This window comes from Carettochelys insculpta, chromosome 1, assembly GCF_033958435.1.
Source record: "Carettochelys insculpta isolate YL-2023 chromosome 1, ASM3395843v1, whole genome shotgun sequence".
Classification (NCBI taxonomy): domain Eukaryota; kingdom Metazoa; phylum Chordata; order Testudines; family Carettochelyidae; genus Carettochelys; species Carettochelys insculpta.
The window spans coordinates 30,273,894-30,345,982 of record NC_134137.1 but is presented as its reverse complement, the minus strand read 5'-3'; the positions used below and the strand labels follow the sequence as shown (position 1 = coordinate 30,345,982).

Genomic DNA, 72,089 nt, shown 5'->3' with positions numbered 1-72,089 from the left:
AGATGTGGGCGTACCATAGATTTATACAGGGGCAGTAAGATACTCCTTGTCTTATTTTCTAACTCTTTTTTAATAATACCTAACATCCTATTTGCCTTTTTGACTGCCTCTGCACACTGCATGGATGTTTTCAAGGAACTATCCACGATAACTCCAAGATCTCTTTCCCGATTAGTTATAGCTAAATTAGCCCCCATCATATTGTAAGTATAGTTGGGGTTATTTTTTCCAATGTGCATTACCTTACACTTATGCTCATTAAATTTCATTTGCCATTTTGTTGCCCAATCACTCAGTTTGATGAGATCTTTTTGAAGTTCTTCACAGTCTGTTTCTATCTTGATTATCTTGAACAGTTTAGTGTCATCTGCAAACTTTGCCACCTCACTGCTCACTCCCTTCTCCAGATCATTTATGAATAAAGTGAAAAGGATTGGTCCTAGGACTGACCCTTGGGGGACACCACTAGTTACCCCTCTCCATTTGGAAAATTTAACATTTATGCCTACCCTTGTTTCCCGTCTTTTAACCAGTTCTCAGTCCATCAAATGACCTTCCCTCTTATCCCATGACAACTTAATTGACGTAAGAGCCTTTGATGAGAAATCTTGTCAAAGGCGTTCTGGAAATCTAAGTATACTATACAGAATCTAAGCCACTCTGCACTGGGTAGGGAAAGATCGAAGGAAATAGTGAGAGCGGCATCAGACACCAACGGGCGCTGAGCCCGTGGTTATTGATGATGATGATGATGATGATGATGATGATGAAGTATACTATATCCACTGGATCTCCCCTGTCTGCATGTTTGTTAAACCCTTCAAAGAACTGTAACAGATTAGTAAGGCATGATTTCCCTCTGCAGAAACCATGTTGACTTTTGCCCATCAAATTATATTCTTCTACATGCCTGACAATTTTATTCTTTATTATTGTTTCGACTAATTTGCCAAAGACTGACATTAGACTTACCGGTCTGTAATTGCCAGGGTCACCTCTAGAGCCCTTTTTAAATATTGGTGTCACATTAGCTATCTTCCAATCATTAGGTACGGCGGCTGATCCAAAGGACAGGTTACAAACTAGTGTTAATAGTTCTGCAATTTCCCATTTGACTTCTTTCAGAACCCTTGGATGAATGCTATCCAGTCCCAGTGACTTGTTGACATGAAGTTTAGCTATTTGTTCCAAAACCTCCTCTAATGATACTTCAATACAGGACACTTCCTCAGTTTCATTTCCCACAAAAAATGGTGCAAGGTTTGGGAATCTCCCCAACATCTTCAGCTGTGAAGACTGAGGGAAAGAAATCATTTAGTCTCTCCGCAATGGCTTTATCATCCTTGATTGCTACTTTTGTATTTGTATCATCTAGGGGACCCACTGGTTTTTTAGCAGGCTTCCTGCTTCTAGTGTATTTAAAAAACATTTTGTTATTACTTTTTGGGCTTTTGGCTAGCTGTTCCTCAGAATCTTTTTTGGCTTTCCTTATTACAGTTTTACACTTCATTGGTTAGTGTTTATGTTCCTTTCTATTTACTTCACTAGAATTTGCCTTCCACTTTTTGAAAGATGCCATTTTATCCCTCACTGCTTGTTTTATGTGGGTGTTAACCCATGGTGGCTCTTATTTTGGTCTTTTAGTATGTTTTTTAATTTGGGGTATACGTTTAAGTTGGGCTTCTATTATAGTGTCTTTGAGAAACTTCCATGCAGCTTGCATGGTTTTTGTTCTTGCAACTATCATGTAGTGCCATTTTGTGGACAAAAGTTATGTAACAGGAAATAGGCCAAAGACATGAACACACAAATTATAGCTCCTCCCACCTTAGACACTGAATACAGTTTTCGTCATCATGCTTTGCTGGAATACAGCATTTTTAAAACTTTTGGAAGCTGAGCCCCATCTTTCAAGAAAAAGAAACCAATTGTGACCACTGTCACACCTTCCATATGTTAATGGTGTAACCAAAAGGAGCAGATTTTCACATTAGGCTCTGTAGATCTTTTTTAACATGATGCTTCTTGTTTCTCTCATGCTTTGATGAGCAATGGAATAGTTAATAATGTACATAAACAGTTAATGTTGACAATGTTGATGACTAGATGCTTGAAAAAGGAAAGGAAAAAAAACCAGAATCTTGGGAATTGGTAGATCTTTCTGAGCCTCTGCTACCATGTCTACCCGTACATATCCATTGGATGGCGGGGGGGCATGGCTCTAAATCCATGGCAAAAAATTTAACATTTGAATAAATAACAGGTCTTGTGGGCTATTTAATTGTAATTTGGCTGTGGATTCCTCCAGAGGAAGGAAAAGATTGGTTTATATGGTCAGCAGAGATATCATTAGCGTAAATGGATGGTTAAGTATTCTTAAAAACAATTAGAAGAATTGAGACCTGTATTCTATTCTCCACTCAGTGTGCCTTGAAGTAACTTACTTAATCTCTCATTTGCCTCATTTGTAAAATGAGTAGTACACGTACCAAATACTGGCATTAAGTGCCTTGATTAATGTCTCTTAAGACCAATGAGATCCTTGAATGGAAGATGCTATATGAATGCAAAGGATTGATAGTACATAATTACATAGAAATATCTTCAGAATTGCAACTGAAGCTTAATTTATAACACTTTCAGAATGTTATCAGAGATATATCTGTAGTCGGGTCAGGCAGAGTGATTCCTTTCTCTAAATGGTCTGTTTGTAGGAACACAGGACTGGAAGAGACTTCTTTGGTCACTGAGACCGGTTCCCTGCTGTCACAGGCAACCTCATCATATAATCACATTTATCAGTTTGTCACGTCCCTTGATTCCAAAGCTTCAACAGCTTCCCAACCAAAGAATGTATTTTTCCTTTTCTACACATTTCTTTTACCTTCTGGGAACTACAGAGCAACAGTCTGTGAATGCTGATTTGCAGCTTTGAGACCTTCATATGGCGTTCCCTTTTTCTAGGAATGTCCCAAATAAATCACTTGATCTTGATATTATTTTCATTTGTAAATCACATATAGTTTTTATATGACGTGACCTGCATGATTTTGAAAGAAAAAAGAGGAACAATGGTGTAGGGATGTAATAGAGGAGGAGCAGCTTCTGGAAATACATAGCTGGGCCATTGTAGCTGTGTCTACAATGAATATACAGTGCCTCATTAGCACAAAAAGTGCCTCTTCCGAATCATGTGCCGCCTGTGGAGACGGGGGCCTTTCGAAAAGATCTCCCAGTCTTCGAAAGCCCCTGCTTCCTAACACCAGATATTCCTGGCAGCACCTCATTAGCATCTTTCGAACTCGCTCATTAACATGCCCCTTCCAAAAGGAAGGGGCTCATGTAGACACAGCTTGTGGTAATATTTATGTTATTTTCCTATTCACTTGGCCTCATTCATCCAGGCCCAGTAGAAACATACCAAGAGATAGCCCATGTATCAAACAGTTTGTAGTCTCATTGGACAAAGTGTGAGAGGGGAAACAGAGGCACAGAGAAGTGAAAGAAGTTGTCACATAGCTGATCAGTTGGAGCAGAACTCTGAATAGCCTGATTCTCAGGAAAAAAAAACACAGCTGTCATGTAGCACTTTAAAGACTAACAAAATAATTTATGAGGAGATGAGCTTTTGTGGGACAGACCCACTTCCAGATCTATAGCATTTCCAGTACAGACTGACAGTTATATAGCAAAGAGGTCAAAAAAAAAGAAATTAAAACTGCCAAATCAGATACATGGAATTGAAGGGCGGGATGATGGGGAGAGATACTAATAGTCTTGCCTAAATCATTATGAATCCCAAAGAAAGGGGAACAGTCCTTGTAACGCGTGAGATAACTGTTATCTCTATTGAGACCAAGTGTTAACGTATCAAATTTGAGCATGACCTCCAGTTCACACATCTCCCTTTGTCATCTGCTGTTAAATTCTCTTTGTTGCAGGACGCATATTCTTAGGTCTTTAACAGAATGACCCACTTCACTGAAATGCTCACTGACAGGTTTATGCGTATTAAGATTACTAATGTTTGCTTTCTGTCCATTCACTCTTTGGCAAAGCGTTTGCCGTTTGTCCAACCCACATAGTAGAGGGGTATTGCTGGCACATGATGACACATATAACATTGGTTGAGGTACAGGAAAATGAGCCTCAATCTTGTAATTAACATGGTTATGTCCAGTGATGGTCTCTCCAGAATAAATATGTGGACAAAGTTGGCAATGGGGTTTATTGCAAGGAAAAGTTCCAGGATTAGTATTACTGTGGTATAGTCTGCGGTTGCTAGTGATGATTTTCATTAGGTTAGGACGTTGTCGATAAGAGAGTACAAGCCTCTCACCTAGGGCCTTCCGGAGTGTAGCATTATATTCTAGTATAGATTGTAGGTTTTTGATGATGTGTTGCAGGGCTTTGAGCTGGGGGGCAATAGGTAATGACAAGTGGTGTTCTGTTACTGACATCCTTGGGCCTATCTTGAAGTAGCTGGTTTCTGGATATTCATCTCTCCCTGTCAATTTGGTTTTTTTGCTTCTCCTGGTATGTAATTAAGTTTTATGCATGCTTGGTAGAGATCTTGAAGTTTTTGGTCTCTGTCAGTAGGATCAGAGCAGATGCAATTGTATCTGAGGGCTTGACTATAAACAATGGATCATGTGGTATGTGCTGGATGGAAACTGTGGAGGCATGTAGGAAAGTGTAGCAGTCTGTGTGTTTCTGTTAGAGAATGGCATTAATCTGCCCTCAGTGATTTGTCCTGTGGTGTCCAGGAAATGTATCTCTTGTGGAACGGTTAAGGCTGAGATTGATGATGGGGTGCAGGTTGTCAAAATCACTGTGGAATTCTTCCAGAGTCTCTATACCATGCGTCCAAATGATAAAGATGTCATTGATGTAGCATAAGTAAAAGAGAGGTGATAGGAGACGAGATGAGAACTGAAGAAATGTTCATTCCCAGGTCACTCTGCCCAGCTTTATAGGTCTTAAACTTTTGTCTCTTGCACAGTTACTTTGGTGGCAGTACGTGCTCTGCAAATTATTTAGATAAAGACAGATAGAATCCGATTAAAAGAACAATTTTTCCTCTCCAAAATGAGCCACTGTTTGCATTAAATAATCACTGAAAACTAGGAATTCTAAATTTGATTAATATTGTCTATTATATATTGATGGGGGAACAAGTGCAAATTAGCCCTGAATTCTGATTACCTGAGAGGTTCCTCTTGTAGTTTAATTAAGACCAACTCCATAATGGTGTTAGGTGTCTAACTTAATAATACACGCCTCCCCTGCTGATGGAACTCAAGGCCAGGCATTCATTAAGCCCCTTTTTTTTTTTTTTTGGTTCCTGCACTTATTATGTTGAGAGCATACTGCACTTATAGTGCTTGTTTACATTATTAACAGAGATGTGCAGATCCGTGGCACTGGATCCAAACACCTTCATGCTTTAGAGGATTTTGAAATCAGCAAGTCAATTTTGTGGGTCGGGCCCAACTCCGCTTGTTATTAGTTTCTCAGAATTCAGGTTGTTACGCGGTTTAGATAGGGAAGTAGAACACTCCTGAAAAAGATATGCTTGGGAATAATGGTGGGATTAGGGGTGATGGTATTAATACTCTGACAGTTGGCTGTTTACTATATATACCCACTAGATGGCTGACATTGGTGTGGTCATTCATTACTTATTACATTGTTTTACACACTCTGGTTTTGAAGCTTTGTTTAGTACTCCATTTCTAGTTTTCCTGATCTTCATTACGGCTACGTCTAAACTGCAGGGTTCTGTCAACAGAAGTTTAGTCGACAGAGCATGAGACCAGACTGCAAATCTTTTGGCAGAGATCTGCCATTCTGGAGCATTCTGTTGACATCTCTATACACCTTGTTCCATGAAGAAGAAGGGATATCTCGATAGAGGGGCTTTTTTTCTGATATTTGGCCCCATGTGGATGGACCAGTGTTGGAAAAGCCTCTCCCGACAGAACTGTTGACAATCTAGACATAGCCAAATAGACTACTTGCATGCCTGTATCATTCTATCTGCAGGTTCATAAAGTTTAAGACCAGAAGGGACCATTAAATTATTTAGTCTGGCCTCCTATACAACAAAGATCATAGTATGTCAGACCAGACAGGTCAGATTGGATTCCAATATATTACTGCTGCATCTCCAGTTCAGAGATCAAGAGACAAAGCAGAGACATAAAGACGTCTCTGGCATCAGACAGCCAGAACTTAGCAGAGGCAGGACTGAAGCTCAAAATTGGGCTGACCAGTCTCAAAAGAGTTTACAGACACAGATAATCCGAACGCTGAACAACCTTTGAACAAAGACAAACAAGGCCCAGAGCTTGCAGACACATACATGCTTAACTTAAAACATACAAGCAGTTTCTATGAAGTCAAAGAATTTATGTATTAAATGTTAAGCCTGTAAGAAAGGGGTTGTAGGACTGGGGCCAGATACTGTACTAACTGAAGTAAAGAGAAGCTAAGGCCAAATCCTCAGAGAGATGTAGGCTCTTAAGTTGCATTGCATAATGCCATATACCAAATGACAGGCATGCAGTTCTAAGCCGTAGAATGCATTTTTTACTTTTACTTCATATAGGTATTTAACTTTGAAATGCTCCATTTGACTCACCATGATATTGTTTAGTCACTGGTGACTAACGTCTAGCATATGGTTAGTGAAAATGTAAGGCTATCATTAGCATTAAAGTATGCCTAATCACATTTTATGTATGTTACATTAAACGCTGACTTAATGAGAGCAGAGTTAGGCCATCACTCCACACTTTATATCGCAGATGGAATTACAAATTACCAGCCACATGGGCAACTTTCATCTGCATGCTCAAGCATGCTAGAGAGATGCATCATTATACGAGGACAAGAGTTGGCATCTGAAATGTTTTCAGCTTCAATCCTGCTTCTGCCAAGGTCTGCCTGAGTGATTCCAGAGACATCTTTATGTCTCTGCTTTGGCTTTCAATCTCTGAACTGTAGATGTGGCAGTCATGTATTAGAATCCAACCCTACCTGCCATATAGGGGTGTCATGAGAATTTACACAAATAAAGATTTGTACAATACAAAAAAGTGCTTCGTAAGGATTATTATAATACAGGTTGAACATCTCTCGTCCAACACTCTCTAGTCTGGCAACATCCGTGGTCCAGTGTTATTCTAGTTAGCTAAAGTTTGTTTACAACCACCAGTCCTTGTTGTCAGTGTTCTGTGCTGTTATTTAGCTGTAATTTACACCTAACTGTCTTCTAAGAGCCCAGATTGAAGTGGAAGTGTTAGTAATGCTGCTAGACAATATTGAACTCCCATGGTCCGCAAATTCTCTTGTTCAACACCAGTGAGGTCCTGAGGAAGCCAGATGAGAGAAGTCCAACCTGTAAGTTATAACACAAAACTGCTCTTCTCCGTATTTAGGACTTCAGTGGCAAAGATGAATTATTTACCCAATTCAGAATGAAAATGCATATGGACAAAGTGCACAATCCTGTTAAGTGCTGAAAACTCTTACATATTAGCAATCTTGCTCCTTTAAATCATGTTCATTCCCTACACTGCATGGAAAGTTTTCTTTTCTCTATTTGACCCCTTCCTTTAATGAGACACAAATCCTACTCCTCGAAGCCTCAGCTATAGCATTCCCATCAGGTAATGAAGTATTGTACATTCTGGAAAGTCATACAACCTATGACCCTACTGAACTGGAATGCCTGTCCAAGCACAGTGTATTTGTGTCTAAAACAATATTTTCTAATTCCCCAGGAATCAAGAGCAAGATGTTTTCTTAATTTACCTGATATCTGTTTATTCCATTATTCCATATTTCCTCAGCCATATATGAAAATGAAGTAAAACATGACTAGCCTGAATTTTTATAGCATAATTATGCTACATCAGTAGTTTTTGCTTTGAAACTGTATTAGTAGTGGCTTGAAGTATTTATTCTTTGTTCTCTGTGTGTATGTGTGATGTGCCTATCATGAATGCTGTGAGAGAAAATGCCAACCAACCCGCTTTCATCAAGCTGACTGGTTCATATGACCTTGTAGCATGCTCTGCGGCCTTTGCTGGATCAGTGGAGTTTGTGATCTGCATGCAAGATTGTGCACACTTTAAAAAGGACCAGTAATATGAAATAAAATAAAACACAACAGCAACAAGTTGTGTACAAGAGACAACATGCTATAGAGAAATACACATAGTTTGAGGAACCAAAAATAATTATTCTTTGTATCACAGTAGCGCCTAAACACTCCAGATAGGGTTGGGACCCCACTGTTCAAACATGTAAGAAAGTGTCCTTGCCCTGACAGAAAGATAATGGGAGGAAGAAAATTACTATCATCCCCATTTTACTCATGCTGAAGTGAAGCACAGAGATGAAGAGAAAAGAGAGTTTTCTCTGGTACTAACTTTTAGCCCACATCTATACTGGCAAGATCTTTCAGAAAAGCTGGGCTCTTTCAAAAGATCCCGGGGAGCATCCGCACACAAAAAGCATTCTTTCAAACATAAATCAAAAGAATGCAGTGCTTCTTTTGGAGGTGCTCTTCTGGTCCTGGATCAAGAAGATCACCTTCTTTTGAGAGAGTCTTTTGAAAAAAAATGTGTGTAGATGTTCCACAGACCATTTTTTTCAAAAGAGGAGTCCTCCATGGTGCCATCCAGCTCGTGTATGGAGATGTCCTGGCCAGTGATAGTGGAGCTCTGTGCTCCATCTCTCCAACTGCTTTTAAAGTCGTAGGGACCCAGAAACCCCATGGCAGGAACCTGAAAGCATGGCTGGAGCAGGGACACAAGCTGTTCACAGATATGCCCTCAGAGCCATCCCAGGAGCTGACATTGGACTCGAAGCCCCACTATGGCCAGCAGCCCTGTGATTCACAGGGGGCCCCAAGGGAGCCAGCCAAGGGGTCACAGGAGCCCAACCGAGCCACCAAAAAGAGGGCCCCCTCATGGACTGAGCTGGAGCTCCAGGAGCTTCTCAAACTCTGGCAGGATGAGGAGGTCCTCTGGGAGACAACGGGCAGGAGATGGAATGCCCCTGCCTTTGCCCAGCTGCCACCAGTTTGGTTGTCCAGGTATATTCCAACTGCAAACAGGAGCAGGTCCACTCCAAAGTAAAGGAGCTGAGGCAGGCATGCATCCGGGCCAGGGATGACGCTGGACAATCAGGGCAGGACCTGCCAGCTGCCCCTACTACCAGGAGCTCAAAGGCCTTGGGGGCAAGGACACTTCCCCCGCATCCATCATGGTGCTGGACATAACCCAGTATAAGCTGGACCCTGACATGGAGTAGCAGGCAGGACCCTCCACCCCGACCTCCCTCTGAGAGCTGGAGCCAGAGCTGAAGGAAGAGGTGATTGCTGGTGATCGCTGGTGATCGTTGTCCCATCAGGGTCATCCAGCCAGGTCTCCTCAAGCAGGGCCTCCCCAGATCTTCCTGAGGGACCCTCCGGTAGGTACCTGAACCTCACCCTGTCCCTGTGCGCCTGGAGGCTAGGGAGAGCAGCTGGCTCTTCATAGCTGGGGCCTGCTGCCCATCCCTGCATGAAGGCCTCACCCTTGCTGTCCACTACATTGTGAAGGGCACAGCATGCCCCCACCACCTAGGGAACCATTGTGCAGCCCAACCTATGGGCGCATGAGGAGGCAGCTGAAATGGCCCTTCAGGCACCATAATGCGCACTCTACTGGGTAGCATTGCTGGTTGAGGTGGCTGTTAAACAGCTCCTGTGTGGGGTCTAGGTGGCCGGTGTAAGGCCACATGAGCCAGGGTTGCAGAGGGTAGGCCACATCCACAATCATGCACAGATGCATAGTGATGACCCTGACCAAAGTTCAGGAAGACCTGGCATCATGGGCCTGGCCCAACCAGTCCATGCAGATAGCCATAAAACATCCATTATGATCCACCAGGGCCTGGAGCACCACTGAGTGGTAACCCTTGCAATTGATGAAGCTGTCGGCTGTGTGGTCTGGGGCATGGATGGTGATATGGGTCCCATCCAGCATGCCAAAGCTATTGGGGAAAGTGAGGCTGGTGAATCTGGCGATGGCTGTGTCCAAATCCCCAATAGAGATGATCCTCCAGAGCAGCACTGCATTGATGGCCTTGACAACCTGCATGGGATGGAGAGCGCACATACATGTAAGTGCGTGACAGGGTGCGCCTGGCCCCCTCCTCCCCTGCCCCTTCCAGGTGTCCTCTTCCCCTGTCACAAGTGCTTCGCTCCCCCTTGCGAGGCCTGTGGGGGGAAGGTGTGGGCCCCCAGGGGATGGGCCCCTTGTCCCCCCACCCTGCCCTCTCACACCTCTGCCCCTAGTTGCCAAGGGTCCCCCTTGCCTGGGAGCCCTCTCCCGCCTCCCCGTGGGGCGGGGGGGTGTAATACCCGAGCATGCCTTACCTCTATGAGAACAGTCCCAGTGGTCACCTTGCCTATCCTGAATGCATGTACCATGGACCGGTAGCTGTCTGGGGTGGCCAGCTTCCACATGGCAATGGCAACCTGCTTCTACAAGGAGGGAGCGGGTTGCATACTGGAGTCCTGGTATTGGAGGTTGGGGCAAGCCAGTTGCAGAGCTTCAGGAAAGTCTGCTTGGTTATCTTGAAGCATTGTTCCACTCATCCTTCATGAGTCGATGCCACCACCTGGAGCTGCTGGGATGGCTCCAGAGGCGCTGGAGCACTCGGGAGGTATGCCCGGTGCCCTGGGGAGAGGGACTGCATGACCCTGGTGGAGGAGCTCGCCCACTGGAAGAGGTGGAGGGTGGCCATGACCACTGTGGCCAGCAAGCTGGTAATGGCATCAGTGAGGTCCATGTCAGGGAGGTGCTGGGGATCCATGTGCCTGTCCAATGGGCTTCTGGTCTATACACCAGGTCTGTTCTGCTGTGATCAGTTCATCAGGCCTCAGCAGCATGTGCAGGGAGGGGGTGGTTTGGAGAGGCCTTTTAAGGCAACAGCTGCCTGCAGCTCCTGGAGGGGCTTGCCAGCCATGCAACCCCATCTGCTGCGTTTCCTGCTCGGTTCTTTCAAAAGAGTGTCTGGCGCTGGGTGGATGTGCTCTTTCGAAGGAGCAGATTGATCTTTCAAAAGAGCAGCTCGATCTTTTGATCTGCTTTTTGTGTGTGGACATGATCTTATGATCTTTCGAATGATGATTGTCCAGAACATCCCTTCCAGAAGATCTTCTTTTGGAAGAGTGCTGTAATGTAGATGTGGCCTTAGTGTTTCTGACCTCCATTCTGAATAAGCAAAAATCACCCCACTCTGGGATGGACACTGCAGACCCTAAGCATGCTTAGGAAGAACTTAGGATTTCTGAAAAGAAAAAAAAAAAAAGTGTCCTGACAATGATCCAAATATACGTGAGGGTGGCTCAGAAAAGTCATAGCTAAAGGACATCAGAGAGCATGTGCAAGCCTGGCAGCTATTGAGCATGTGCAAGAGCAGGTCCTGGTGAAGATCAGACATGCTCAGGTAAAGGCCTGCTAATCAGTAGCATAGTAGTATGTGCAGGAAAGGCAGAGGTAGCAGAAATGTCAGACAGTTAAGCCTCTAGCTGGCCAGAATCCACTCCTGTTGGCCAGAACTTATTTTAAAGTTCAGAGCAATCAATGAGAAAATTGAAGCAATGGTCAAGACTGAGCACATGTGAGTGATGTAACTGTAGGTAAGATTAGGAAGGTAAATAACAACAGCGCTACAGTGCAGCATAAAAGGCCAGCTGCCAGCAGCAGTTTCAGAGTCCAGTGGCTGCAGCTGAGAAGAGGAGAGCCATGCAGAAAAAGCCAGAATGCCTGCAAGAGAAGCCAGAGATAAATTGCTGCAGAAAGAGAAGAGAAACATGGAGCTGAACAACAGCCCCAGTAATTTGTTATTTTAAAGAAAGCAGCAATGGGTTTCTAAAATAAGGTTAATATTTTTAATTACAGTTTTAGTGTAAGTATAGTTTAGGATAGTTTACAGTATTCCATGTGTGACATTGAAATGTATGTGTGTTTTAGTTGTAATTTTAGCTATGTGAACTTCAAAGCAATTTAAGATCTGCTGTCAGCAATTTGTTGCAAACCAGCCGCTTGCAACAAATTGCTTCACTTCGAATTATATGCTGTTGTAGTTTAAGTGGGCTTTAACTTGCAATAAGGGATTGCTGTTTTAGGGATTTCTCTGCCTTAGCTAGGATTTTTTGGATATGCTGTTCTAGGAATTACTACTTATTTTAATAAAAATGTACTTTGTTTTGTAAAGAATGCTGCCTGTCAATTACTTTAGCACAAGGTTATACCAAGGACCTTAACAAGTTCACAGCTGTGAAAAATGTGTCATGGCCCATGAGATCTGGTCTTTTTTTTTTTTTTTGTCTTTAGGCCTCGTACTGTGCAGATTTCAGAGGGGAAGCCAGCATTTCTCAAATTGGAGGTTCTGACCCAAAAGGGCATTGTAGGGGGATCAAAAAGTTATTTTAGAAGGGTTGCTTCCAAGCTGCCTTCAGAGCTGTTAATCAGGCATCCAGCACTTAAGGCAGCAACCTTCCAGCAGCAGAGCGGAAGTAAGGGTCGCAATACCACATCATGCCACCCTTACTCCTGTGCTTCTGCTCTTAGACAGGAATGGCTGGAGAGAGGTGGTTGCTAAAGGGGTAGCTCGATGGGCAGCAGTGCAGAAGTAAGGGTGGCAATACTGTACCATAACATTGTTAATTCTGCTTTGCTGCTGGTGGTGTCCCTTCCTTCAGAGCTGGGCTCCCAGCCAGCCACGGCTGATCTCCAGCTGCCCAGCTCTGAAGGCAGTGCTGGCATCACCAGCTGTGCAGAAGTAAGGGTACCCGCTACAACAATGTCATGCCCACAAAACTCATTTTGGGACCCCCTACAATGACAACACTGGGAAATTTGAGATTTAAATAGCGGAAATGATAAAATTTACAATTTTAAAATTCCTATTACTGTGAAATCGATCAAAATTGAAGGTGAATTTGGTCAGGTCCTATTATACAGGTTGAACCTCTGTGGTCCAGCACCCTCACAACCTGACTGGTACTGCACAAGAAAATTTGCTGAACTACAGCAGGTCAATATTGTCTGGCAGCATTAGCAACACTTGCACTGCTTCCTGGGCTCTTAGAAGACACTTACGGGCAAATTACAGACAAATAATTGCTCAGAATATTGAGAGCCATCACTGTAGGTATAAACAAACTTTATGGGACCACAAGAAACTTATCCATGATAATTTTAATTTCTGGCTAACTAAAATCATGCCAGACTATGGATGTTGCTGGACCAGGGAGTTCCTTATTAGAGACGTTCAACCTGTATCTATGTCCTTTTAGTGTTTCCTGAGCAACCATGGGAACTTCCACCTAGAGAAGAACAGATTTGTGGGCAATAAGCAAGTTGGTTTAGTAGTTCTCCAAAGCTCATTTTTGCTTGAAGCTAAGTCTCTTGGCCATGGTCCTATAGGAACTGCAACAAAGCCAGGAACTGTGTATCTTTTAAGTGCTAGTTCAGTGGCTTACTCATACTTTCTCTTAGTGTCAGGTCTTCCCCTGATTTGTGAGGCATTTCCAGGCATGACACTTAACTTCTCTTCCTTATCCTCAGTTTTTCTGCTTCTGAAATGAGGCTCTGGCCTACTTTGAACATCAGTGATATAATCAAATGTGAACAAGTGGCTTCCTCAAAAATTCAGTGAAACGTGCTGCATTCCCTGGATTATGCTCCCCACAGAAAAGTTCATTAATTCCATATTTTCACTTCACACTTCAGAAAGAAAATGCATATCCCTTCTGTCCCCTCCCTCTGACCCAGCAAGCCTTGACCCACCACTCTTCTTCCTCCTCAGAACCTTTAACCTCACCACTGTTCCTCACATCAGTAGTAATGGTGGACAAGTATCCCATGGCTTCTCCTGCAGCTATTTGATAGTTGAATGGGTGTGCTGCAACCTTCTGATGATTGATTGGGAAGAGATAGATAAGTCCTGCATAACTGCTGGCTACTTCCCTTAGCTGCCCTGTGAAGTGTGTGTGAGGAAGTGAGTATGTAGGTGACTGAGGTAGTCCAAAGCTAATAAGGGAGTGTGAAATGGATCGAGTTTCAGGTACCCTAAAACTGCAGCAGGGACTTAATTCAGTACAACAGCAGCTTAGCTGATCCTCCTCTCCTCCTGTGTACAACCTGTGGGAGACAGGGACCCTAGAGCACATCCTGCAGTACTCCTAGAAATATTCAGGAGAAAACTTCTTCCTGTAGCAGCTGCTATGATCAAAGCAATAATTGGTCTGCATGTGGTAACCACCCACGTGAACAGTGGCAGATTCCATTCCAGCTCAAGGAGTGTTGCACATTTCAACAAGATGCCAGAATTTTTTGGTGAGCCCTGTAAAATTTCCCAGAGCATGGTGCATAGATATGGGACGAAGGACTTGAGGGAACGAGAAATGGTCCTCGCTCAAGGTATGATTGGGGAGTGTGGCCTAGTGGTCATAGCCAAAACCCCGACTGACAGGGAGGTTGTGGGAAAGGGAGCCTGGGCCATCACACTCCATCAGGCTCTGCCCCAGGGCCCTTTGGGTTACTGATAGTCTGGCAATCAAGGCTACTTATTGCTCTTTTCCCTGATCCTCTTCCTTTCATCCCCTCCCTGGTACCAGCTCAATCCACGGCTTTTTCCTGGTGGGGAAAACCAAACCAAAAGTAGTAAGAGGGAGTGACCATTGTCCAAGGTCCACAGGAAACATCTCTTTGTGGATGGGTCCTCCTTTCCCTCACGGAGAGCCCTTCTAGGCAGCTGTGTCATAGCCTTTCAGGTGCCTTCTGCTCTGTGTGGCTGGAGTTGTGGGCTACAGATCTGCTCGCCTCCTACTTGGCCACCTCAGTGAGGTAATTTCCTGCCTTTTAATTCCTCCAGCAGAGGGAGCATTTGCTTCAGGTGTGGTGGGCATGGCTTCTCCAGCCCAAAATAACTATTTAACTCATTGTCATCCAGTGTGAGATTTGAACAACTCTTCATGCAAGTCCTAGAAAGAACAACCCCAAATGCATCTAACTGATTTACACTGTGTGTATGTGTGTGTGTGCATGCGTGCGTGCGTGTGTGCGTGCTGGGTGCAGGGGTTATTCTGTCTCGCCTACTGCTGTAGGTGTGACACCCAATTGCTTGTTTCTTTCAATCTTCCTAATATATTTACATTTTCTACATCATCTTTGCAAAGAGAAGAGCTTGAAACATACTTTGTATATGAAATAACACCTGAGATGCTCCTTGAAGATTGTCAGAAGCTGCTTCTGGTAACCTGAGGCTAACACAGGCCTCTTCCAACCCATTGTATGTAATACTGGCATTACACGTGTTCAGAAATCATGAGTTGGACTGGCCTATTAAATTGGCTTTGAAATCATATAATTTTAAAGACACCGCAGGTAGTGGGGCTGATGATGAGGTATTTGCTTTCAGGTTTTCGAGTCTTTAGGAACTATGATTTCAAGCTTTTTTCAACAACCATGAAAGCTAGAAACTTACATAAAAAAACAGGCACACAACCTCCCTTTCTCCCAGATTCTCCTCAAACTTCATGACTCCAGGAACTGGGGCTTTAAGAAAACCAACAAATTTCACGATTGCCAGTAAAAGAGTGAGACTTAAATTTTAAAATGTCTGCTCCTTGGGATCCACCCTTTGGTACTGGTTACAGAAAGGATGACAGCATGATGGCAGCTTTCGGGTACCTAAAAGGGTATTGCAAGGAGGAGGGAGAAGAATTATTCTCCTTAGCTTCTGGTGATGGGACAAAAATTAATGAGCTTAAATTGCAGCAAGGGCGTTTTATGTTGGACATTAGGAAAAATTTCCTAACCGCCAGGGTGGTTAAGCTGTGGAATAAATTTCTAGGGTGGTTGTAGAATCTCTGTCACTAGAGATATTTAAGAACAAGTTAGGTAAACATCCAATAGGGATGATACAGATGGTGCTTGGTTCTGCTCTGCAAGCAGGGGACTGGACTTGATGACTTCTTGAGGTCCCTTCCAGTTCTGTGATTCTATGATTCATTGAATCACGGGCCTTTTCTTTATTGCTGGAAGTAGAGTGGCTGTGAATGGACTAATAGGCTACATCTACACATGCATGCTACATCGAAGTAGCTAATTTTGAAGTAGCGACATCGAAATAACCTATTTCGATGAATAGCGTCTACACGTCCTCCAGGGCCGGCAACGTCGATGTTCAACTTCGACGTTGCGCAGCCCAGCATCGAAATAGGCGCAGCGAGGGAACGTCTACATGCCAAAGTAGCACACATCGAAATAGGGATGCCAGGCACAGCTGCAGACAGGGTCACCAGGCGGACTAGCGCTTCCGGGGCAACAGCTAGCCACTCCCTTAAAGGGCCCCTCCCAGACACACGCAGCCTGCACAGCACGCGGTCTGAGGAGCCATAGGCACACAGACCCCGGGCGCCGCAGTCATGGACCCCCAGCAGCAGCAGCAGCAGCAGCAGCAGCCAGAGGTCCACCCAGCCCTCCCGGCAGGAGCAGGACTTGCCCTGCTCCGTGCCATGCGGGAGGCAGCTGAGCACCTCCTTGCCCCAGAGGAGGAGATGCCCCCAGGGCAGCAGGGGTCAACCCCTACCCCTGCAGCACCCCACCCCCCGCCGCCTCACACGCCGGCGGCTGTGGAGCTACCCCACCAGCACTGACTGATGGGAGTGGCTGGTGCTTGGGAAGTGGGACGACGACCGCTGGCTCAGGAACTTCAGGATGAGCCGGCAGACATTTCTGGAGCTGTGCCAGTGGCTCACCCCCGCACTCAGGCACCAGGACACCGCCATGCGGCGTGCCCTCACAGTGCAGACACGGGTCGGCATCGCTGTCTGGAAGCTGGCCACTCCAGACAGCTACCGATCCGTGGGCCAGCAGTTTGGTGTCGGCAAGGCCACCGTCGGGGCTGTCTTCATGGAGGTAAGAGAACCCATGGGGGGAGGTCAGGGCAGGGGAGGGGGGCCCAGGCAGAGGAGGGCAGGGCAGGGCAGGAGAGGCCAGGGTGGAGGAGGGCAGGGCAGGGCAGGGGGGCCAGGGCAGGGCAGGGCAGGGCAGGGGGGCCACGGCAGAGGAGGGCAGGGCAGGGCAGGGCCACGCACACCCTGCTCACCCCTCATTGGTGCTGTCCCATGTGCTTTCTCTGCAGGTTGTGCGTGCCATCAACGCCATGCTCCTGCACAGGCTCGTGAGGCTGGGGGACCCACATGCCACCATCGTGGCCTTTGCCACCCTGGGCTTCCCCAACTGCTTTGGGGCTCTGGATGGGACTCACATCCCCATCCGCGCCCCGCATCACAGTGGAGGACGATACCTGAATCGAAAGGGCTACCATTCTGTCGTCCTGCAGGCCTTGGTGGACAGCTGGGGACGTTTCCAGGACATTTATGTGGGCTGGCCTGGCAGCACCCACGACTCCCGGGTTTTCCGGAACTCGGGCCTGTGCCGCCGGCTGGAGGCGGGGACCTACATCCCCCAGCGGGAGATCCCTCTGGGGGACACCACCATGCCCTTCTGCATCATCGCAGATGCGGCGTACCCCCTCCGGCCGTGGCTCATACACCCCTACACGGGCCATCTCTCCGCTAGCCAGGAGCGCTTCAACCAGCGCCTGAACCATGCGCGCCAGGTGGTGGAGCGCTCATTTGGCCGCCTGAAGGGACGCTGGAGATGTCTCGTGACCCGCCTGGATGCAGGCCCCAACAACATCCCCCAGATTGTGGGTGCCTGCTGCGCCCTGCACAATTTGGTAGAGAGCAAGGGGGACACCTTTTTCCAGGGCTGGGCTGCGGAGGCCGGCAGGGCAGACGTCCAGCCACCTGCTGCCCCCAGTCGGCAGGTGGACCCCGAGGGGACCTGGGTCCAGGAGGCCCTGCGGGCCCACTTAGATGAACAGGCCGCGGGGTGAACTCTGCCCAGGCCCCCTACTGCCCGCCCCTTCCTCCACCACACTCCTGCCCCAACACCTGCACCATGGAGCACCCCACCGCACCCCCCTCCCACTTGTCCTGGACAAATGACAGCACGCACTTGTGGCTGAACTTAAACTTTTTTTTTTCTTTCCGAACCTTTTTTTTTTAACTGTAAATATGAGAACCAAAAACAAAGTACATACAAACATGTTGAAAAAAACTAATATGTACAAAAATAAAACAATACAAAGAAACAACTGTCCTCAATAATAAAAAGAAAACCAGGGAGGATAAAGGGGAGAACTATTTACATGGGGGGGACGGGGCAAACCGGGGGCAGAAAATAACAGGGTCCAATTATATACAAGGGGGGGGCCACGTCCCGGGCCCCTCGCCCCTACAGTCCGGCACTGGGCGTGGGCGGCCGGGAGCCCCGCCGCGGTCACAGCCCTGTCCGGGGCTGGGTGGGGGCGGGCCGCACCGGAAGGTACGATGGCCGGCGAGTGTCAGGTGGCTCCAGGGGTCCCTCGGCACTCCGGCCCTTGGCAGTGGGTGGCGGGGCGACGGTGGACGGGACCGCAATGGGCGGAGCAGCTGGTGGTGGGGCTGCAGGAGCAGGCAGGGCGGGCAATGCGGCGGCCGGCGCGGCATGGGGGGCCAGGTAGTCCACCAAGCAGTTAAATGTCTCCATGTAGGCCCCCCATGCCTCCTGGCGCCAGGCCAGCGCCCGCTTCTGCAGCTGCAGGTGCTGCTCCGCGACCTCCAGCTGCCGACGGTGGATGGCCAGCAGCTGGGGGTCCGTCGCCGTCGGCTGTTGGTGGCGCGGGGTCCGCTGTCTAGCCCGCTGTGGGGCCGGTCGGTCCTCGGCCGAGGGGCTGCCCTGGAGCGATGGTCCCGGAGGGCTCTCCGGGACGAATCATGCCTCGCCGGCGCTCTCTTCTGGTCCTTCTGATGGTGCAGGTGCAGGACACAGGAGAGGAGGGGAGGAAGAAGAATGGAGACAGGCATTAGTGTGGGCCCCGAGCCGTGGCCTTTGTCCCCCCAGCCCTGTGCTGCAGGTTCCCCATCCCCGTCCCTGGGAGATGCTGCTGTGATGGATGGGGTTCAGGGGTCCCCCTGCCCTGCACCCCGTCCCCTGGTGGGAGCAACTCTCACTTCACCCCCCAGGGTCTGACAGCAGGAGAGGTTTCTTAGGCCACAGATGCCCAGTTTCTCCCAGGAGTGACAGCACCAGCTGTTGGAAGAGACAGTCCTTCCAACCCATCCTGGGGAGAAGACCCCAAGGGGTGCCCCTCGGGGATGCAGCTTTCCCCCTCCTCAGGGTGGCTGCCTTCCAGCTCTCCCTTCCCCTAGCCTCTACCTGTGGCCCCCGCCCTTGCCCCCCAATTCCAAGCCAGCTCGGCTCCTCCCTCCTGTTTGTTCAGGGCAGAGGTGTCACCTGCCAGCTGTAGCCCCAGGATCCTCCTTTGCCCCTGGGAGCTATTCCGCTCTTGTTGCTCATATGTAGCCTGAGTCTCCCTTTGGCACTCCCCCCACTCCATCACATGCTGCTGCTGCGGGGTGTCCCACCCCCTCCTTCCGGGGGCCCCTCGAGTTTCCGCTCCCCCCTGGCCCGGGGATGGGGCATGGCACTGTCATGCGGGGTGGCGGGGGGGCAGGGGCTGATGCAGTGCTGTGAGGGCCATGGCCCTGCTGTCCTTGGGGCCATGGCCATGTGAGCATGTGGGGGGCCCTGGACACATATCTATTACCCCCGCCCCTCAAGCCCAGGGGTGTCCACCAGAGGGGGGTACCTACCTGTCGGTCCGCTCCCACGGTCCGGAGATCCCCGGGGGGCGGAGGCCCTGCTGCTGCTCTGGGATGGCAGGAGGAGGATCTGCAGCCTGGATTCTGCAGAGGAGGAGCCCCCCTCCTCCTCCTCCTCCTCCTCCTGCCGTGATGTCCCGGTGGTGGCCTCCGGGGGGGGCCCCTGGGGTGCGGGGCTTGCCTCCGGGGCGGACTCCGTCTGCAGGGCCTGCTGGGGCTCGTCGGCCGAGGTGTCAAGGGTGGCCGGAGGGGAGGAGGTGTGCCGGGGGCCCAGGATGGCCCTGAGCTCCCTGTAAAAGGGGCAAGTGACGGGGGCGGCCCCAGATTGGCTGGCTGCATCCCGGGCCCGGGAGTAACCCTGCCGCAGCTCCTTCACCTTACTCCTCACATGATCAGGAGTGTGGGCAGGGTGACCCCGGGCAGCCAGGCCATTGGCCAGCCGAGCGAACGCTTCCGCGTTCTGCCTCTTGCTCCCCATTACCTGGAGCACCTCCTCCTCGCTCCAGAGCCCCAGCAGGTCCCGCAGCTCGGCCTCTGTCCAGGAGGGGCCCCGCTGCCGCTTCCCAGCCTGGCTGCCCTTCTGGCTGGGCTGGCTGCCCTGGCTCCCCTTGGGGGGGGTCCCCTGGGGGCGCTGGGGGGGCTGCCGGGCAGCCATCGCAGCTGGGTGGGGGGCTGAGGTAGGTGCATGCTGGCCGCGTGTGCAGGCTGCAGCCTGCATGTTCCCTCAGCTTCCTGCAGAGGAAGGGAGGGGGAGGGGACCTTTAAGGGGCCGCTCCACGCAGCCACCAGTGAGCTGAGGGGCTGGAGAGAGCGTCTCTCAACCCCCCAGCTGATGGCCGCCATGGAGGACCCGGCAATTTCGACGTTGCGGGACGCGCAACGACTACACGGTCCCTACTTCGACGTTCAACGTCGAAGTAGGGCGCTATTCCGATCCCCTCATGAGGTTAGCGACTTCGATGTCTCACCGCCTAATGTCGAAGTTAACTTCGAAATAGCGCCTGACGCGTGTAGCCGCGATGGGCGCTATTTCGAAGTTAGTGCCGCTACTTCGAAGTAGCATGCACGTGTAGACGTGGCTATTGTGACTCCAGCTCAAGTGTATTTTCTGCTGTCTCCAAACCATTTGAATTCAAGGGGTATCGACATAGAATCATAGAATCATAGAAGAGTAGGACTGGAAGGGACCTCGAGAGGCCATCGAGTCCAGCCCCCTGCCCTCATGGCAGGACCAAGCACTTTCTAGACCATCCCTGAAAGCCATCTATCTAACCTCTTCTTAAATATCTCCAGTGATGGAGATTCTACCACCTCCCTTGGCAATTCGTTCCAGTGTTTGATCACCCTGACAGTTAGGAACTTTTTCCTAATGTCCAACCTGAACCTCCCCTGCTGCAATTTAAGTCCATTGCCTCTTGTTCTATCCTCAGAGGCAAGAAAGAACAAGTTCCCTCCCTCTGCCTTATGACACCCTTTTAGATACCTGAAAACTGCTATCATGTCCCCCATCAATCTTCTCTTTTCCAAACTAAACAAGCCCAATTCTTTCAGCCTTTCTTCATAGGTCATGTTCTCTAGACCTTTGGTCATTCTCGTTGCTCTCCTCTGGACCCTCTCCAATTTCTCCACATCCTTCCTGAACTGCAGTGCCCAGAACTGGACACAATACTCCAGCTGAGGCACTGGGCACAATACTCCAGCTGAGGCCTAACCAGCTCAGAGTACAGCTGGAGAATGACTTCTCATGTCTTGTTCACAACACATCTGTTAATGCATCCTAGAATCATGTTTGCTTTTTTTGCAACAGTGTCACACTGTTGACTCATATTTAGCTTGTGGTCCACTATAACCCCTAGATCCCTTTCTGCTGTACTCATTCCTAGCCAGTCCTTTCCCATTCTGTATGTGACACACTGATTGTTCCTTCCTAAGTGGAGCACTTTGCATTTGTCCTTATTAAACTTCATCCTGTTTACCTCAGCCCATTGCTCCAGTTTATCCAGATCCTTTTGAATTATGACCCTATCCTCCAAAGCAGTTGCACCCCTCCCAGCTTGGTATCATCTGCAAACTTAATAAGTGTACTTTCTATGTCAATATCTAAATCGTTAATGAAGATATTGAACAGAATCGGTCCTAAAACAGACCCCTGCAGAACCCCACTAGTTATACTTTTCCAGCAGGATTGAAAACCAGTAATAACTACTCTCTGGGTATGGTTATCCAGCCAGTTGTTCGCCCACCTCATAGTAGCCCCATCTAAGTTGTATTTGCATAGTTTATTGATAAGTATATTATGTGAGACCGTGTCAAATGCTGTACTGAAGTCTAGGTATACCACATTCACCACTTCTCCCTTATCCACAAGGCTCGTTATGCTATCAAAGAAAGCTATTAGATTGGTTTGACATGATCTGTTTTTAACAAAACCATGCTGGCTGTTCCCTATCACGTTACCACCTTCCAAATGCTTGCAGATGATTTCTTTAATTACCTGCTCCGTTATCTTTTCTGGCACAGAAGTTAAGCTGACTGGCCTGTAGTTTCCTGGGTTATTCTTGTTCCCCTTTTTATAAATGGGTACTGTATTTGCCCTTTTCCAGTCTTCTGGAATCTCTCCTGTCTCCCATGATTTTCCAAAAATGATTGTAAAGTCTCAGATACCTCTTCTATCAGCTCCTTGAGGATTCCAGGATGCATTTCATCAGGCCCTGGTGATTTGCAGGCATCTAATTTTTCTAAGTAAATTTTAATGTGTTCTTTTCTTATTTCAACTTCTAAACCTACTCCTTTTTCACTAGCATTCTCTATGTCAGGCATTCCTTCAGATTTCTCAGTGAAGCCCAAAACAAAGAAATCATTAAACATCTCTGCCATTTCCAAATTCCCTGTTACTGTTTCTCCCTCCTCACTGACCAATGGCCCTACCCTCTCCTTGGTCTTCCTCTTGTTACCAATGTATTTGTAAAAAGCCTTCTTGTTTCTCATGCAAATGGGTATCTTTCCATTGTCCTGAAGGGGCTTTGGATCAGGCTGTAAGATTCAGATCCTCAAAGGTATTTAGGTGTCTAGCATCCATTATAATCAGTGGAAGTTGAAAGCCTAAATATCCTTGAGGATGTGGGCCTAAGTCACGGTATACAATAGTCAGCTGAAGCATAACCCTTGTGTCATCATGACAGAGGTAAAATGGCAGCGTGCCCTGTGTACACCAATCTTTTACAGCATCTTAGAAATCACGTTACTCCCCACCCCACACCTTTTCCTAGTGCCTACAGGGCATAAGAGGGATCTCACCTTCAAACTTTTCCTTAAGCAAACTCAGGATTCTGCATGCAGTCCTTCCTGGAGGAAGAGTTTTTTATAAGCTTCATGCAGAGCTCCTTTTATGGTACTTCTTCCTATTTGCTAGAGAGACGTGAATTTTTAAAGACTCACAGGATGAAAGGGAACATATCGACAGTGGGAAATGTTGAGCCCTTTTGGTGTTTGAATTAGCTAACAGCAGCTTCTCCTGAGCTCTGTAATGTTGGAGGAACCCCAGGAACGCTGACATTCAGCTTGCTTAGAAGTGGAGATACAGATGGCTACCGACTCTATTTCTGTGAGTATGAAAATCAAGGGCAGGGAGAGGGAGCGAGACTAGCACAGCCTTTCTTTTTCTCTTCTAGATGTCATGGGTGCCAAGCTCTGAATGCTGCTAAACAGGGAAGTCTTGTGGGAGGTGGAATTGGGACCTTCCTCTCTGACCCACTAAAATATATTAGGTTAATAGAATATTTTTGGATGAAAAGAGAGAAGTGGTTCATTTCAGTGCTAATTAAGGACAAAATAAAAACAAAACCAACCCCCAAACAGGACATTTTCTGCTAAACAGGGACAGCTGGAAAGTACTGTACCATATGTAAAGAATCCAATCAGACTTTCTACCCGGGGAAGAAAAACAACAAAAAACAATTTACTTGAGCAACAGCCAAGTTGCAAAAGAACAGATTGAAATACCCCAAAATATAATTTCTGATTGTTTATAGCAATGTCATTTTAACTTCCTTTCCTAGGATAGCCAGGGGCTAATGACGAAACTACATACAATAGCATTTCTCATTGAAAGGCGGGATGGGTGCATCTATTTTTCAGTTATGTACGTTTTTCTTTTCAATTTTCATAAACCAGTGTATACAAGAGCAAACCTTCAATCTATCACACATTTCTTCAGGAGACAAAGAATGAGGGAAAAGATGAGGATGGCTTGTTATGAAATGTTTGTATTAATTTAAAATGTTGCAATGACAGCTAGTAGTTTAGTCATGTGTTTGGGGGAAAGTACAGCAACAGAAAGTCTAGTTCCGCATGGGTTACATCCTACTAAGCACCTTTGGAGATCTGGATCCCTGTCCCTTGAATAATGCAAGAACCTGCTCAGTTCTAGCAATGAGCAATATGATTACCTTTGTGGCCATGTTAGACCTACTGTATGGGCTCTTCAGAGATAGGCATTGATTTCTATTAGATTAACACCAATCGCCAAATTCTGCCTTTGATTACACCATTGATTTATTCAGGTATGAGAAAATGGCCTGACGGGCTCAATTCAGCAATGTCCTCCCTGATTATCTAAACCTAGCATGATCCCATAGCAAATATGATTAGAGTGTGCCCAGATATGATTTACTACACCAGGCTTTGTTTGTTCTGGCAATTGTGGCTGAGTACATTTGGCCCAAAGTCCAAAACGAACAAAAACAATTCTCTGGCACATTACATGTGATTTTACATCTAACGGGTAGTTTTGACTATTTGAACAGTTAATAGCCCATATGGGTTGTGCAATAGAAATCTGGCTGTTTGTCTCTTGACTACAGAGCATAAATGTATGCAGGAAGGCTGGTTGTGTGGTAAAAGTGCTGGACTCAGGATACAGACATCTCCTGGTCTCTGTCACAGATTTATGTGTGGCTTAAAGCAAGTTAGTTAGTGGCTCTGTGCCTCCATGTTCTAAAATAGGAATTATGATAACACCTATGTGACATTTAGCTGATCCCCTCGTAAGTAAATCCAGCTCCTCAAAAAGTGGAAATAATGTAACCCATATAGCAGGAAGAGAAGTCAAGGTACTTACTAATTCTGTAATGCAGTCTTCCTCTAGCTGACTTAATGTACTTGCACAGGCCATGAGTTCCTATCCTTGCAAACAACTACAGCAAGGTTTTCCGTAGGAGCCCTCTAAATATGTCAATGGGAAATAGTAATAGGATTCATGTCTTCCTCTCTTTAGGAACCCAGTACCAGTCTTTCCTATGAGACAGTTACACATAGGTAATAATTTCCAATTCCCTGTTATAAATAACACTTAGAAAAGTTTTGTGAAGGACAAGACTTATTATGCACCCTAACTAGACTAATATTGCTTACTAGAAATGTATTTCCCTCTGAAATGAAGACTACAACACAGGATCTAAGCCAGTGATATGTGTATTTATAATACCTTACAATATAGATATACAGATTGGGACTTCTGACAAGTGGAGATCTGCTTACATGTGGGCTCATGCTGAGTGTTATACTGGCAATTAAATAAAATATTTATTTGTGTCACATAACCAGCTGTTTCAGCATCCATGCTAAAAATAACTTAACAATTAAAAAATTTGACAATAACTGTAGTTTTTTGTCAAAAACAGTGTCTTCAGGTCAATGGTGTAATACACCTTGCAAAGGAATTTCATCACCTCTCTGTCATTCCTCCTTAATGGTGATTCTGACAGTTTGAATTTAGGGGACTTAGGTCAAATTATAAGGAATCAGTCCACACTAAAGAGTCTGTTATGTCAATGTTAAGGGCTCCTACGGTCAACTTCTGTGCTCCTTCTTTTCACAAGGGCTATGTCTACGCTAGCATTCCTCTTTTGAAAGAGGCATGCAAATGAGGGAAATTGAAAATGCAAATGAGGCACAGATTTACATATCTGGCACCTCATTTGCCTATTCTTCTTTTGAAAGAGGAAAAGCTGCGTAGATGTGGCTCTTTGGAAAGTAATTCCCATATATATATTTTAGGAATAAGTGTTCTTTCAAAGATGGGGTTTATTTTCAAAAGAGCCATTTCTACACGGGTTTTCTTCTTTTGAAAAAAGCTCTTTCAAAAGACGAATATGTAAATGAGGTGCCAGGTATGTAAATCTGCACCTCATTTGCATTTTTGATTTCCCTCATTTGCATGCCTCGTTCGAAAGAGGAATGCTAGTGTAGACACAGCCGAGGAGTAACACCAAATTTGACCTTGCATGGTTGACCTTAGGGTAGTGCAGATGGAGCACTGTGATATTTGACATTCTTGGCCTCCTGAATGTGTCCCACAGTGCCCCAATGTGACCATTCTGGCCATCACTTTCAGCTCCACTGGTCTCCAGATGTTCAGGAAGGAGCCCTCTAGAATTTGAATGTCATTTCTTGCTTGGCCAGAATGGCAATCAGAGCAGGCAGAACACCTTAGCAGCATATCTGGCCATGAACAAGATCCAGGGCCTCATTGCTGTTGGTGGGGGTGAACCTGTCTTGGGAACACTACGAAGTAACAAAAGAAATGCAGACAAACACACCAAGATTTCACAGGGCATGGAGGAAAACGGGTACACTAGGGCTGCCCAGTGGTGCCACGTGAAAATGAAGGCGCTTCTAACTAAGGAGGTATACATATCCATGCCAGTGGTGTTTTCTCTACATGCAGGGATATCTGCCCTTAATGATGCTTCCACACCACCGTCAGTGGCTGTGCATGGTTTACACTTTCCTGTACTCCCTCTAGTGTGCTGAAATGGCACTTCTCTGAAGTCACTTTTTGTACTTCTCTGGTCACTCAAGGCTCTGCACTGCCATCTTGTCTGGGAATATTTCCATATCAGCTCAGAACAAGCACAAACAGCAGCTGTAAGTGCTTTTGGCTAAACACCAGGAAATAAGAAAAAAGAAAAGTTATATTAACATAACTATTGCTTTCATCACACTGCTCATTCCCCTATACCCTATGCGTAACTTGTTTGTTTAGATTGCAAGCCTTTTGGGGTAGGGACTGTCTATTACTGTGTGTGCACTATACCTAGTACAGTGAGACTACTGTAATAAACATGATTAATAATAGTCCTCAGAGTGCAGATAAGCAAAGCATTATTGCATTACTACACTTGTTTTAACACGTTGCTACTCAGTAAACATGTAGGAAGAGCTGCAGAATTGCTCCTATTGACACAAGCTCTACTTGTTTATCGTTTAAAAAGTGTTACATCAGTGATTTATTCACAGTGGAGTAAGCCAGGAAATTCCTAACTCTGTACGAGTCTGTTTCTTGTCTTTGTAGATTCAAAAACTTCTGAACCAGGGGGATGAATTTCCTTCCTTTTTATGAATAAATTGCATAGTGATAATGGAACCTACCAAATATAAATGAGTTTATCTTTACATTTTTATTTATACATGAGCTCTATTATCAGTATGCCACTTTTTTTGGTGAGAATTTTTAACATTGGCTTATTCTGCTATCTATCTAGATTCTTCTGTGGTATATACAACTTTGGTGTTTGTAGTATAAACCATATACACAGAGGCATATTTATCTCTTTCCTGCTCCCTCACAGTCATTGGGGCCTGGACTTTGTTTTGTGCTCAGTTTTGTGGTTTTTCTTTTGAAATGGCAATTTATTGATTTAGTTTAGAAATGTGGCTTTCCTGTGGTTGGAAGTAGTATGTTTTTCATCTTGCTCTGACAGTGTTGTGGTCCATGTTTATTCTACTCTCTACTGGGAGTGAGTTTCAGATTTGTCCCATCTCCTGCACAGGTGAGCAGAGGAGAATGCAGCTGCGGTAGGAGGTCGAGTTAAAGGGACCAGCGGGCTCTAAGGTAACTTTAGGCCAAGACCATGGAAGACTTTGAAGATGAGCACTGACTTTTTGCATTATTTGGGGGGAGGGGGCATTTGAGTGAAATCAGGAGACTCAGTGGCCTGTGCTGTTGAACAGGTGGGCTGCTGTTTTCCTGAATCCATTACAATTTCATTAAGGTTTTCAGGTTCATACCTATGTACAGAGAAATGCCACTAGCTGGATAGAGCAGAAGACAGCCATAGTAAACTCTTTCATATCCCACAGCCCCAGGACCAGGATGTTGAAATATTGAAATATTCTGGATAAGAGAGAGATATACCTAGCAATGCATAACACTAAAGAAAAACAAGATTAGATATTAAGAAACAAACAAAAATGCACACAGAATACTTTATTTACCAACAACAGTAGTATTGCACACTGTATTTATACTGTATTTATTTGTATTTACTTTCACTCTACTATACATATGGAAAACGTAAATAAACTTACAGTTAAAATGTCGAAAATTTGAGAGTTCTGGACAATAGAATGTTGGATATGAAAGAGTTTACTGTCCTGAGGAGCAACTGAACTAGCCCCTTCATTACTGGACTAGCTGAAACTGGGCAATGGCTGCAGTAACTGGTAATTTATTATCGGTGAGTTGCAAATCTCCCTGCTTAAGTGTGGCATTGATGATCCCAGTTCGTGAGGGCTCCTGTTCAGCTTCTGTCTATCACAGATAAATTGCTGATTCTGTGGGCTCTCTGGGACTGGAACCCCGATCTTCAGGACAGTACTTCATCTATTAGGCCACACTGCCTCCATGGCTTACACAGGGTGATATTATACTGTTGATTTTATTGTTGTGAGCTGGCACTATCAATACTTAACAGTGAAATCTAAGGTTATTGATCTGTTAAACCCAATGATGCGTTTGAGCAGTAGATATTACAGATGGATAATTGAAGGAAGGATTCGATTTTTTCAGAGGTGCTAAGCCCCCAGACCTCCAGATTAGGTCAATGGGAATTCATGGCTTTCATCTCCATTTTCCTTTGCTAATGCCTTGCCCTGTGCAGACATCTTCCCTGGCAGTGTGTTATTCAATGGCTAGACTTCTAAGGGTTGAACTTTATTGATACATTTTGGTAAACATTGAATTCACTTCACACAAATTGAAAAAAAAATATTTTCATTGATAACAACGGAGATTTACAAAGAAGCAAAGGAAAACAAATGCTTCCTGAGAATTTCTACTACATGCATAATATACATATACACATACCTACATACACAATACATGCATAATATATACATGCATAAAATAATGCTTCTGGGATTTCAAGTACATGCATCTGGTGAAGTGGGTCTTTGCCCACAAAAGCTTATACACCAGTAAATCTGTTAGTCTATGAGGTGCCACAGGATTTCTTGTTTTTGTGAATACAGACTAACATGGCTACTCCCTCTGGTATTTGAGAAGTTGTTAGAGTCAAAACCAGTGACTGAGACTATTGAATTAGTCTTGTCACAGTTGGACTAATGAATGAATTAAAACAGGCGTGAAATAAAAATGGGTATGAATTGTTGATTTAAGGCTATTTAGTTTGACCCGTGATATTGACCTTGTGTTTTAATGGTTTATAAAGCTTTAACTTTTTGAATCTCAGTATCTACTGTCATTAAATAATTATCTGATTCCCCATAATTTTCTTACATCTGTGAACATTTATTTAAATAAATAAAAATAAAAACATGCTTTCATAAACATCAATATTATCTGTCAACATTATAAAAAATCAAAATCTGCCAACCCTGTTTATAGCACATCATTCATTTATGGATGTTTCTCCCCAGCATTACATGTTGCCTTGGACTTACAAACCGTACTTCCAGATCCCTGTAAATTTCAGTACTGGGAGCCACTACCAAATGTTGGTGTGATGAACTGTTAAAGTACAACATGCTTGGGATACAGTGTCGGACTGAAAATCCATGATGAGTTTATATAGATTGTCTGTGGCTACAGATGAATGCATCTTTTAACTCTTTAGGGCAGGGATCAGCAGCTAATGCAATTCTGTGATCCATGCTCTGGAATGCCCACTCATGCATCTGACGAAGTGGGTCTTTGCCCACGAAAGCTTATGCTGCAAAATATCTGTTAGTCTATTAGGTGCCACAGGACTTCTTGTTGATGCTGGATCAAGTGCGTTGAATGTAATTAGGTAAAACTGATCCACAATGCAAGGAACTGGTGAAGTCAAATGCCATGTGCTGTTCCTATTGACTTATTGCACAAATTGCATGCCAGGAATGGGAAACACAGAGCACAAAGTAACCAGAACAACAGCATGGCTCAAGGACTCTGGTATTCAAACAGAATGGAAAATCTACAATGAATTCTTTGAAAAGTAGGAAGGGCTCATTAAGGTAAACACAATTTTGAGGGAGCTAGAGAAGAAAAATGCTATGAGGTTATTATTACCTCATGTCAAATATAGGTATAGCAGGAGAAGTGGGGAAACACACGTAAGTTACAGTCCCAGTGCTGAATACATTTAAGGGGAATTCCTGAGAGAGAGCAGAGTTAATGCATGGAATGTTGAGTCACAAGCAGCAGTTGAAACAAACAGAGCAATAAGTTTATAGAACTAGTAGGAGTAAAATGCTGTAGAAGGGCAGGTTAATGCCTTGATTTATCAAGGTATTTAAGCATGTGCCTCAATGGAAGCACATGAAGGCAAAGGGACTGCTGAAATGGGGCTTAAAGCAGGAACAGATCCTATATGATGCCTCAGGGCCAAGATAGATTGGAGGCCATCTAGAGCAGTGGTCAAGTGTGTGTGGTTGTTGGATAACTATAGTTGGTCAGTCACTATCAGGGGCCATCCTAGCAATGGTCAGAGTTCTCATAGGGGCCCATAGCCAGAAGAGTCCATGCTAGGGCCCTGGTCAGCAGGACAATGAGGTAAGGCAGAATAAGGCAAGGTAGAAACCGGCAGACCATGGTATTGCTCAGAGAATTTCTGCTTCCCATTAGAGCAGTGGTTCCCAACCTGGGGTGTGCAGGCCCCTGGGGTTCCATGAGAATATTGCAGGGGGTCTGTGGAAAATATAAAAGATGACTAAAAATGATTGTGGAAAATAAGTTTTAAATAAATTGCAAAGTTAACATCAGGTATTTTAAATTAAATATCTTCCAATAATGTTATTAAATTTGGCATGAAAATCTATGTTGTGGTTTTCTTTTTCATGAAATGAACTGTACCTAGTAGTTAGAACTGGCTTTGATGGGGGCCAACAAATGGTTTGGGGGGTAATTGGGGAAAAAGGTGGTAAAAGTACTCAAAAAGTTTCTTGAGTAAAAGTGCAGCTGCTTTCACTTCTGGGTACTTGAGTACAATGAAAATGTTCCATGCGTGTGCATGCATGCGTCTACTTTTACTCAAGTAGTTTTCCAGAGGGACGCTGGTGACTTGTACTTAAGTAACCCACCCAAAATAGTTGTGCTTTTACTCAAGTCACTTTTTGGATGCTGTTTTCACCTCTGATTGGGAGTCTGCGCTAGTGAAAATGTTAGGAACCACTGTGTTAGAGTATTTGTACAGTTCATGCACCCCATAACAATGCTTTCTGTCCAGCAACTCCGTGGACTGGGGTCTGGCTGCAAGTCAGTAGGCCTCAAACACTAAAGTCGTTAGTTAGGGGTAGTGGTTCAGTATGTTGCTGTAGTGCAATGGATAAGGCTGCTGGATTTGGGTAGCCAACCTGACTTACAAAGTCTTTTCCATCTTTTGTTTTATAGTTCTATGATGATGATGATACAGTTCCTAGTGTTCCTCTGCCCATAATTTTTAGTGTCTCCTGTAACTCCTGTACCTCATTAGTAATTCACACATTGTGCAATATTTCCCCTTGAAGCATCTTCCTCTGAGCAACCTTTGCACCAAGACTAGGCATTTTCTGACTCTACATTCAACTGTGCTTGTCATATACCAGCCCAAGTGCTTCAATTGTGTGTTAAGCTTCTCTTTCCACAACTTTTTCCTGCCATTTTCCCCCTCCAGTTATTTTCTATGTGCCCAGAAAGTTGACTTTCACCATTATCCTCCAAGTCAATTAAATGTGATATGGTACATTAAAACAGGGTTGAGTACTCAAACTCTGCTGTATTTTCTTATTAAACTTTTTCCCATTCAAAAACAAAAGTTCTATTTGTGGCTCCATCTGTTTATTGTACTGTACATCCAGTTTTCAGTACAATGAGAGCCAGAATGTTCTCCTACAATATTCATTAGACATCAGCCTCACAAATAGAACTTATTCAAGTGCATACTTGAAGTTGAAAGCATACAATGGCCACTGCAGCTCTTTTGTCTGTCTATAGCTTTCTGTTAAGAGTTCCAGTTTTTAACTTAGGTGGAAAACATGCTATCACATGTTCTTCAGGGAATTATAGATGCGTTTACTCTTGGTATTTCTCCTTGTGTTTCTGCTTTTCTATTCAAGGGTTAACAAGGTTTGGGAGTCTACCTTCCAGTCTTCTAATTTTACACGCTGCCATCACATATTAAATTATGCATAACCATGGAACAGTATTCTGTATGGTTTGTGTGTTCATGTACTCCTGGAGGAGGGGAAACTATGAGCACAGGAGTCCCATCAATGACTTGGCGCAGTTTGAAAAATCCATTCTCTTAAAACCAGCAATTACCTCAGGAATAACTTTTGGGCCCACCAGCATGGGCCAAACTACATGCCTGATGCCTCAGAAACCTTCAGTACTGTTTTACCACTGTTTACTTTCCAACACCAAATTGCTTGGCAGAGGATCTGTAGCAGTCCAGGGTAGCCAGATTCCAGATGGCTATAGTGACCCACTTCTAGACCAACAAGGAAGCCTTCATGCAAGTGTCTTTATGCTGGAGGAAGAGGTGAGCTGCTTGCAAAACACCAGAAATATAGCTTTCTTAATGCAAAAGTTCTGGACCCAATACTGGTAATCCCAGCTCTATTAGACAATGTGGTTCCATCAGCTTGTGAGTGTGACCTTGCTCTAGAAGCATTGGACTACACAGAGGACATCAGTAGCCACACTGAGAATCATGAACAGCTTCATCCAATTCATGTCTGCCATGGCTGTATCCTCTTCCTCCTGCTGCCAAAACGTCCACCAGCATCTCACGGATGTTCTACACATTTCGTGTCACAGGAATAAAAGCACAAGCAAGAAAAGTTCTTCAGTTGGCACCGTCTTCATATTGCTGGCTCCTCTTGCTGGGAGAACAGAGACCAAAATGATCACTCAGCAGGATGTGTGGGCCAGCTGTTTAAACTTTCTAGGTTGTGCCTACACTGCAGTGATCTGTTGACTGAAGTTTCTGTTGGAAGAGATCTTCCAGCAAAACTTCTGTCAAAGATCATGTCCACACACAAAAGTGTATCCAAAGAGAAATCTGCTCTGTCAACAGAGAGCAGCCAGACTGCCCGGCCACTTTCTTGACAGAATGGCCAACTGGAAGCTCAGCAAACCGGGCTTCCCGGTGAACCAGAATACCTGTCTATTGACAGAGGGCCTCTGGAGCGTCTGCATGGCTTTTTGTCCACAGAAACTGTTGACAAAGGTATTATTTCTCATTGTGGAGAGGCAGAACACCATTGGCCGCAGTGCTGAGATTTGTCGACAGCCTCAACAAAATGCATTTTGTGTGTAGACACGCTGTGAGTTTTATCATCAAAACCGGGTCTTGTTGCCAAAACTCTCTAGTGTAGACATAGCCCTATAGCACAGCCAGGGTGGACAGTCAAGTTTTCCCACACTGCACCATGGAAAAGGCTAGAGTTCCACATTTCAGGAGGATGGTAAGAAGTCTAGGAGCTGGCTTGCTTGACTCAGCTCTGTATGCTGAAGTGTGGCTGCCAGAGCCATGGTTTTCATCTCAGATGTGAATATTCTTTCTCTAGGTTTTACAGTGAGCGTCGACACTCAGGCTGTCTTTCCCAGGCTACGTCCACACAAAAGTTTTGTCAGCAAAACCTGCAGAGTGTCCAGACTCCCAAGGCTTTCTGTGGACAGTAAGTCGATAGAACGCAGCACTGTTGTCGACAGCTGTCTCCTTTTTCCCATGAGGGTAGCCCACAGGGCTTGCGGGACACTGGGCAGCACTGTCTGCTGTGCTTCCAGTCAGCCATTTTGCCGATAGAACACCCAAACAGTTTGACCGCTCTCTGTCTATTGTTCTTACGACCTGCTTGGCAGTTTGGCCGCCATCTGTTGACAAAAGTTGTGTCGGAAGATATCTCCTGACAAAAACATCTGTCAACAAATCTCTGTAATCTAGATATAGCCCCAGGGTCTGCTGACTTGAGTCCAACTAACCCTGGGCTTACGCTGCAGCATAGGAATAGTCTGGAACAAAATGCTTACAGCTATCAGCCGGCTCAAGTTTGCAGGGTTTCAGCTGCGGGGCTATACAATTATGATGCAGATATACATCTATACAGTTTTATAGCCCCACGGCTGGAGTCCACTGACACAGACCTGCATCTGGTGCTTTACTGAAGCACAGATGTACCCTCAGTGTCTGAGGTCGTGGATGAAGCCTGTGATAGAGTCAGGAAGTGAACTAGGTGATCTGATTCCCAGTCCAGAGCATTTTAGCTGTAATATCAGCCCCTCCCCCAAGAAGATCTGAATACCTTGCATTCCATGTGCTGCCTTACTCATGGAGCAAGCAGCTGGCTATTTCAACTGCAGTTCAGGTAATATAAATAAATACTAAAGAAAGACCAAACTTGGGGGGCTGTCCTTTACAGTCAGGGATAAAATCATCAGGTCTGTGATATAAGGGCAAAGCAGAGGCTGATTGTCATTTCTAGAGCTGCCTGTTGTGTTTGCAAATACGTTAGTGCAGCATGTGAAGAAGTAACCTTAAGCTGCTGAGGAGTGCAGGGAGACCCGGGCACGCTGACATTTCCCTTTTTTGGGAAGGAAAAAAGAGCCTTGTGCAGTACTCAGACATTGCAAACTTCATCTAGAGGTAATGGCCAACTCCTGCTGGCCTGGGGAGAGGGGCTTCTGTCACAGCATGCAGGGGAAGCTTTTGCTTTCTCTTTGCAGAGGGAGATGGGGAAAAAAAGGGGGTCTTAGCTCTGGAGTGGGTGGACATCCCTGCTGGGGAAGAGGGAGGGTATTTTCAGTTGCAAGTCAGATTGAGCCCCATCCCTCCCTGCCAAGCAATATGTATGATTTTGGAATCCGGTGTTGTGGCTGACCCCCAGCTTCATAATGGATCAGATCAACTTAATGCACATGTACATGGCTGATGTGTGCACAGAAATCCAGATCTAAACCCAAGTTCTCCCAGGGCAGTGAGTGGTGGGACCCACTGTGTTAGTACCTCCTGTTATCAGAGCTGGTCGATACATGGGGTCTAGCTGTCCTGCTCATTGCAGGCCATGTGCCTATGTGCATGGGTTAGCTGCTGACAGACAAGCTTCTCGTTTAGATCCCTTTCTGGGTAACCCATTGTGAACTAAGTGTCCAAGTTCAAACTAGGTCCAAAGTGTCTCAGTAAATCCTTTGGGATTTGTCTTCCTTCCCCTCTCTGGTCTGTGCTGGAGTCTTCTCTCCAGCTCTGGTGCTGAGCACTGGCCCCTTGGACTGAGTCGTTCTGGGGTGTCTGTACTCCTGGAGACTCTCACTCAGGCCCCTTCCCAAGGGCATCTCCAGAGGCAGTGGAACTAGGGGGCCATGAGAACAACAAGAAGTCTTGTGGCACTTTATAGACTGACAGATATTTTGGAGCATAAGCTTTCGCGGACAAAGACCCGCTCCATCAGATGCATGAGTGGAGGTGGGGGAGGGTCAGAGAGGTGTTTAAAGAGTGGGGTCCCAGTAAGAGAGAAGGCCAGAGCTGATGAGGTCTATTCAGCAAGGTGGAAATGGCCCAGTATCAACAGTACTTATCAGAAGAGGAAAAAAGTCAGATCAGACAGGGGGACGTGAGCCATTGGCAGCATCTAATGGGGAGCTATCAACTTTTGAGAGGGGTATTTAAAGAGTGGGAGTCCTGAGGTTATTGCCCTTACAATGGATATTGTTGGGCACCATATACCCTCCCCCCCAATATTTCTGCTGTTGTCAGGAAGGGCATGAGACAGGGGGAGGGGCCAACAGCTTGCATGGGTTTTGGGCCTGGTGTGGGTGGGAGCCCTGTTCTATGCTCCCAGAAGCGGTGGGGCCTCAGGTGGAAGGGGCAGGCCAAGGCAGCCAGCCCTCAGTGCCACCCAGACTGGGGCTCTGGGTCCCCTGTAGCTCTCAGAGGCATGTGGAGCGCCACTCCAGCAGCAGTTTAAAGGGCCTGAGGCTCCAGTTGCTGCTGCTGCTATAGTAATAGCGGCAGCGGCCAGGAGCCCTGGGGCCCCTTTGATTTGCCAGGCCCTGGGGAACATGACCCCCTTTGCCCGTCTCTGTCAGCAGGCCTGGACCCAGCTCCTCCTCCAGCCCAGGCAGAAGGGGTGCCTGGATATGGGAGCAGGATTGAGGCTGGGTGGAGAAGGGGCAGCTGGTCATAGCTGTGGTACTCTGGGGACAGGAGAGGGATATATCGTTTGCAGGACAGGTGCTGCCCATTGCCTGAGAGTAGGACCCAGGGTGGGGAGCCTGTGGGTGGGGGCAGGGGCAGGGGAAAGGAGCAGAGGAACAGGGACACCATGCTGCTGCCCAGACCATGCCTATTATCACCCAGACCAAGGCAAGTGCCTGCCCCGCTGCCATTGCTCTGGTGCTGCCCGAGCAATCTCTGCACCCTCGGCTCCTCGGTGCACCTCCCCCAAAGGGAGTGTCTGCCTCTGGTTGGTTCTGATCTTCTTTTCTTTCTCATGGCCTAAGCTTCCTCAGCCTTTTATGAGGCCCAGGTGTCCATTTAGGTTATCACCTGACCCTCTTAATCCCACCCCTCCTGGTTGAGAAGCAGTGTGGGTCTGACTGCAGTGAGACATTGGCTTTTAACCCTTTATAGCCCTTGTCACCAGGCCCACCTATAACTATAGCTGATTTGGATGCTGTTCAAACTTTGCAAAAATGTAGGCCTTGAACAGTGAAAAGCCAAAGGCTTATAGGGGACCCCTGTGTCAGTCCACACGGCAGCCCCTCCTGAGCAAGCAGAAGAGAAGGTTTCAATCTTGGTTGTCCAAGAACTAGTGGTACCGAATGTCTATCTATGGCAGCAGTCCCCAAATTTTTGAGTGCTGCACCCCCATTAACCCTATTCACACCTTTCCCCCTCCCCAGAACTGGGGCTGAGAGCGGGGATGCAGCTTCAGATGGGGAGGGGAGGATGCAGGCAGGGGAAGGGGACCAAGACTGGGGCTTCAGCTGGGGCTGGGGACAGGAGTGGAGCTATAGCTGGGGTGCACTGGGAGCTGGCAGCCGGGTCCCCACCCAGATGTGGCTCAGCTCTTGTTCCCACTCCCAGCCTTGGCCCCAGGGCTCAGAATGGAGCAATAGCCAGGAGCTGAAGCTAGCATTGGGCTGGGACTCAGAACAGAGGTGCTAGAACTAGGGGTCCTGCAGCACCCCCTGCCTTGAAGTGGATTCCATCATATACAGGGGTTACAGTTTGGTTCAGTTGCTCTCAGCATCACCACTATACAAATTGTTCCAGCTCCCCTAACTGTGAGCGGAACTGCACCAAGGCTACCAGTGGAGCAGGCAGCTGCTGGTGAGATTAGAGCAGAGCTGGGTATGAGGCAGGGTTAGGTGGTGCTCCATGGGGGTTGGCCTGAGACCTGCTATGCTGCTGGGCATTGCATATAACCCTGTTGCAAAGTGTGTTACATCCTCTGCCATGACATGTGCTGCAGCACAAAGGATTCAAAAACAGGTGCCAAATTTATGCACGTAGATATGCACACAGGCAAACTCACCAAATGTGCATTTGTGACCTCAAACTCTCACGGTCTGCAAACAAGGAGGGGAATAAATGCATGTATACATGTACTCTCACAGGTATGCATATTCTGCAAGCCCAGCCTAGCTGAAAATCTTGAAAATCTTACTCCTGAAAACCAATGGTAACACCTGTTTTAAACCCCAGAGTAGACCAATTTTGCTGCTTGAGGAAAATAGAATATTTCTGCTTCTGTACAGTAATTTTACTTTGCATTGCTACTGCATCAGCAAAACAGCCTTTTATTCTTATCAATAAAAGCCTAAATGGTGAATAGATTAGAAAGTGTGGGAACTCAAAGTAAATTATTTATTTTATACATATTTGCTGAGGATTCCCTGAAGCTCTGTTGGTTTTCTCTCCAGACTTCTGTACATATATATAAAGTCCGTTGGGGCACTGAGAGGTTATATCACAGAAGTTTGAATGCCTCAACTACAGTGGTTTGAAAGACAACATTCCAGAGATACCACTGGCGTTCACCAATATCTAAATAGCCACCAGAGTGGAAATTAACCCTACACTTGTCATAAACAGATCTGTTGTGTATGTTTGTCAAAGATGTATGAAACAGTCTATTGCAACACCTGATTTTCACATTTTTCCCTGTGGCAACTCTCATCCCCACAACAATCAAAAGAATTACAAGTTGGGGAAAATTCTCTTGTCTCTCTCTCATTACTAATGTGGTTCATTGTCCAGCCTCAGTGGGTATACTGCATTGCAGGAAAATTCAGTGTTGAACATCTTCAGGGCTGCCCTCCTGAGGAATCAGGGATTTTTCACCTGATATCTTCAGCTGCTGATTTATGGACTACACCACTTATCTCACAAGTATCTGAAGTGTTCTTTGTTCATAAACATACAAAATGCCTAGCAGATTTCATTTGCTCTACTGCAGGTGCAGCAGAATCTTAAATAAGTGTACAATTAAATGGAAATCTGAATGCCAGTCAGCAAGATGTTCACAATACTACAGTACACGGGTGTGTGCTGCAGTATTGATCCTGTGATCGTTCAATGTGAAATGACTCAAAGCACAGTTACTATTTAAAGATGTAGGTTTTTCATTAAAACATCCTCCCTATTATACTGGTGAGTTGTGCCAGGATCTAGGTTGAGATAATTAGTTCAGCTGTAAAATGTAAGTGCAAGATAAAATGCTGCCTTGATTGTTGTTTAACTTTGTTGATGTCTCAGAGCTCTTGGCTCTGATAATTTCCACTTATTCTTTCACAGGTTAAAAAAAAAAACCCTGCAACTTAAAAGCAATTACTGACTAGAGAAGGTAAAAGTAGTCGAGAATTAAGACATGCAAAGATGCTTAAGAACAAGGGTTTTACAAAGAACATTCCTTCTATCTCAAAACTGGCTACTGCCAAGAAATAAATTTTCTAAGCTGCCGACGGAGTTTACTTGTCTATATAAAGGCACTAGACTCGTGGACTCAGATATTACAATTTGTACGTTTGCTAGATTTATGCCTAAAATGTCGGCACACCAGATATACTGCCTATAGTTCAGTATAAATCAGACTGAGGACATGAACTTCTTGCTTTGTGATTATAATAAAACCAATTGAAGACTTCTGGTCATGAGATTAGGCTGCAGAACAAGGGAGGACCCAGAGGTTACAAGCACTTGGTGTATCTATCACCATGTTTACATTTTTAAGAGAGAGATTTTGTTCTTCTGGGACCAGTCCCATTTTTAATTAATGGACCCAACTTCAACCCAGTTTTCAATAGGTGCAATTCCACTAAAATCAGAAATTATGCTGACCTACTTTTTCTGAGTAGTTTATGAGCTCTCTGAGACTCATTCTCCAAAAGAAAAATTAATTGATGGCAACCACTGACACTGCTCTCTACCTTGCTGCTGTGGGAGGAAAAGATACCAGAAGAAAAAGCAGCCCATCCAAAGGTGCCAAAACTGGGGCAGCATCATTAATTCTCCTCCTTCTGGCAAAGACAATACCAGAGGGAGGTAGAGGAGGGCTTTGTGTTTGCACATGGCTGTGAAACCTGGGGAGGCCCTCCACACATTCAGATAAACATTCCAACTCTGAACTGTTTGGACAAAGAGACGCTTATGGACAAGGAGAAGATTGTGCAGTGATGGATGAGATACTGCACTGATCTATACAAAGCACACTTGGACCCGAGTGTCTCAGAGAGACTGATCAAAGAGATATCTCCACTGAGCATCGAGAGCAAGACTGATGTTTCAAAGGAGGAAGTAGAAAGAGCAGTGAAACAACTAAAGAACAACAAGAGCCCTGGAAGTGATAAGGTCATGGGAGAGGTGATCAAATACGGCAGAGAAAGTATGATTCAGGAAATACACTGACTATGTAATATTAGCTATGTCTACACGTGAGCGTTACATCGAAGTAGCTTATTTCAATGTAGAGACATCGAAATAGGCTATTTCGATGAATAACATCTACACGTCCTCCAGGGCTGGCAACGTTGACGTTCGACATCGACGTTGCGCAGTACCACATCGAAATAGGCACTGCGAGGGAACTTCTACACGCCAAAGTAGCACACATCAAAATAAGGGTGCCAGGAACAGCTGCAGACAGGGTCACAGGGCGGACTAGCGCTTCTGGGGCAACAGCTAGCCACTCCCTTAAAGGGCCCCTCCCAGACACACGCAGCCTGCACAGCACGCGGTTTGCAGAGCCATAGGCACACACACCTCGAGTGACGCAGTCATGGACCCCCAGCAGCAGCAGCAGCAGCCAGAGGTCCACCCAGCTGCCCCTGCAAGAGCAGTGCTCGCCCTCCTCAATGCCATGCAGGAGGCAGCTGAGCACCTCCTTGCCACAGAGGAGGAGCTGCCCGCAGGGCAGGAGGACTCAACCCCCAACCCTGCAGCACCCCGCCGCCCCCCCCGCCGCACACGCCGCTGGCTGTGGAGCTACCCCACCAGCACCGACTGGTGGGAGCAGCTGGTGCTCGGAGAATGGGACGACGACCGCTGGCTCCAGAACTTTCGCATGACCCGGCAGACATTTCTGGAGCTATGCCAGTGACTCACCCCTGCACTCAGGCACCAGGACACCGCCATGCGGTGTGCCCTCAGCGTGGAGAAACGGGTGGGCATCGCTGTCTGGAAGCTGGCCACTCCAGACAGCTACCGATCCATGGGGCAGCAGTTTGGCTTCGGCAAGGCCACCATCGGGGCTGTCCTCATGGAGGTAGGAGGACCCACGGGGGGAGGGGGAGGCAGCCCTGGCAGGGGAGGGGAGGGGAGGGGAGGGGAGGGGGGCCCTGGCAGTGGAGGGCCACACACACCCTGCACACCCCTCATTGGTGCTCTCCCATGTACTTCCCCTGCAGGTCATCCGCGCCATCAACGCTCTGCTCCTCCACAGGCTCGTGAGGCTTGGTGACCCGGATGCCGCTATCGCGGCCTTTGCCACCCTGGGCTTCCCCAATTGCTTCGGGGCTCTGGATGGGACCCACATCCCCATCCGTGCCCCACAACACAGTGGAGGATGCTACATAAACAGGAAGGGCTACCACTCAGTGGTCCTCCAGGCCTTGGTGGACAGCCGTTTCCTGGACATTTATGTGGGCTGGCCTGGCAGCACCCACGACGCCCGGGTATTCCGGAACTCGGGCCTGTGCTGCCAGCTGGAGGCGGGGACCTACATCCCCCAGCGGGAGATCCCTGTGGGAGCACCACCATGCCCCTCTGCGTCATCGCAGATGCGGCATACCCCCTCCGGCCCTGGCTCATGCACCCGTACATGAGCCATCTGTCTGCCAGCCAGGAGCGCTTCAACCAGCGCCTGAACCACGCGCGCCAGGTGGTGGAGCGCACATTTGGCTGCCTTAAAGGGTGCTGGAGGTGTCTCCTCACCCGCCTTGGTGCGGGCCCCACCAACATCCCCCAGATTGTGGGTGCATGCAGCGCCCTACACAACCTGGTGGAGAGCAAGGGGGAGGCCTTCTTTCAGGGCTGGGCTGGGGAGGCCGGCAGGGCCGATGTGCAGCCACCCGCTGCCCCCAGTCGCCAGGTGGACCCCGAAGGGACCCGGGTCCGGGAGGCCCTGCGGGCCCAGTTGGATGAGGCCGCGGGGTGAACGCTGGCAGGCCCCCCACTGCACGCCCCCTATCCTCCACAACACTCCCTGCCCCTACGCCCACACCACAGAGCACCCAAGAGCACCCCCCCCACTTTTCTTGTAAAAATAAAAGCAGACAGTTGTTTGTCAAATCAAACATCTTCAGAACTCTTACTATTACTATCAACGACTAACTATGTACAGGGAAGTTCTAACTTATATATGTATATGTTTTATAAAAATAGGGATAACATGAAAGGGGAAGACAAGGAAGGGGAGAACTATTTACATGGGGGGGTAAGGATCAGCATTGTAAAACAGGGGTCAAATATACAAACTATTATTTGCAGCAAAAAACTAACTTAAAACTTGGGGGAATATATACAAAGGGGAGGGGGGCCACGTCCTGGGCCCCAGGCCCCTACAGTCCAGCGCTGGGGGTGGGCGGCCGGGATCCCTGCCTCGGCCACAGCCCTGGCCGGGGCTGGCTGGGGGGCTGGGCGGACCGGGAGATACGGCCGGCGAGTGTCAGCTGGCCCCAGATCCCCCTTGGCGGAATGGCCCTTGGTGGCAGGTGGCGGTGCGACGGCGGACGGCGCAGTGGGTGGAGCAGCGGGTGGAGCAGGCAGGGCAGGCGCTGCGGCAGCTGGCTCGGCCTGGGGGGCCAGGGAGTCCACGATGCGGTTGAGGGTCCGCATGTAGGGCCCCCATGCCTCCTGGCGCCAGGCCAGCACCCGCTCCTGCAGGTGGAGGCGGCGTTCCTCCACCCACAGCCACTGCTCGGCGACCTCCAGCTGCCAACGGTGCAGTGCCAGCAGCTGGGGGTCCGTCGCCTGCGGCTGGTGGTGCTGCGTCTGCCGTCTTCCCCGCCGTGGGGCCGGTCGTTGCTCCGCCGAGGGGCTGGCCTGGAGTGATGGCCCCGGAGGGCTTTCCGGGACCACTGACGCCTCACCAGCGCTCTCCAGTCCTTCCGATGGTGCAGCTGTGGAACACAGGAAGCGGGGGGAAGAAGAGTGGGGTCAGCCGTTAGTGTGGGCCCCGAGCCGTGGCCCTTGTCCCCCCACCCCTCTGCTGCAGGTTCCCCATCCCCGTCCCTGGGAGATGCTGCTGTGATGGGGTTCAGGGGTCCCCCTGCACTGCACCCCGTCCACTGGCAGGAGTGACTCTCAACTCAGCAGGTATGACAGGAGGTTTATTAGGCAACAGATGCCCAGTTTCTCCCAGAAGCGACAGTACAGCAGTCAGAGACGGTCCTTCCAACCCGTCCTGGGGAGAAGACCCCGAGGGGTGCACCCTGGGGTGTAGCTTTCCCCCTCCTCAAGCTGGCTGCCTTCCAGCTCTCCCTTCCCCTAGCCTCTAACTGCCACCCCCGATTCAAACCCAGCTCGGCTCCTCCCTCCTGTTTGTTCAGGGCAGAGGTGTAACCTGCCAGGTGTAGCCCCAGGATCATCCTTAGCCACTGGGAGCTATTCAGCTTGTTTCTCATATCTAGCCTGAGTCTCGCATTTGCACTCCCCCCACTCCATCACATGCTGCTGCTGCTGCTGCTGCCGGGTGTCCCACCCCCTCCCCCCGGGGGACCCTAGCGGTTCTGCTCCCCCCATCCCCGTGGATGGGGCATGGCACTGTCATACTGGGGGGGGCAGGGGCTGATGCACTCCTGTGAGGGACATGCCACTGCTGTCCTTGGGGCCATGGTCATCTGGGCATGTGGAGGGCCCTGGCCATATCTATTACCCCCGCCCCTCAACCCCAGGGGTGTGCACCGGGGGGGCGGGTACATACCTGGCAGTCCACTTCCACGGTCGGGGGACACCCGGGGGGCGGACGCCCGGCTGGAGCTCCAGGACGGTATCATTATCTGGAGGCCGGTGTCACTGGAGGAGGAGTCCCTCTCCTCCTCCTCCTCCTCCAGTGCCCCGGGGGTGGGCTCCTGGGGGGGTCTCCGGGGTGTGGGGCTTGCCTCCGGGGCAGACTCCGCCTCCGGGGCCTGCTGGGCTCCTCGGCCGAGGTATCAAGAGTGGCTGGAGGGGAGGAGGTGTGCCGGGGGCCCAGGATCGCCCTGAGCTCCCTGTAAAAGGGGCAAGTGATGGGGGCGGCCCCAGATCAGCCAGCAACATCCCGGGCCCGGGCGTAACCCTGCCGCAGCTCCTTCACTTTACTGTGTACATGATCCGGAGTCCGGGCAGGGTGACCCTGGGCGGCCAGGCCCTCGGCCAGCCGAGTGAACGCATCCGCATTCCGCCTCTTGCTCCCCATTACCTGGAGCACCTCCTCCTCACTCCAGAGCCCCAGCAGGTCCCGAAGCTCGGCCTCCGTCCAGGAGGGTCCCCGCTGCCGCTTCCCCGCCTGGTTCCCGGGCTGTGAGCCCTGGCTCCCCTTGGGGGGGGATCCCCTGGGGACACTGGGGTGGCTGGGGGGCAGCCATCGCAGCGCTGGGTTTTTTTTCTGGCTGCAGAAGAGCGTGCAGGCTAGCCGCGTGTTACTGCTGCTGCCTGCATGCTCTCTCAGCTTCCTGCACAGGAAGGCAGGGGGCGGGGAGCTTTAAGGGGCCACTCCACGCGGCCACCATTGAGCTCAGGGGCTGGAGAGAGCATCTCTCAACCCCTCAGCTGATGGCCCGCCATGGAGGATGCCGCAATTTCGATGTTGCGGGACGCGGAACGACTACACGTTCCCTACTTCGATGTTGAACGTCGAAGTAGGGCGCTATTCCCACCCCCTCATGGGGTTAGCGGCTTTGACGTCTCGCTGCCTAACGTCAATGTTAACTTCGAAATAGCGCCCAACACATGTAGCCGTGACGGGCGCTATTTCGAAGTTGGTGCTGCTACTTCGAAGTAGCGTGCATGTGTAGACGCGGCTATAGTGTGGAAAGAAGGGAAGGCACCTAAGGAATGGACAAGATCCATGCTAGCGACAATTCACAAGAAGGGAAGTATATTGGAATGCAAGAACTGCAGAACAATTGCCCTAATGAGTCACCAAGGCAAGGTGCTGCTGCTGGTACTGATGGAGAGACTAAGATCACAGATAGAAGAACATCTAGTGGACAATCAAGCACGGTTCAAGAAAGGTAGAAGTACCATACGGCAGATATTGGCACTAAGGCTAACAGTGGAGAAAGCTCGATGAGAGGACAAGAACATCTACACTTGGTTCATCCATTCTCAGAAAGCATGTGACAGTATAGATCAGAAAGTGACTTGGGTGGTGTTGGAGTCATACGGAGTGGATATGAGACTGATACAGTTGTTGAAGGATATCAGTGACAATATGGTGGTAGCAGTGAGAACGTGGGGGGAGTTGGCAACTTGGTTTAGAACAAATAGAGGTATGAGACAAGGAGATCCAATATCATGAAGTGATCTTCATCACGCATGTAGGGAAAGTTATGGACAAGATCAAGGAAGAGGTAGAAGGGATATCTGTGCATGGGAAAAGAATTAACAACTTGAGGTTTGCAGATGATATAGTTATCATTGAGGAAGATGAGAAGAAGCTAGAGAAACTCCCACAGATATTAAATGAGGAGTGGAAGAGGTGCGGACTGATTATGAACATTGACCTATGAGTGAAAAGTCAGATATGCCAAATGTTTGAATGTTGAATTAGATGCAGAAGTTACAAGCCATGCTATGTAGTGGGTCTGATTTTGATTAAATCTACATGTATGCCAGCAGGTTTCCACCAGAGGTTCTGAGGTAAGCTGTAAGCCCATTACCTTATGGAAGCACTGACACCATCATGAAGGCAACTACTTCCAAATCTGATCCAGGATGGAAGGTGGGTGCATTAAAACCCAAACATAGCCTTGATTTTACTCATGAGACTGCGGAGTTGGGAGGCTCCCTCATTTGGATGTAAAAGGACATGGGAACTGCAATACTTTCAGCCCACACATGGGCCCCCCAGTGATTGCTGGTCTGTCTTGTCTTCCACACAGTAACACTGTCAAACAAGCTCTCACAATCAGGCATTTCAATTACTTCAGCATCCCACTCTCTGACCTTGCAAACAGCCTTGCCCCACTCCTATGCCCACTCAGAATGCTGCTGCAAAGATCATTTGCCTACTTCCTTGCTTTGACATTGCCACTCCTCTGCTTGAATCTGTCCATCATCTCCCACTTCTCTACTGTATCAAAAATATGATGCCTATCTTCATAGGAAAAACTTTCACAGTCAAGCCCCACCCCCACCTCAGACCCCTCATTCACTTGTGAATTGTCAATGGTCTCCTCCTATCGGACCATGGTGCCAGTCTCCACTGCTCACTTGTTAAATTTCCTAACAAAGTGCTTTGTCCTAAACACTTGGGAATGGCAAAACAAGCACAAAGCTGCCTCATTACTACCTTCAAATCCTTTCTCACAATACTCCTCTTCTGTAATGCCTATGACAAACTTGACTATTAGTGTACTGGGGTGCTGCCTGTCATGAACCAGTATTGTTAAATTGTTTTCATGTCCTCCCTCAGATGTCTGTATTCACGTCGTCCATGGTTTTATACTTGAATTGTAAACTCCTTGTGCAGGAACTCCCCTTTTGTTCTGTGTTTGTACAGCACTTAGCACAGTGGGGTCCGTGGCTGCGGCTCTCAGTGCTACAATAACACAAATAAGAATAACTGCTGGGTCGAACTTTGTGGAGCCAGATTCTCAGTTTTGCAGGAAACTCCATAATTTCTATTTTTCTTTCTCTTTCAAAGTGGAACAACAAAAATCAACCCAACTGCTCTGGGTTGATCAAAATGTTTTGTTTCCATAAAACTGAAAGCTTCATTCTGATTATGACTTTTTTTTTTAAAAATATGCTACACAATGTTAAAAATGAAATGAAAAGTGATTTTGAAACACGAAGTCTAAATATTCTATTCTAATTTTGACAAAATGGCATTTTCAGGTGAAAATTTTGGTTCTACTGCTGAGCTTTCAGGTGACAGTGAAACAACAAGTCTGGGTGCACAACATGTGAAATACCAAGCTTGGCCCTGGATGCTCACTCTGCAGATGTAACACATCCATTTGCGTCTCTCCTGGGTGTAGCCTGGATAGGTTAGATAATGGCAGGGCCGTAGTAGCTTCTGTGTGTGTAAGCCCTTTCCTGTTCATCAGTCAGCATTGGGTAGTTCCAGAGAAAGTATGTTAGCATTGTGTCCTTCTCCCAGATTTGGAAGGCTGGATCTGAAGTTGCAACCCCCTTGAGGGATCACTTAGATAAATAGTCTCTGGTCTTTGGGTGGGTATATTATAAAATCAAGACAGGTATGGGTATAATGAATAAGGAAAAGTTATTTATTTGTTCTCATAACACAAGAACCAGAGATCGCCAAATGAAATGAATAGGTAGCAGATCTAAAACAAACAAAAGGATGTTTTTCTTCATACAACGCACAGTCAACCTTTGGAATTCTTTGCCTGAGGATGTTGTGAAGACCAGGACTTTATCAGGGTCCTAAAAACAGCTAGATACATTCATGGAGGCTAGGGCCATCAATATTCATTAACTTGGATGGTTAGGAATGGTGTACCTAGGGTCTGTTTGTCAGAGGCTGGAAATGGATGACAGGAGAGGGATCATTCAATGATTACCTGTTCTGGCATGGACCACTGTCAGAAGATAGGATGTTGGGCTAGATGGACCTTTGGGCTGACCCAGTATGGCTGCTCTTATGTTCTGTCTTTCTTTCTTCTCCCTGGCCTCTATTGCCTTGTCTGGTGCCCTGGTCAGTTTTCTGGCTCTACCTCATTGCATGGGAAATTTGACTTACATGGAGGTTGCGAGAACACAACCCTCACGTAAGTTGAGGGTCTATTGTAATCAGCATATCCCAACACTGGTGCAGTTATCAGCTACATCTTCAGCCTGATCACATTATATTGTCCAGATGAAAACTGGTGTCTTAGTGGGAGCCCTCTGACTTCTGCTTCTGCTTTGAGGTTGACCAGCAGTTAACCTGAACAATGGGGAAACAGATTTGGAATATCCTTTGATATAGCTCTTGTGATAGCCAGTGAATCTAAGAAACTGCAGCACTTTCTTCCTGTTAGAAAGTATCTTCCAATTCCCCACCTCCTGTATCTTGCTTGACACTATTACAATGCCTTGGGTAAGCACTATATGCCAAAGCTATCCTAGCTTTTCTTGTAACAACTGACACTTCTTAGCCTTCATCATGAAACAGTGTCATCAGCTTTAATCAAGGACCATATCTATCATACAATGCAGATGTCCCTCAAACTGTGGGCAATTGCTATGATATCCTACAGATAAATCCATCCTGTTGGGATGTATAAGTCCCCCAAGATAGGTGTCATCAGACTGAAAGACAGCAGGTGCATGCAAACCAAAAGGTGTCTGATTACTTTCCAAAAGCTCCAGGGGTCTCTGGTGAATGAGGTCTCTGGTGTATCACCATTTTCACCAACAAGTGTCCTAAGGGAAGGTGCAGGGTGGAGTAGTGTCTGGCTTTTCCTAAACAGGCAGGGCTTTCCTTGACCCAGAGCAGAAGAAATGCCTCTTGAGTAGTCTTCACATTCTGCTGTCTTCACAACCAGGATGATGAGGAAGATAAGACATTTTTTGGACAACTGAGAGAAGTTTCCAGGTTGCAGGCTCTCATTATCATGGGGGACTTTAATTACCATGACATCTGTTGGGAAACCAATATGGTGGTACACAAACAGTCCAGGAAGTTTTTGGAGAATGTTGGGGATCTTTTCTTAGTACAAAAGCTGAAGGACCCGACCAGAGGGCGTGCACAGCTTGACCTGCTGCTTACAAACAGGGAGGAACTTATAGGGAAGGTAAAGGTGGGGGACAACCTGGGAAGCAGTGATCATGAGATGTTAGACTTCAAGATCCTGACCAAAGGAAGGAAAGAGTGCAGTAAATTACACACCCTGAACTTCAGAAAAGCAGACTTTGACTCCTTCAGGAACCTGATGGGCAGAATCCCCTGGGATGCTACCATGAAGGGAAAAGAAGTCCACGAAAACTGGCAGTGTTTTAAGGAAGCCCTATGGAAGGCACAGAAAGAAACTGTCCCAATGCACAGCAAGAGAGGTAAATATGGTAGGAGACCAGACTGGCTTAATGGGGAAATCCTTGGAAAACTTAGGCACGAAAGGGAACTTACAAAAAGTGGAAACTTGGACAGATATCTAGAGAGGGATATAAATGTATAGCTCGAGAATGTAGGGCAGTTATCAGGAAGACGACAGCGCAACTGGAATTGTGACTCACGAGGAATGTGAAGGATAGCAAGAAAAGTTTCTTCAGCCATGTAACCAAGAAGAAGGTGATTGGGGGGTGGGGGGGCCCTACTGGATGTGGGAGGTAACCCAGTGACAGATGATGTAGGGAAAGCTGAAGTACTTAATGCTTTATTTGCCTTTGTCTTCACAGACAAGGACAGCTCCCAGACTAATGCAATGAGTGATGCATGCACTGTGGGATGAGAGTGGACAGCCTTTGCTGGGGAAAGAACAGGTTAGGAGCTATCTAGAAAAGCTAAATGTACATAAATCAATGGGCCCAGACCTAATTCATCTGAGGGTTCTGAAGGAGTTGGCATATGTCTTTGACAAGCCCTTGGCCATTATCTTTGAAAAGTCGTGGAGATCAGGAGAGATCCTGGATGATTGGAAAAAGGCGAATATAGTGCCCATCTTTAAAAAAAGGAAGAAGGATGATCCAGGGAACTATAGGCCGGTCAGTTTTACATCAGTCCCTGGAAAAATCATGGAGGGGCTCCTCAAGGAAGTCATTTTGAGGCACTTGGAGGAGGGGAAAGTGATCAGGAATAGTCAGCATGGATTCATGAAGGGCAAGTCATGCCTGATCAATCTGATTAGTTTCTACAATGAGATAACTGGCTCTGTGGATAGGGGAAAATCAATGGATGTGATTTATCTTGACTTTAGCAAAGCTTTTGATATGGTCTTCCACAATATTCTTGTCAGCAAGTTAAGGAGTGTGGATTGGATAAATGGACGGTAAGATAGATAGAAAGCTGGCTAGAAGGTCGGGCCCAGCGGGTAGTGATCAACAGCTCGATGTCAGGATGGTGATCAGTTTCTAGTGTAGTGCCCCAACGTTCAGTTCTGGGTCCAGTTCTGTTCAACATATTTATCAATGACCTGGATGAGGGGTTGGATTGCACCCTCAGCAAGTTTGCAGATGATACTAAGCTAGGGGGAGAGGTAGATATGCTGGAGGGTAGAGATAGTTCCAGACCGACTTACACAAATTGGAAGAATGGGCCACAAGAAATCTGATGAGGTTCAATAAGGACAAGTGCAGAGTCCCAAGCATTGTTACAGGCTGAGGTCCGACTGGCTCAGTAGTGGTTCTGCAGAAAAGGACCTGGGAGTTGTAATGGAAAAGAAGCTGGACATGAGTCAACAGTGTGCCATTGCAGCCAAGAACGCTTATGGCATATTAGGTTGCATCAAGAGGAGTGTTGCCTGTAGATCCAGAGAAGTGATGATTCCTCTTTATTTGGCTTTGGTGAGGCTGCATCTGGAGTACTGTGTCCAGTTCTGGGCCCCCAATTATAGGAAAGATGTGGACACACTGGAGAGGGTCCAGCAGAGGGCGACCAAAATAATTAGGGGGCTGGAGCATATGACTTTTGAAAAAAGGTTGAGGGAACTGTGACTGTTTAGCCTGCAGAAAAGAATACTGAGGGGGGACTTGATACCAGCCTTCAGCTTACTGAAGGGGGGTTGCAAAGAGGCTGGAGAGAGGCTGTTCACAGTGGTCATGGATGGCAGAACACGGAACAATGGTCTCAAGTTGCGGTTGGGAAGGTCCAGGTTGAACATTAGGAAAAACTTTTTCACTAGGAGGGTGGTGAAGCATTGGAATGGTCTACCCAGGGATGTAGTGGAGTCTCCATCCCTGGAGGTGTTTAGGTCTCGGCTTGACAAAGCCCTGGCTGGGCTTATCTGATGAGGTTTGGTCCTGCCTTGGACAGGGGGCTGAACTTGATGGCTTCTTGGGTCTCTTCCAGCTCTATTGTTCTATGATTATATGATTCTGTGATCCTTCTTTGCCACCACTATTGATGGTGCATATGACCATTATCTCATAGATTCATAGACTTTAAGGTCATAAGGGATCACTGTGAACATCTAATTGGATCTCCTGCATGTTACAGCCCACAGCACCTCACCCACTCTAACCTCTGGCTGAGTGACTGAAGGCTTCACATCACGGTTTAAAGACTAAGTTGAAGAGAATTCACCATTTACAAAGCAACTACTTATTCTGACATGATGCATTAAAATTTCTGCTTTTTCTTTCCTCCTGTAGTACAAAATATTTTGGAGCTATAAAATAACTCACTTTCTTCACTGAACATTCTGGCTGCCTCTTAGTGACTGTTGAGATAGCAAAGAAAATCCATCCATGTGTAAAGGTATCTAAGGATGTGGAATATAAAAAATTTGTTTCACATGAAATCATTTCACTGCAGAGACTTCAGAGTCTTGCAGATAACTCAGTTTATTGATCTAATTGTATATCTTATCCCCAAAGGTGTTGCAGTTTCACACACAGATCAGAAAGGGTCAGGATGAATATTTGGCCTCATTCTAGAGAATGAAGTCATGCCTAAGCTTTCGAAGGCAGCTGAGTGACTACCAGAATAGCTATTGCTTTGTATAATATGTGATCATCTTCAAAAATTGGAATTTGCCAAGAGTTACTGTGTACTGGTATATGGCACATCCTTGTAGTTCACCATGTTTGGACTCTAGAATTGAGTGAGGTATTGGCGAGGCTCTGGTTGGAGAGGCAGGATTATTGAGAGGAACATTAGCGCTCATGTTAAATTCCCTACTTCAGCACATCCTCTCCTGGTGACCGTTGGTGAGTCTCTTTGTGGCTCAGTTCCCTGTCTGCAGAAGGGAGATAGTAACACTGCCCTATCTCATTAGGCATTGTGAGGATAAATACATTGACAACTGTGAGGTGGTCAGATACTACAGAGCTGAGAGTCACAGCTGAGGCGGAGGGATGCCTGTGTGGTATGTGTTGGTAAAGATGATTTTATAATGCCAGTCTAAGGACTGAATTCTAATTCCTTTTGCCTTTCCATCCCTTCCACAACTGGTTGCTTGTTAATCCTGTCACTAGAACAGGAGATTCTGACTCAGGTACCTGTAAATGCAGTTGTTTTAACTGGGTGAAATTCACCCCAGTCAGGATGGTCTTTGCACCAGTTACATCTCAATTAAAAATAAGTAAATATTCCTTGGTATGGTACTCATTGTCCACAGCTCTCAAAGGGCTTTACAAGGAAAAGAACACCATTTCACGGCAGCAGAAGTTGTAGCACAAAGGTGACCAGCCCATGGTCACTCAACCAAGGGCTTGTCTCCACTACACGAGGGGGCTTGATGCTGCAACAATCGATCAGCCGGCCATTGGTTTAGCGCGTTTGCTTAGATGTGATATATTAATCTCCAAGCACTCTCTCTCATCAATGCTGATAACTCCATCAGGATACGAATAGCTGATGCTGACAGGAGATCAGCTTGCGCCGGTCTTACCACGTGCAAGACACCACAGTAGGCGCATCTGTGCTTCAGCTATGCTACTGGCATAAATGAAGTGAAGTAAATTTAGCTCAGTAGTGGAGGTCTGTGTAGACAAGGCCCAAATGAGTAGCAGAGTTAGGAAGAGGACCCAGTTCTTCTGAATACCAGGCCAGTGTGCAGCCACCAGTACCACTCCATCTCTCTGGAAGGCTCAGATGATACTTTTGCATAGACCTTTGCTGCCCCTCTGCATAAATACGAGTTTCCCCTTTTTAGTCATAGTACAAAATAGCCTGGCTTCAGGTACAGTGAGCCTGTGCATTGTCAGTGCACCTCACTTTAACTTCACTGCTAGCAGCAGTTTGGAATCAAACTTGTTTTGGTATTAACAAATATTTGTACAGTGGTCCTCCTAATTAAACTGAAATGTCACCACATGCATATTCCTGTGTAGTATCTTTTTTTTTCTTATCTGAATTTCTTTCCCTTAGGAAGTGTCCTGATTTAAATAAAACTTACAAAGAGAACTTTTTTTAGTAACTTTCAAATAAAATTATGCTATTTCAACTAAACAGACTGTGAAATATAACTATTGACATGAAATTCAGCCCTCTACAGAAGACTTACATCAGCTTCCTCAGTGTCACTCAGATGTCAGGAATTCCAAGGTTCTTGACTTGTAGGCAGATGGTGAGGTGGACTGCTTTGGGTCTAGTATCCCAAGATCTGCAGTTCTGGAGCAGCCCACCAGACAGATTGCCTTGGAGTTGGGAATCCTAAGCCTCCAAAAGTCTGTGGCTTGAGAATAGATGGACTGTCTTTTGAGTCAGGAACCTTGGGGCTCATCAAGGTGCACTGGACTCAGAAGATTCGGCTTTCATTCAGAATTAGAATGAAACCATATTTCATAATATTGAAACCTTCTGCAAAATGGAATGACCTCTCTTTGTTCAGCTCTAACAAGCATGTGCTTAACTGCTTTGCTGAATCGAGTGAGCATCGGCTCCCCCCCTCTTTTTTTTTTTTTTTTTTTTTTTTTTTTTTTAACAAAAAAGGCACTATCTATCTAGAGTCTTTGAGTCCATTTCTTCAAGCATGCCTCCTAAACTGTAAGACCTAGGATCACCAAATGTGGTATGTGGATTCCTCTTATCCTAATTTAAAGCAAGGTCAGGATTTCATTGTGCCAGGAAAGGGGGATATGCCTGGAATCTGATGGCTTTCCACAACATGGAAAGGGAGGGAGCAAATAGGAAGCAGAACTATACTGCAGACAGGCCACTGAGGGCAGCAAACACTGGGGATGTCTGTACAGCAGAGTGACCTTTGGGGGCTGCCACACCACCAAAAGAGTGGCCAGCTGGGGATGGGGCTCTCTATTTTGCTGTCCACTGGACTGGGTAAGTGCCCCCCCAGCCATTGGCTGCAGCACTGGCATAGGGGGTGCAGGGTGGGAAGGAGGCAGAAAGTTCTGCCAGATGGCTGGTAGGGAGAAAAGTCTTCAACAGACATGCTGGGGCAGAAAAGGCCCCTGCTGGATGGGAGGGTGGTGGCAGGGAGAGCTTCATTGGATGTTGGGGGAGAAAAGGCCCATGCAAGATGAGTATGGGGGAGAGAAGGGCCCCCTCTGGATAGTAGAGGGGACAGAAGCCTGAGGGGGCAGGGTACAAGGCCCCACAAGATGTGGAAGGAGAAAGCGTACCACCATATGGATGAGGCACAGCCCTCTGCCTCCTGCCCCAGGTGCATTGTCCCTGGGCACAACCAGGTAAGTTTTTTAGTGTGCACGTGCGCGTGCGCGCGCGCACACACACACACAAAGAGAGGAAGGGTGTTCCAGCTCCACAATTCTTCAGAAGAGAAAAAAATATCCCCTGAGGTGTGACATTCACTGACTTTACAAACCCTTGAAAAAATATTCATCCCTCTAAACTATGCAGAGAATGCTTTTCTAGTCAAGCCAGGCTTCACAAACGTTGCTAATGTAGCTTACTACTTCGGGTGGTGATCTCATCCACTCTCACAAGTTAAACTGCTGGGCCTAGTCTCCAGAAGCCTTCACTTAACTCAGAGGGTTATAGGGATAATACATGGTGCTGATGATTCAAGAGGCAACATTCTTCCTTTTTTATCCTTACAGCATGACATGGAGGTGAGGGGTAGAGAGCTGTCTTTTGTGTGAGACCCTTAAACTGGAGGTGGGGAGCTTGAGCTAGCTCTTAAGGTCTCTTGGCGCTTGGTTATAAGAGCAGAAGACCTAAAGTTTCTCGCTATATTGCAGTAAAACAAGTCAAGTAGGGAAACATCCTGACTTCAGTGAAGTCTATGACAAAACTAGGAAACTCTGGTTATCTTTAATACATCCAAGACTTGTCCCAAGATTCTTACAATATATTTAATGTTATACCAGAAAATTGTTTATGACATTCTTGAGTATTTATCTTCAGCAATACAATCTTTACAAGGCATGTGGGTATGTAAGTTCCTTGATCTAGAGTGGTTTGCAAGTGCATATCTAAAACTGTGTTTAAAAATGAAACAACATCATTCTCAGTGGAATTATAAGCAAGAGCTGTTTTACTCAGACTGATAAGAAAAACATCAGACTTCAGATATCACAGGCTTCTCCTTTCCTCACACACAACTGAAAGCCTTTTGGAAGCAGCCTGGGAAACTTCAAGAAAAAGAAAATAGGTTGATGGCCGCAGTATGGTAGCACACAATCACACAGCTTTCTACATTTAAAATAATACATGAGAAAAGACAAACACATTTTCCATAGTTTCCTAACCAATGCCTGCTTCCCAGGTTATGCATTGTATGCTTTGTAAATACACCTTGTGTGAGATTTTAACCACTGTTCTGAGTGGAAAAGGATTCCTTTTCCCAGCAGAAGTTTAGATGCAGCATGTGCATTACACATGAACACAGCATGGTGAGTATACAAAACTGGAGACTTCCAAAGGGGACTAAGGCTGTGGTTTGGTAAGTCTGAGTTCAGTGGGAGCTTTGCTACTGAATGGATCAAGTCCCTAACAAGTTAGGGGCTCAGCTCACGTTGAGCGCTGAGTGCTTAATTTGCTCAGGCCTGTGTTTGAAAAAACTCGCTGAAACGCATGGCTATTGCCTGATGAGCTGGGGTTGAAATCAACAATCCTTTCGCCTGCGGTGCACTAACTGTCAGGGTGAGCCCTGCAAGTGTATGCTAGAGATTTGGCAATGCCCTTTGAGCAACTGCTGTAAGCTAGAGTGTTCTATATGTACTCTCCCATGCTTGCCACATGCTAATTCTCCAAAGAGACAAGCTACAAATGCAGTAATATAAGTAAAATTGTATGGCTAGTTCAGCATCTTCTTTGCCAAATATTGATGTAAAGAGAAACAATATTTTAAGGAGGGTTGAATTAAGATGAATTTAACCCTAATTTCAGTTTGAACTCATTTAAGTCTTTGCATTTTAAGCTCTCAATTGTTCAACATTTATTAGCAAACTTTTCATGTAAAATGGCATTTAAAATAAATGCGCAAAAGCCACTTGCAGGAGGCTTGGGGGAAAGGGTTACACTAACCTTCTGAGCATCCCTAAACAATTTAAAACCATAGACCATCCTCAAAGCTATAGAGTGGATTTTTTGTTACTGGCATCAGTTCTGTAAGGGCCATTGTGCCCTCACTGAAGAGCCAGAACACAGTGAAGCAGTCACCGACTTGTTGGCTGGGAGATGGAGTGAAGGCAGGGAAGAGCCATGATGCTGTTTCTGTGCTGGCTGGAGAACTCCTCTATGGGGATGGTATCCTGCAGTGAGGGGCCTTTTAAACCCCACATAAGGTCCTTGTATGCCATTAGGCCTTTTTGTTTTACTTTACAGCAGTATGTAATTACAGCTATTTCAGTTGTCCCAATTTTCTCCATTGCATTTAGAGAATTAATTTCATATTGTAGAATATTGAATACAGCCCTTGTTACCTGGCATGTAACTCCTCTCTTCCATCAAGAAACAGCAGGTGACTTTGGAGAAAGTGTTTGTTTTGGCAAGTTTTCAGATTTCCAGGTGCTGGCAAGATGCTTTCTTGCACAGAGTGTGGAGTATCCAGATTAATCCTTACTTAATTCTAGCTTCACAGTTATTAAATTTATCTGTTCCCCAAAGACAAAACAGTGGGTTTGGGTTCCCAATTAATCGGTGTCATCTCTTTGGTTGCTTATAAGATATTTTCCCCACCAGAACTGGAAGAGCTAGGTGGACATTCCCAAAATATCTTCAGTGTTGCTTCTTCACTGAGGGTTATAATGCCAGCAGTTGTTCCTTGGCTGTGCTCCCAGACAATGTAATTTAACAGGTGAGAAATAAAAGCCTGTGGGTGAGAAAACAGCACAATGGTCTAAATTTAGATGACAGTATGTGTTTTTGTTAATTGTTATGTTTCTTTCCTGTTTTCCCTTGAGAAGATCTGTTGCAGTCTCCCAGTTCTGTAAGGACTAAAGAGGATTCTAGAGTTTGGCTAGAGAAAAACCCAGCTTCTCTCAAGGTGATATAAATAATAGATATGAACTGGTTTGTTAAGGTCCTGTTTGTTAAAAATAAGTATTGGAAACAGTATTAAAAGAAGAGTGCCTGGACCCAGTGCATTGCTGTAATTGTCAATGATACTTGAAAACTGTACTTAACTTACTTCTCATATTGATTTTATAAGAACATAGTGGACTGTAATTATGCTATTCAGCTTTCAGCCTTAAAAGTGGCTGCTCAAAGAGATTCTGGAGTGTTATGATTGTCCCATAAGTTGTAGAAAAATGTTTCTATATTAAAGGCTATTTTAATTTCTGTCCATAGTTGGATGAAGTGCCTCACTATGCATTGTTTTGGTTGGGGTAGTAAAAGTTTTCAGTGAGTCTTTACCATGATGTGGGAAGGAGGAAGACTGGTTAATGTAGGATGGGAGGGCTGATGCTTTATGAGTCTATCAAAAAGTAAGTTTAAAGTGGTTATGGTTACACTACAGGGATCTGTCAACAGAGGTCACTGTCAGAAGAGGTTTCCCAACACAGCATCTGTCAACAGAGCGTGCCCAACACGGAAAGCAGACGGAAGAGCACTCTGCTCTATCGGCAGAGTGGCCAAACTCCCTGGCTGCTATCTTGACAAATCAGGCACCCTTAAGTACAGCAGATGGTGCTGCCCTTTGTTCTGGATGCCCTGTCTGTCGAGAGAAGCCCCCCCCCCCAAAGTGTCCACAAAGCTCTTTTGTTGACTGAATCTGTCGACAGCAGCACTATGCCTCAGGGCTGAGAGGCAGAACACTGCTGGCAAAAGTGCTGAGTTATGTAGACAACCTATTGAAAAAACACGTTTTGTGTGTGCACGCTCACAAATTTTGTTGACAAACCAGGGTTTTGTTGGCAAACTGACTAATGTAACCATAGCCTGTGGGTCAGATGCGTAGCCCTGCTGACACTGTGTCCTGAGTGGCTGAGGTTACCCCTTTTGTGCACGGAATGTCTGGCTGGTGCAGGGGATGTGTTTGGAGCATGGAAAGGCTGTGTCTAAGCATGCTTGTGTCATGGTGGTCCCTCATAACATCATGACACCGTGGGGACCATTAGAAATGGACATAACTTGGATTGTCCCAAAGCTCCTCCTTATGCCCAACTTCTACAAAGGCTCCATCAGCCACAGAAAAGGGACTGGGTTTATCTTTATCAGAGAGGTAGCCATGTTAGTCTGTATCTTCAAAAGCAACAGGAAGCCCTGTGGCACCTTATAGACTAACAGATATTTTGGAGCATAAACTTTCATGGGCAAAGACCCGCTTCATCAGATGCATCTGACGAAGCGGGTCTTTGCCCACAAAAACTTATGCTCCAAAACATCTGTTAGTCTATAAAGTGCCACAGGACTTCTTGTTCTTTTTGGATTTGTCCTTGTGTGTTTTGTCCCAGTCCACAGAGTACATGAAATTAGATTCCTAACATTGTAAAAATCAGATCACTTATTCAACTGTCAGGATACTGAGCAAGCTTGGTTTTAGTCTGTGGAAGTAAAAGCCATGCCTTCTTATTCACTGTTGGAAGTTCAATTCATTGCTAAGTTAATTTTACATCTGTATATTTTACTAAGTGTACAAATTCTTCATAATATCTCAGGAAGGTAAGGTGTTGATTGATTCTTATATGAATGGTGAACATGACCTATAGAAACAGATGCGTCTCCTCACTTTTAGTCCTGCAATAAGTAGATTAGTTGTTAACTTCTCAAATGGTGGAGCTATAAAGATTAGGACCTATGGGGAGAGAATGGATAACCTTGGGTCAAGGTGTCCTGGGGGAGATACAACATTATTCCTTTCTATTTGGTATGTGGATATAGTTTAGGAAAGAATCGATCTAAGAAGATAAGGATTAAACTGATGTAGGGCAATGTGAAAACTTGCCAAATCCAGAAAGAAAGTTTGGGGCCTGATCCTGGATTTTGATTTGCAGGAGAACTATGGTTCTTACGTCACACGGGCCTTGTCTCTGAAAGCACTTCATTCTCAGAAAGCTGGGGTGTAAATAAAATATGCCTAGCTCTACGTTGCTCCATATTAAGGCTATGTCTACACGGCAGGAACTATTGCAGGGTACATCTATGCACCATACGTGTCATTCTGAAATATTTTTTGAAATAACAGGTACTCTGTTTTGCACTCCTCCTTGCTGGAGGAATAAGGGATGCTCCTAAATAGTAGTTTAGGCAGCCCCACATACCAAAATGGCCTATTTAGAAATTGACTCAAAATAAGCTGCACAATTTGTGTAATGAAACAACACAGGTTATTTTGAGTTTAGGCTGTCATGTAGACAAAGCCTAATTGTCCATGTGGACCTTGCTGTTCCACATGGAACGATTCACAATGTGCTTGAAGCTATCCTACTTCGAAATATGAATAAACTGAACAGCAGCAAGGCCTGTCAGGACAGTGTGGAGCAGCAGAATATACACAGATAGCTAGTGTAGAGCAGGTGTGTGTGGTTGTTCTGGGTGTGGTGCAGAGGTTCCCAACCATTTCAGGAACACAGAACACTTCAATGAGACACACAATTCCATGGCGCACTCACTTTTTTCAGCTGAATTGATTGCTCAGAAACATCACGTTTACTTACATTTACTATGGTTACAGTCTTACTGGAGAGGTTTGCAACACAGTAGCGCATGCAATGAGCTAAACAAGGATCAAATGCATTAACATTTCAAATCCACCAGAGACCACACCGTGTTAGACAGTGAGCATGGACACATTCTCAAATTGTCCTCAATGCCATGCTAGGGATGTTGAGTAAATGAGTAATCACTGAAGGCAGGCTTCCCTCCCCACCAACCCATTGCAGCCAGGATGTGGCATTTAAACCATGCCCCAGCTCCAACAGGATCCTGCCCTCCCTCCCCCTTGCCACAGCAGGGAGTGAGGGCAAACTCCCCACCAGCTTATTTGGTCCGGGAAGCAGCATTTCAGAGGCCACCCTGCATGATCAGGCTCCTGCAAGGTCAATATTTCCGTCCGTGGTGGCTCTGCAAAGAGCCATCACAGGAGGCAAATTGATGAACCCAGTGCCAGCTGGGGCTTAGGCAGCCTTGCTGTTTGAGCTCCAGATGGTATGGGGTAATCAATTTCATCCCCTCTTCACCCTGTGGTGACTCTGCAAAGAGCCACAGCAAGGGGAAATCAACAGATTTTCATGGCACACTTGGACAGTTCTCAGGGCATACCAGTGTGCCATGGCACACTGGTTGAAAACCACTGGTGTGGTGTACAGTCCCGTCTATTGGCACTGAAATCATTTAACAGCAAGAATGAGTCTCTTCTCTAGCTTTAGCCAAGGCTGTGGGGCTTGAGCTTATGTGAGAGCGGCTCATACTCTAAGCTCTAGAGCAGTGGTTCTTAGACGTTTACTGCAGCCATTGGTTCTCAGACTATGTTCTTGCACCCCTTATCAAAAATGGAGATGGGGAGGCTTATACACTTTTAAATGCATATTAAATATGTGTAAAAGAGTCTTATGTTGTTACTCATCACAAACAATAGTACAGTAGGCATACAAAAATATGCAAGTACTACCCAGAGATGTTGCAGAGTTTTGCTGTGGAAGTAAACTGTAACTAACCGACGTGCTAACAGTTAGCATCTAACTGCATTCATACATAGGTTTGATTAAACAAAGTAGTTGTACATATGTGTCTGTGCTTAATTTGTGTTTTCAATGATTTTCCTTGTAAAAAAATCTGGCACGTCTCACACCCACAGAAAGGGCATCGTGCATGCACTCCAGTTCAAGAACCAGGTTCAATTCCAGCTGCAGAAAACTGAGGTCTATTGGTATTATGCAATATCTCAGCTTGCTGCAAACTAGGTATAAAGAAGCCCTTAGGCACTTTTGGAAGCTTGCCCATGCTTGCCAGTTTTTTTCTTAATACCTGTAGAGATCATTCATGAAGAGTTAATGATAACCATGCCTGTAACCTGTAAGGAGCCTCCTGACTTTAGTAAGATATGACTAATAATACTTGCCATTGTTTTACGGGGGGAGAAATCTTTAATTTTGAGGCAGCCAGTGGGGAGGGACACAAAGAGGGCACCAGCCAAAGGAGGCCCTGGGACCTCTCCATATGACCACCCACCTGACTCCTCACTCTCCTGTCTCCTTCCCTCCACAGCCCAGGTTGTTAGCTGGAAGGATGGGGTTCTGTCCTGCTCCAGCGCACCATGTCAGGCAGCATCCCTGGTCCTCGGCAGTGTGTCTGGAAGAGGAAAGGATCTATAATGTGTGCCATTGGGCTTCTGTGATTAAAGTTATATTGCTGCAATGAGTCTAGTAAAACAAATTAAACAGCTAAACCTTGGAGACCCTTTTTCCTCATGGAGTTTGAATGGAAATATGTAATGGTCAGAACATTCTCAGTGCTGATTAGCCTGTGAATCATTACACAGTTCAATGTTGTAATTTTCTAATAACCTGTTTCTTACATTTTCCAATCACGGTGGCCTTGTTAGATGCCTTTAAAGCTAACTGCTGTGTCATGTATCTTATTTATTGAAAAATAAAATTATAAGACTCGGACAAACAGAAGAAAGAAAAGCAGTGTATCATGTTTCTATTTTCAAGGGTCAGATTCTGATACCCCTCCTTATACGCAGTTGCTCTCTTTATACCAGAAGTCACCTCATTGACTACAAAGTGACTATTTTAAGGAGTAAAAACTAGTGCGTGTGAATAAAGATGGTATCCAGTGAAATAGTTATCTGTCAATGGCAATTATTCCCAATGTAAAACTTTCTAAATATAGAAGAAGAACAGGAAACGAAATTATTCAGATAAAATAATGGAAAATTAGATCCCCTTCACAGACATGCATACCAGAAAAGGGGTCCACCAAGGTAACCTTTTTAGCATTACTTATCACAAAATTTTAAAAGATATGACTGTAAAAAAACTGAGATTTCATACTCTTCATTTGATAACCATTATTAGAACACTAATTGCTATAGTTATATAAATGGGCACAATTAGTGGAATTAAATCTTAAGTAAAATCATGTACCGTGACATTGCAGGATCTTTCAGGTACGATGAAATTCAGTCACTGGAAGATAAAAATGGATTATAATTCAGGCTGAGAGGAAGAAGGGATCAGAACTAAGTTAATATGTGGCTGTTTTTGGCAGATGGCTCTCTAGCGCCTCCAAAATAAGCAGTAATGAAAATCGTGCTGCTTCTTGGAGCGCATGGTAGTGAAGGAACTTGGTCAATGGAAAGGAAGTCAACACACCTAGGGTGATTTATGTCACTTACAGATGTGTCCCAGGCACTGGGTGTTGTGAATGTCAGCCTTGGTGGAATGAACTGTGACTTCATATATACAAATTTTGTCTGTTGCAGAGGTAGTGGCCTGTGCTATAGGTTTGGTCCTTACTTTGATTCTACAGGTTGAACCTCTCTAATCTAGAACTTTCTCATCAGGCAACATCTGTAATCCAGCATGATTTTAGTTAGTCAGTCAACATGGGTGTGGCTGAGTTTTCTACAGTCCCATGAAGTTTGTTTACAGTCGTCAGTGCTGGCTCTCAGTGTTCTGTGCTGTTAATTAGCTGTAATTTACCCCAAATGTCTTCTAAGAGTCCAGCAAGCAGTGGAAGTGGAGGTGATACGCTGGACACCATTGACCTCCAATAGTGTGACAAAGTCTCTCATCCTGTACTGGTCAGTTACCAAAGGTGCTGGACAAGAGCGTTTCAACCTTTAGTATCTCTTTGCATTTGGATGTGGTTTGTCACACTGTGATCTCAGAAAAGCTGCCTTGAGTCTCACATTCCCTCTGATGCAGCTGAGGTCCTTACAAGAATATGACAAAAAAGCCTAGTGTGGAATGACCATCTCCCAGGAAGTTGCTATTCCTATTTATCATGCTGGTCTGTATCGTTTCATTATAACCTTGCATGCCCTCAATCTGGCCTGTTCTTTTTCATCATATACTCAGATTGTAAGGGCAGGGGGTTGTATGTTTGTACATTATCCAGCCTGATAGGGATGGGGTCTCTAGATTGTACAGCAACACAGGTAATAATGGTCAGGGCACAAAGAGCAAAGCCTAACAAATGGCTGCAGCCAGCTTTCCATTCCCCAGCCTTCAAGTTAAGGCAGCTATTGAAGACATGTTGGGGGCTAGGGTGGGTGGGTGTGGGTGTGGCAATAACATTAATGTTTCAGCACCCAGGAAAATAAGTCCAACCCACCAAGTCAGTGACTGATCACGGGTTAAGGGAAGGAGTAGTCACAGGTGGATCAAGATCAGTCCTAGTTCAGATCTTGATGGTGGTAAAATATGGGCCACAAACACAAACAATTGTAGCTCCTTTGAATTCAATAGGGCTGTAAGGATATGAATGAGGAAAAATTTGGAGCCTGGAGTCAAGCCATTTGACTTGGAGAGTATTGCTAGTTGGTGACCCCACTACTAAGGTCTGACCAATGGGAAGACACAACGTCTTCTTACCTCAGTGAAACGTTGAATAAATAAACCTCAGGAGTTTCCACAGTGGTTATCTTTTTGATAAGGAAAAGCAGAATTAAGAGGAGTTTGCAGATATTGAAGAAGCACAGGATTTGGATTCACAGCAAAACATTTGGTGTGGAGAAAGAGGGAAATTTTCAGGAAGCTTAGTAAGAGCTGTGTTATAAGGCTTAATCAACAAAGTAGATTTTGCCGGAGTTTCTATTAATTCCTGAAGGTTTTGTTTTGTTTTGTTTTTCAAATATGCCTGGTGGTGTTTGGGGGAGGATGTGAATCTGTGGTTACAGTGATTCTGGAGTATAGATCATTAATATCATTGCTATAACTGTTAAAACTTCAGAGGTACAGCTGCTGAAACCTCAGTGAAATTGGATTTGGTTGCCAAACTTTTATGATTGCCATAAACATGACTCTCATCTGTCACTTTTCTTAGTTGGATAAAATAAAGAAATGCTACTAAATGATTCTGTAGATGAAGCAGACTCTTTCCAACTGGTTAGAAATAACTTTAAGGCCAATAGTTAAAACTGATATAATATTCTTTACAGTGGCAGGAATATCAAAGCAGAAGCTTTCGTCTTTCAGGTGCATTTGCTACACGTGAATTTATCATTATTTACATAGCATATAAAGTGTGTTGGTACATTACAGCCATATAAAAGAGGCAGGGTCTTAAGGACGATAATGCCATGGCAGAGAAACTAAATGAATTATTTGCATTAATTTTCACAGGTGGGGGTAGGGATAGCTCAGTGGTTTGAACATTAGCCTGCTAAACCTAGGGTTGTGAGCTCAATACCTCAGGAGGCCATTTAAGTATTGGGGCAAATAGATATGAGGGATGGTGCTTGGCCCTCCTAAGAGGGGAGGGGACTGGACTAGATTACCTTCAGATGTACCTTCCAGCTCTAGGAGATGCGTGTCTCTAATTACCCTGGGGGAGGAGGAACAGCTCTGTGGCTTTGAGCATTGGCCTCTTAAACACAGGGCTGTGACCTCAGTCCTTGAGAAGGGGATTCGGGGGGCAAAGAGGTGTCGGGGTGGTGCTTGGCCCTGCTGAGAGAGCAGGAGATGGGACTAGATGACCTTCCAGTTCTAGGAGATGTGTAACTTCAATCTGTTTAGGGGGAAGGTATAGTTCAGGGGTTTAAGCATAAGCCTTGTAAAGCTAACATTGTGAGTTTAGGCCTTGTGGAGGCTATTTAGGGATCTGGGACAAATAGATTTGGGGAGGGATAGCTGAGAGGGTTTGAACATTAGCTTGCTAATCCCAGGATTGTGAGTTCTTTCCTTTAGGAGGCTATTTAGGGATTGTAGCAAATAGATGTCAGGGATGCTGCTAAGAGGGCAGGGGAGTGGACTAGATGACCTACCAAGGTCCTGTCCAGTTCTAGGAAACGTGTACCTCCAATTAAAAAAAGGGTAAAAAAAAATTCCTGAACCAGTCCTTTCAGGTGACACAACTGTCCCAGACTGAGGTGTCATTAGCAGATGTGTCAGAACAAATTAATAAATTAAAAAACAAGAAGTTACCAGGACCAGATGGCATTCACCCAAGAGTTTTGGGTGAATGTGAATTTACATGTGAAATTACAGAACTACTAACTGGCATTTAAACCAGCTTCTGTACCAGCTGACTGAAGGACAGCTTATGTGACACCAATTTTTAAAAAGGATTCAGGCACAACTGTGGGCATCACAGACTGGTAATCCTAACTTCAGTACCAGGAACTTTGGTTGAAACTATAGGACAGAATTATGAGATGCATGGATGAACACAATGTGTTGGGGAAGAGTCAACATGATTTTTATAAAGGGCAATCTTGCTTTACCAATTTACTAGAATTTTTTGAGAGAGTCAGCAAGAATGATCCAGTGAACATAGAGCACTTCTTGTTTTTCAGAAAGCATTTAATAAGGTCTCTCACCAATGGCTCTTAAGGAAACAAAGTACCATGGGATAAGAGAGAAAGTCTTCTCATGGTGAGGAACTGATTGAAAGATTGGAAATTGAGAGTAAGAATAAATAATCAGTTTTCAGAATGGAGAGAGGTAACTAATGGTGGCCCCCAGGGGTCTACACTGGGACAAGCACCATTCAACATACTCATAAATGGTCTGGACAAAGAGTTAAAGAGTGAGGAGGCAAAATTTACCAATAGTTCAGAACTACTTAAAATAGCTAAATCCAAAGCAGACTTCAAAGAATTTGCAAGGAGATCTTGCACAACTGTATGAGTGGGTAACAAAATGGCAGATGAGATTCAGTGTGGATAAAAGCAAGGCAATGCATATTACAAAACATAATCCCAGCTGTACATATAAAATGATGGAGTCTAAATTAGTTGTTACCACTCAATAATGAGATCTTGGAGTTCTTGTAGATAGTACTCTGAAAACAGCCATTCAATGTGCAGTGGCAATCACAATAGCTAATAGAATGTTGGGAATCATTAGAAGGAGATAGATAATGAGACAGAAAATATATTTTCTTCCTATAAATCCATGATATGCCCACACTTTAAATACTGCATAGAGATCTGGTTGCCTCCCGCCCCACCAAAAAGATATTGGAATTCGAAAAGATTCAGAAAATGTCAACACATGTTTAAGGGTGCAGATCAGCAGCAGTATGAGGAGAGGGTAATAAAGTGGGGACTTTTCAGATTGGGAAAATGACGACTAAGGGGGAATATGATAGGTGTCTATAAAATCACAACAGGTGTTGCTTCTCATTTCACAAGGAAGGAGGGGTCATTCAATGAAATTAGTAGGCAGGATGTTTGGAACAAACCAGCGAAAGTATTTCTTCACACCATGTACAGGCAGCCTGTGGAATTCCTTGCCAGAGGATGTTGTGCCGTGCCTTTTCTGTAAAAATGGAGGAGCCAGTCCTCAGCTGGTTCTCCACCTGCCACCCCCAGCCAATCCCATGGCTGTGGTTGCCAAGGTGCCAGTACTCAGTACCAGCACTGAAAAAGCACTGATGTTGATATTTTCATGGTCTACGAATGGCTAGTAGCCAGGGTGGTCAGGAATGGTGTCCCTAGCCTCTGTTTGCCAGAAGCTGGGAATAGGAGGTGGGGATGGATTACTTGTTAATTGTTAATTACCTGTTCTGTTCATTTCCTCTGAGGGGCCCGGCATTGACCACTGTCAGAAGACAGGATACTGGGCTACATGGACCATTCGTTTGACCCAGTATGGCTGATCTTATGTTCTCAATACAAAGTACTTGCAGTCTTAGCAGGACAACAAATCTATCTTGGTGTTGCTGTCCATCAGTGTAGCATCTGAATACCTTCCACATGAAATAGAGTGACAAGAGTCAACAGCAAAGTGGACTTTCTGGAAGCTCTTGATCTTTTCTTCTTCATTGGGTTACATGAAGCTCTGCTGCTATTTTGTGGGGGAGAGAAAAAGATAGTTGATGCCAGTATGTTTATGGTGCACTAGAGGAAAGGATCTACAAATGCTTTGTAAAACCCTTTGTCCCTTTACGTTTATCTGCTTGTCCAATAACCGTAATCGAGCCATACACATTATCTCTCTGATTTATTTGTTAAAGATCATGTTTTCCTGGTGAGAGACTCATGCCTCTATCTGCAGTCCCATTCATTTTATTTGAAGAGTGAAATAATCTGTCCCTAATATATTATTGACACTAATTCTCCAACACTCACTCATTCACTCATTGTCTTGATACCTGGATTGCATTTTAACTTCTTATGCTTCAAATATAATTCTCTACTTTTCTTCAGTCACTCACACTTTCTTCCCACTATCTTTTCCTTTCCCCTCTCCTTCCTTTGTCACTGTCCCATGCAATTACTCTTAGACTATGTCTACACTGGAAGCATCTGTCCATAGTAACATCTGTCAACAGAGTTGTGTCGACAGAGTGCATCTACACACAAAAAGCAGATCTACGGAGCAATCTGCTCTCTCAACAGAGAGCAGCCAGACTGCCCTGCCCTCTCTCGACAGAATGGCTGACTGGAAGCTCTGCAAACAGGACTGCTCGGTGAATTGTAAGCCCTCTCTGTCAATAGAAGCATTATTCTTCAAATTTTCAAGGGATAACACTGTTGAGACAAATGCTGCGTTCTGTAGAGCCTCTGTCGACGGAATGCTTTATGTATGTTGATGCTCCTTGAGTTATGTCGACAGAAGGCTGCTTCTGTCGACAAAATTCTCTAGTGTAAACACAGCCTTAGTGTGTGATTCCCAGATTGTGTAGACAAATGTGAACTAGTTGTCATTTAGTTAACCTGATAAAATTACTAGCATAGCTGGGAGATCACAGGCTGTGGTAACTGGTAGCACAGGGTAACTGTGACGAGTACAAACCCTTGAATCCATGCATGTGTATTCAGCACAGCTAGCCCCTGCTACCTTGCTTGGCTCCCCATGCTGTGCTGATGATTTTCAGCTCACTAACTCAATGATAGTGTATGTGAGTATGTATATGCAAGCTGAGAATCACATCCCTTCCTCAAGGTGGAGAAACCTTACATGTTGTTTTCAGTTGTGAGGGTATGTTCTTAATGGCAAAGTAGGTAGTATGAGGTCTGGTGGTAAGGCACTGAACTGGGAATAAGGAGAGTTAGCTTCCAGTGCTGCAGGTGACTGGCTGTGTGTTCTTTGGCAAGTCACTTCACCTCTCAGTGCCTTTAATTTCCCTACCATCCTTTGTCTGTCCCGTCTATTCCTTTGTAGCTGGAATAGTATATTATCATGTGCTGGCTGATATTATGTATTTCAGTCTCCAGCCCAATGGGACCTTGATCATGGTCTCGATCAGGGCCTCTAGGCACTGTTGTAATTCAAATAATAAAAAAAAAAACTTTTTCCCCGAGCGATAACAGAAAAGTAAGTAATGAACGTTTTCTTTGTGTGTTGGAGGAAGCTGGAGCTAATGCCTGGGAAACATTCTCCCAGCTGCTGCATGGATTCCAACTAAAGCCCAAAGCCAGAACTTCACCCTGATTTGGAAGACTGCTTTCAAAGGGTTTTGAATTAGACCCCAATCCCATGAATGTTTTTGTCTATTTAAATGAAGAAGATTGTAGGTCCCTATAAGACAGTTATAGTGTTATATAAGGTGACCCAGAGCTTTGTTGGAGACATATGACATTTCCTGGCTCTTCATTTCAGCACTCAAAAGTTTTGGTGTTTTCTTTACAGCTAAAACCTGTCTGTTTGGGACACATGGTTGCACTCAGTGGAGCTTGTTCTTTCGTTACCAGGAACAAACAATCTGGGAAATAAGTATTCGCTGTGATGGGCAATGTGCGGAGGGAAGAGACTAGTTCAATGAACAGACATTGGGTCAAAGCTGTTCTTTAGCTTAAAGTGAACATTAATGACACTTGTTCTGCATTTCCTTCAGCAAGTCATTCAGAACACTGTGTCCCTGGGGAAACGTCTTCCTTTTTGAGAAACAGGCCCATGTTGCTGTTGAGTCAGGAGTTGGCAGAAGTAACAGCAGCCTTTATTTTTAAAAGGAGCTTTATTTTTACAAGTAACTTGTGACACTAAAGATGTCACCACAAAAGTATCCCAGATCTTTATCTTGAAGCAAGTGTGCTCGTGTTTGCAGCGTTGTGGCCTCAAATTAGCCAATGCTAATCCATTTCCCTTGCTACCAGAGATTAATGGTGGTTTTTGTTTGTTTTCCTTTTCATTAAGTTCTCTGACTGAGGCTCTAAGTTCTCAGTCAGAACTGAGTTGAGCTCCGGGTGGATGAATTAATGGCCCCCGGGCTGGATCTTTGTTCGGGTCTGTTCTCTCTGCAGAGTCTTTTTTTGGTAGACTGAGGGTATTGGGAGAATTACACTGTAACCTCTTTGGGGCACAGACTGTCTGTGTTCTGTCATAGAATCAGAATCATAGAATCATAGAATCCTAGGGCTGGAAGAGACCTGAGGAGGTCATCTATTCCAGCCCCCTACCTAAAGTAGGATCAACCCCAACTAAGTCATTCCACCCATAACTATGTCAAGAGGGGACTATGCTTGTACAGAGCTTAGCACAATGGGGCCTTAATCTCTGACTGGGGATTCTAGGTGGTACCATAATAGAAATAAAAAGTAAATGATAATGCCCTAATCCTGCAAACACTTGAACAGATGCTGAAATGTCTGAAGAACCAAGACCTAAATAATGGGGTTTAGTTCTCCACTGGGGCCATTAATAAGGCTTTGTCTGCACTTCTAAAATTAAAGCACTGCTGTAGCAGCACTGCCACTGCAGCATTTAAAGGGAAAATTGGCAGGGGGGCTGGAGAGAGCTTGCCCAGCTCCCTGTGTAAATTACCTCCCCAACAGCAGTCGTTAACTGAATTCAGAGCCCCTTGCTGGGGGCCCATTTACAATGGCAGTTTACTGTGCTGCAACTTGCTGTACTCCCCAAGTGTGTTTGTGCATGTGCGCGTGTTTTCACTCCTCTGAGCAGAAAGTTGCAGCACAGTATCGTGGCAATGTGGACTTAGCCTTAGAAAATACCTCCATTTTGACCAATCCATATATATAAATAATTCTGTAAGCAAGAAGAATGTGGCTAGTGAATGGAGGGTGCATTGTGCATTGTGGTATAATTGGTGTCAGTACAGGCAAAGTGTGTTGCTTGTATTTCTAATATTTTCTAATACTCAGGTATGAAGACAACTTTATAAAAGTAAAATCAGAGTCAAAACAAAAAGTAGTCAAGTACCATGGTCTGAAGAAGTGGGTCTGTCCCACGAAAGCTCACCTAATAAACTATTTTGCTAGTCTTTAAAGTGCTACTTGACGGCTTTTTGTTTTGATAGTGTATAGACTAGCACGGCTTCCTCTCTGTTAAAATCAGAGTGAGTGCGAGAGAGCTCCCTTGGCATTTCATTATGATAGACTGAGGTGTAAGATATGAAGATTGCTGGGTTAGAAGTGAGTCCTGTGAAGGGCACCTGGCTTCTTTCCATTTAAAACCCCTCAGTGGAGACATGGAAACACTTTTCATCCCTAAAACTAGGGACTTAATTGTAACATGCCTTTCCTTCCAAACTCTCCTAAAGGTGACACACTCTCCCAGGCCCTGTGGGGCCTTTGGATTTACCATCTCATTGTCGCAGCCCATGTTAGTGTGCAAACAGAGTATCAAATTCACTTTCCCGACAAACATGTTAATCAGGGTAGTCACAGTAAATACACAAACACTCTCTTCACGGTCTTTTAAAATTGTGGTGTTTTTCACATGCTGAATTTTAGCTGTGCTCTGTAATACGTGTGGCTTTCACCTCAAGGAAAAGCCAACATTGCACAACATTCCTCAAGGTCCAGATGTCTTCTGGAATGTTACAATCATGGGTCATTTCGAAAAAGCTCGGTCAATAGGTTTAAATCTATCTGCAGGGGCACTTAGAGATCCTATCATCTAAAGGAGTAACATGTGAATTATGACCACATAGATGAACTTCTGAGATCTCAGTTTGCATCAAGTGAGGCTCAAAATGAGTTGCAAGAGAACCTTGTTGTCACCTCTTCCTCTGACAGAACAACAGATCTCCAAAGAAGCCAATGCTGATAAGCCTTTAGATTGAGCATGGGCAATTTTTTAGACCTGAGGGCCACATTTCAGTATGGAAACTGTAAGGGTGGCCATGAGTTCTCACAGTATTGAGGGTGAGGGCTCCGGCTGAGGGTGCAGGCTCTGGTGTGGGGACAGAAATGGGGAGTTCGGGGTGCAGAAGGGTGTTCTGGGCTGGGGCTGAGGCGTTCAGAGGGCAGGAGGAGGCTCTCAGGACTTGGAATTGAGGTGCACAGCAGGGGAAGGGGTAGGGATGGGGAGGGCTCCAGATGGGGTGCAGGCTTGTGCTGGGTCTGGAGATGAGGGTTTCAGGTGGAGAAGCATGCACCAGACTGGGACAGAAGGGCCTGATGAGTGGGAGTGGGTTCATGGCTGGGAAGAGGGTTGGGGCCCAGGGTGCAGGATCCAGGTGGTGCTTACCTGAAGCAGTTCCTGGGCAATGGGAGATGTAGAGACAGCACTTGGTCTGGCCCTGCTTCTGGGAGCCACATGGAGGCACCACACATGCAGAGCAGGGCAAGACAAGCTGGAGTGGGGCAGACTCCTGAATCCACTCATTGGTGAAAGCTAGAGCCAGATGCAGCCCATAGGCCATAGTTTGTTCATCCCCTGCTTTAGGTTCAAGTCAGTGGTGCCTTTCATAATGTAAACCATATCGAAGCTGCCATGCGTCACTTAAGCACAGAAAACACAGCCAGAAGAAGGATCATTCAGTAACACAGCAGGAAAGAGCATTTTGCTGTGTGTGGACATCATTTGGGGCTTAGGCCCGCCCACGTATATATTTTTTCTCCTTATCAGCAAGGCAAGTTTGCTTAACCCGGCTGCATCAATTTACACATTGCAAATAATACTCTCATAATAAACTTGGCAACCTGTTGCAAGTAATTCATCATTGGACTGACCCCCTTTGCCAATTTTATAGCACAGCTTTCAATAGGAACAGGAGTCATGCATAACATTTTAATGATGCTTTTATGAGATGCAGAGAAAGTATGACTTATTCTTACTTCAAGGAACTGTGCACAGTTATGTCGCTACTTTATCTGTTATAATTAATTAGTGCAATTTATCTCCCACTATGTGACATTCAACTCTTGTCACCAGCACATCAGATTTTTTTTTTTTTTGGTAAATGAAGTTTAATCACTTAAAATACTCCCTATTAAGGAGCCTAGTTACACAGCTTGAATGCTTGAATGAGATGCAACAGTAAGTGAAATGTCTGCATTGTGCTTTGGCTC

General features: G+C 45.9%; 1 long non-coding RNA gene across 1 annotated transcript; it reads left to right on the top strand.

Annotated features, from left to right (window-relative positions):
* Positions 1-23,212: 23,212 nt before the first annotated feature.
* On the top strand, positions 23,213-61,336 carry LOC142004073 (uncharacterized). The gene is made up of 3 exons (XR_012642924.1): positions 23,213-23,390; positions 45,367-45,469; positions 60,926-61,336. It is a non-coding gene; the product is annotated as an uncharacterized LOC142004073 (long non-coding RNA).
* The last annotated feature ends 10,753 nt before the right edge of the window (positions 61,337-72,089 follow it).